Source organism: Chlorocebus sabaeus, chromosome 21 (genome assembly GCF_047675955.1).
Source record: "Chlorocebus sabaeus isolate Y175 chromosome 21, mChlSab1.0.hap1, whole genome shotgun sequence".
Classification (NCBI taxonomy): domain Eukaryota; kingdom Metazoa; phylum Chordata; class Mammalia; order Primates; family Cercopithecidae; genus Chlorocebus; species Chlorocebus sabaeus.
The window spans coordinates 66662157-66734245 of record NC_132924.1 but is presented as its reverse complement, the minus strand read 5'-3'; the positions used below and the strand labels follow the sequence as shown (position 1 = coordinate 66734245).

Here is a 72089-nt window from a genome sequence, read left to right as displayed (position 1 = left end):
TGTATACTATTTATAGTTTTGGCCAGTTACTATCATTTTTTACTTCATAAGTATCCATGTCTCTTTTCAGTTTCCCAAGAGAGTCCTGAAGATATGAGTTAAAATATGTTATCAAGGGGCACTTTGTAATTTTTATCAAGTGTAGTGTTAAAAAGAGAAAACATCTTCATATCTTAGTTATTGGGTCCTGCCTCTGAACCCAAATGAAACAATGACCAACAATTGATACCACTGTAACTCCTGGTGTTTCTGTTTATAAGATTTTTACAATATTAAAGTCAAAATAAGTTATGCCAAATAAAATTCGACAGCTAAATAATGATTTTCCAATTCTAATTAGATATTATTAGATATGTAACAATATTTTAGATTTAAAATCTTTCAAATATTATTTTAGATTAAAAGTCCTTCTTTGACAGAAAGAACATCTATGCATGTAACAGCACAATGGTGGGCATTTGTAGTCCCTGAGGAAGTTAAGCCCAGACTTCGAGTCCAGCCTAGATAACATAGTGAGGGCCCATCTCTAAAAAAATAAAAAAATAAAAACAAGTAAATAAATACAAAAGAAAGAGCACTTACAAAGAAGCCTAATATGTAGAATGGATTAAAATAATGAAAGTAATGATGTTTTTCATTCTGGAGGCAATGAGCAATAGAACCTCAACTTTGCCTTCTATGATGCAGGTGCACAGTTTGAAAACAATTTCATTAATGCATTTTCTAAATGACAGAAGTTCCAAAATTTCAAATTTCAATATAATCTTAGAATCAGTACAGGTGAAGCAAGAAGTGTAGAGAAAAAATAGTAAAAAGAAATGAACAAAGCCTCCAAGAAATATGGGATTATGTGAAAAGACCAAATCTACGTCTGATTGGGTGCCTGAAAGTGACGGGGAGAATGGAACCAAGTTGGAAAACACTCTTCAGGATATCATCCAGGAGAACTTCCCCAACCTAGCAAGGCAGGCCAACATTCACATTTGGGAAATACAAAGAACGCCACAAAGATACTCCTCGAGAAGAGCAACTCCAAGACACATAATTGTCAGAATCACCAAAGTTGAAATGAAGGAAAAAATGTTAATGGCAGCCAGACAGAAAGGTCGGGTTACCCACAAAGGGAAGCCCATCACACTAACAGCAAATCTCTCGGCAGAAACTCTACAAGCCAGAAGAGAATGGGGGCCAATATTCAACATACTTAAAGAAAAGAATTTTCAACCCAGAATTTTATATCCAGCCACACTAAGTTTCATAAGTGAAGGAGAAATAAAATATTTTACAGACAAGCAAATGCTTAGAGATTTTGTCACCACCAGGCCTGCCCTACAAGAGATCCTGAAGGAAGCACTAAACATGGAAAGAAACAACTCGTACCAGCCACTGCAAAAACATGCCAAAATGTAAAGTACATCAATGCTAGTAAGAAACTGCATCAACTAACGAGCAAAATAACCAGCTAACATCACAATGACAGGATCAAGTTCACACATAACAATATTAATCTTAAATGTAAATGGACTAAATGGTCCAATTAAAAGACACAGACTGGCAAATTGGATAAAGAGTCAAGACCTATCAGTTTGCTGTATTCAGGAGACCCATCTCACATGCAGAGACACACATAGGCTCAAAATAAAGGGATGGAGGAAGATCTACCAAGCAAATGGAAAACAAAAAAATCAGGGGTTGCAATCCCGTCTCTGATAAAACAGACTTTAAACCATCAAAGATCAAAAGAGACAAAGAAGGCCATTACATAATGGTAAAGGGATCAATTCATCAGGAAGAGCTAACTATCCTAAATATATATGAACCCAATACAGGAGCACCCAGATTCATGAAGCAAGTCTTTAGAGATTTACAAAGAGGCTAGACTCCCATACAATAATAATGGGAGACTATAAAACCCCACTGTCAACATTAGACATATCAACGATACAAAAAGGTAACAAGAATATCCAGGAATTGAACTCAACTCAGCACCAAGTGGACCTAATAGACATCTACAGAATTCTCTACCCCAAAGCAACAGAATGTACCATCTTCTCAGCATCAAATTGCACTTATTCCAAAATTGACCACATAGTTGGAAGTGAAGCATTCCTCGGCAAATACAAAAGAACAGAAATTATAACAAACTGTCTCTCAGACCACAGTGCAATCAAACTAGAACTCAGGACTAAGAAACTAAATTAAAACCGCTTAACTACATGGAAAGTGAACAACCTGCTCCTGAATGACTACAGGGTACATAACGAAATGGAGGCAGAAATAAAGATGTTCTTTGAAACCAATGAGAACAAAGATACAAAATATCAGAATCTCTGGGACACATTTAAAAGAGTGTGTAGAGGGAAATTTATAGCACTAAATGCCTACAGGAGAAAGTAGGAAAGATCTAAAATTGACACTCTAACATCACAATTAAAAGAACTAGAGAAGCAAGATCAAACACATTCAAAAGCAGAAGGCAAGAAATAACTAAGATCAGAGCAGAACTGACGGAGATAGAGACACAAAAAACCCTCCAAAAAATCAATGAATCCAGGACCTTGTTTTTGGAAAAGATCAACAAAATTGATAGATCATTAGCAAGACTAATAAAGAAGAAAAGAGAGAAAATCAAATAGACTCGATAAAAAATTATAAAAGGGATATCACCACTGATCCACAGAAATACAAACTACCATCAGAGAATACTATAAACACCTCTATGCAAATAAACTAGAAAACCTAGAAGAAATGGATAATTTCCTGGACACTTACACTCTTCCAAGATTAAACCAGGAAGAACTTGAATCCCTGAATAGACCAATAGCAGGCTCTGAAATTGAGGCAATAATTAATAGCCTACAAATCAAAAAATGTCCAGGAGCAGATGGATTCACAGCCAAATTCTACCAGAAGTACAAGGAGGAGTTGGTACCATTCCTTCTGAAACTATTCCAATCAATACAAAAAGAGGGAATCCTCCCTAACTCATTTTACGAGGCCAACATCACCCTTATACCAAAGCCCGGCAGAGACACAACAAAAAAAGAGAATTTTAGACCAATATCCCTGATGAATATCGATGCAAAAATCCTTAATACAATACTGGCAAACCGAATCCAGCAGCACATCAAAAAGCTTATCCATCATGATCAAGTGGGCTTCATCCCTGGGATGCAAGGCTGGTTCAATATACACAAATCAATAAACATAATCCAGTATATCAACAGAACTAAAGAAAAAAACCACATGATTATCTCAATAGACGCAGAAAAGGCCTTGGACAAAATTCAGCCCTTCATGCTAAAAACTCTCAATAAATTCGGTATTGATGGAACGTACCTCAAAATAATAAGAGCTATTTATGACAAACCCACAGCCGATATCATACTGAATGGGCAAAAACTGGAAGGATTCCCTTTGAAAACTGGCACAAGACAGGGATGCCCTCTCTCACCACTCCTATTCCACATAGTGTTGGAAATTCTGGCTAGGGCAATCAGACAAGAGAAAGAAATAAAGCATATTCAATTAGGAAAAGAAGAAGTCAAATTGTCCCTGTTTGCCAATGACATGACTGTATATTTAGAAAATCCCATTGTCTCAGCCCAAAATCTCTTTAAGCTGATAAGCAACTTCAGCAAAGTCTCAGGATACGAAATCAATGTGCAAAAATCACAAGCATTCTTATACACCAGTAACAGACAGAGAGCAAAATCATGAATGAACTCCCATCCACAATGGCTTCAAAGAGAATAAAATACCTAGGAATCCAACTTACAAGGGATGTGAAGGACCTCTTCAAGGAGAGCTATAAACCACTGGTCAACGAAATAAAAGAAGACACAAACAAATGGAAGAACATTCCATGCTCATGGATAGGAAGAATTAATATCGTGAAAATGGCCATACTGCCCAAGGTAATTTATAGATTCAATGCCATCCCCATTAAGTTACCAATGACTTTCTTCACTGAAACGGAAAAAAAACTGCTTTAAAGTTTGTATGGAATCAAAAAAGACCTCACATTGCCAAGAAAATCCTAAGCCAAAAGAACAAAGCTGGAGGCACCACGCTACCTGACTTCAAACTATACTACAAGACTATGGTAGCCAAAACAGCATGGTACTGGTACCAAAACAGAGATATAGAACAATGGAACAGAACAGAGCCCTCAGAAATAATACCACACATCTACAGCCATATGATCTTTGACAAACCTGACAAAAACAAGAAATGGGGAAAGGATTCCCTATTTAATAAATGATGCTGGGGAAACTGGCTAGCCATAAGTAGAAAGCTGAAACTGGATCCTTTCCTTACTCCTTATATGAAAATTAATTCAAGATGGATTAGAGACTTAAATGTTAGAGCTAAAACCATAAAAACCCTAGAAGAAAACATAGGGAATACCATTCAGGACATAGGCATGGGCAAGGACTTCATGTCTAAAACACCAAAAGCAATGGCAACAAAAGCCAAAATTGACAAATGGGATCTAATTAAACTAAACAGCTTCTGCACAGCAAAAGAAACTACCATCAGGGTGAAAAGGCAACCTATAGAATGGGATAAAATTTTTGCAATCTACTCATCTGACAAAGGGCTAATATCCAGAACCTATAAAGAACTCAAACAAATTTACAAGAAATAAACAAACAACCCCATCAAAAAGTGGGCAAAAGATATGAACAGACACTTCTCAAAAGAAGACATTCATACAGGCAACAGACACATGAAAAAATGCTCATCATCACTAGCCAACAAAGAAATGCAAATCAAAACCACAATGAGATACCATCTCACACCAGTTAGAATGGCGATCATTAAAAAGTCAGAAAACAACAGGTGTTGGAGAGGATGTGGAGAAATAGGAACACTTTTACACTGTTGGTGGGACTGTAAACAAGTTCAACCATTGTGAAAGACAATGTGGCGATTCCTCAAGGATCTAGAACTAGAAATACCATTTGACCCAGCCATCCCATTACTGGGTATATACCCAAAGGATTATGAGTCATGCTGCTATAAAGACACATGCACACGTATGTTTATTGTGGCACTATTCACAATAGCAAAGACTTAGAATCAACCCAAATGTCCATCAGTGACAGATTGGATTGAGAAAATGTGGCACATATACACCATGGAATACTATGCAGCCATAAAAAAGGATGAGTTCGTGTCCTTTGTGGGACATGGATGCAGCTGGAAACCATCATTCTCAGCAAACTATCACAAGAACAGAGAACTAAATACCACATGTTCTCACTCATAGGTGAGAATTGAACAATGAGATCACTTGGACACAGGAAGGGGAACATCACACACCAGGTCCTATTGGGGGGGCAGGGAGGAAGGCATTGGGAGATATACCTAATGTAAATGACAAGTTGATGGGTGCAGCACACCAACGTGGCACATGTATACATATATAACAAACCTGCATATTGTGCACATGTACCCTATAACTTAAAGTATCATAAAAAATAAAAATAAATAAATTTTCAACAACAACAACAACAACAACAAAAAACAAAGAATCAGTACAGGCAATCCTTCAGTTGGGAAAAAAATAAAACATAATTTTGAGTGACACATCAGCTTTCTGATGATGGCAATTGGTTTATTCAGCTTTTCTATACAGTTGATTTGTGACATGACCTTCTGGGGTTTTCAGCTGCTTTTAAGAACTAGTGCCAAATAGTAGATTCATGTAAACCTAAAAATGACTCTGAAACTTAAAAATGTGAATTGATGAAAGGCTAACGACAACAGGAACTATTTTTAGTAGAAGGTAAAGTTTACTAGTTATTTATTTGATATAGATGTATCCAAGAGCTAGCAAAACATATTACTTTGTATTTAATTATCTTGCAAACTGGCAGTATAAAGCAAACAAAATCTGACAAAGTATTTTCAAGATCATAAAATCTGTGGATTTCATTGAAAGGTTTTTTTTTGGATTTTTAAAAGCTGGCTTTGCTTTTATGATTTATATTTTTTTAATTCATTTGAGTAGCACAAGCTGTGCTGTACTAAAGGTCAGCATTCTTGGCAGGCTGCAGATCTAGATTTAAAGAAACTTTACCACGTTACTATTTCCACTATCCCAATCCTGCTCTCTCACCTGGTTTAAAGCAATTTTTTATCCAGCACCAGTGTAAAGGTGATGAGAAAGCAAATAAACAGTGTGAAATGTAACTATAATTTTATTTAAACCAGTGCTTTACAACACATTTAGATAGGTTAAAAAATATTTCTGATATTCTTTCCATATTCTGATCATTTGGTATATACGGATCTTTTGTTATAATATATTGCAAAATAATTTGACAAAAACAATAGAGGTAATTGGTATTTTGTATGGTCATATATAATCAAAAAGCCTTAATTTCTATTTCAGGTTTTGTTCATTTCAACTATTGAATTTTTTTATTCTTGAAAGTCAGAATATTTTCAAATTTCTTACTATTTAACCAATAACCAATACTTATATAAATAGTTATAATCATAAACATTAAGTCTTATTTATTGAGTGCACATGATCATTTGTTTTAGTTAGCAATTACTTAATAAAGAAATGGTACAGGGGGTGCGGTTCCAGGATGGCCGGATAGGAACAGCTCCAGTCTCCAGCTCCCAACGTGAGCAACACAGAAGACAGGTGATTTCTGGATTTCCAACTGAAGTACCGCGTTCATCTCTCCGGTGTGTCAGACAGTGGGTACAGGACAGTGGGTGCAGCCTAATCAGCGAAAGCCAAAGTAGGGCGAGGCGTCACCTCACCCGGGAAGCACAAGGGGAAGGGAATTCCCTTCCCTCACTAAGGGAAACCGTGACACACAACACCTGGAAAATCTGGTCACTCCCACCCTAATACTACGCTTTACCAAGGGTCTTAGCAAACAGCAAACCAGGAGATTATATCCCACACCTGGTTCAGAGGGTCCCACGCCCATGGAATCTCCCTCATTGCTAGCACAACAGTCTGAGATCTAACTGCAAGGTGACAGTGAGGCTAGGGGAGCAAAGAGCAAACCAGGAGATTATATCTCATGCCTGGTTCAGAGGGTCCCATGCCCACGGAACCTCCCTCATTGCTAGCACAACAGTCTGAGGTCTAACTGCAAGGTGTCAGTGAGTCTGGGGGAGAGGCGCCCGCCATTGCTGAGGCTTAAGTAGGTAAACAAAGTGGCCAGAAAGTTCGAACTGGGGGCAGCCCACCGCAGCTCAAGGAGAACTGCCTGCCTTTGTAGACTCCACCTCAGGGGTCAGGGAATAGCCAAACAAAAGACAGCACAAACCTCTATAGATGTAAATGTCCCTGTCTGACAGCTTTGAAGAGAGTAGTGGTTCTCCCAGCATGAAATTTGACATCTGAGAATGGACAGACTGCCTGCTCAAGTGGGTCCCTGACCCCCGAGTAGCCTAACTGGGAGACATCCCCAACTAGGGGCAGACTGACAAATCACACCTCACATAGCTGGGTACCCCTCTGAGATGAAGTTTCCAGAGGAACGATGAGACAGCAACATTTGCTGTTCAGCAATATTCACTCTTCTGCAGCCTCCGCTGCTGATACCCAGGCAAATAGGGTCTGGAGTGGACCTCGAGCAAACTCCAACAGACCTAAAGCTGAGGGTCCTGACTGTTAGAAGGAAAACTAACAAACAGAAAGGACATTCACACCCAAACCCCATCTGGACGTCACCATCATCAAAGACCAAAGGTAGATAAAACCACAAAGATGGGGAAAAAGCAAAGCAGAAAAGCTGAAAATTCTAAAAATCAGAGCACCTCTTCCCCTCCAAAGGAACACAGCTCCTTCCTAGCAACAGAACAAAGCTGGACGGAGAATGACTTTCACGAGTTGAGAGAAGAAGGCTTCAGACAATCAATCTTCTCAGAGCTAAAGGAGGAAGTTTGAACTCAGTGCAAAGAAGCTAAAAACTTTGAAAAATGATTTGACAAATGCATAACTAGAATAATCAATGTAGAGAAGTCTTTACATGACCTGATAGAGCGGAAAATCAAGACACAAAAACTACGTGACAAATGCACAAGCTTCAGTAACTGACTCGATCAACTTGAAGAAATGGTATCAGTGATTGAAGATCAAATGAATGAAATAAAGCGAGAAGAGAAGTTTAGAGAAAAAAGTAAAAAGAAATGAACAAAGTCTCCAAGAAATATGGGGTTATGTGAAAAGACCAAATCTACGTCTGATTAGGGTGCCTGGAAGTGACAGGGAGAATGGAACCAAGTTGGAAAACACTCTTCAGGATATCATCCAGGAGAACTTCCCCAACCTAGCAAGGCAGGCCAACATTCAAATTCAGGAAATACACAGAACACTACAAAGATACTCCTCGAGAAGAGCAACTCCAAGACACATAATTGTCAGAACCACCAAAGTTGAGATGAAGGAAAAAATGCTAAGGGCAGCCAGAAAGAAAAGTCGGGTTACCTACAAAGAGAAGTCCATCAGACTAACAGCGGATTTCTTGGCAGAAACTCTACAAGCCAGAAGAGAGTGGGGGCCAATATTCAATATTCTTAAAGAAAAGAATTTTCAACCCAGAATTTCATATCCAGCCACACTCTTTCATAAGTGAAGGAGAAATAAAATCCTTTACAGAAAAGCAAATGCTGCTAAATTTTGTCACCACCAGGCCTGCCCTACAAGAGATCCTGAAGGAAGCACTAAACATGGAAAGAAACAACTCGTACCAACCACTGCAAAAACATGCCAAAATGTAAAGTACATCAATACTAGTAAGAAACTGCATCAACTAATGAGCAAAATAACCAGCTAACATCATAATGACAGTATCAAGTTCACACATAACAAATTCCACATAACAATAGTAACCTTAAATGTAAATGGGCTAAATGGTCCAATTAAAAGACACAGACTAGCAAACTGGATAGAGTCAAGACCCATCAGTTTGCTGTATTCAGGAGACCCATCTCACATACAGAGACACACATAGGGTCAAAATAAAGGGATGGAGGAAGATCTACCAAGCAAATGGAAAACAAACAAACAAACATAAAAGCACAGGTTGCAATCCTAGTCGCTGATAAAGCAGACTTTAAACCAACAAAGATGAAAAGAGACAAAGAAGGCCATTACATAATGGTAAAGGGATCAATTCATCAGGAAGAGCTACCAATTCTAAACATATATCGACCCAATAGAGGAGCACCCAGATTCATAAAGCAAGTCCTTAGAGACTTACAAATAGACTTAGACTCCCACGCAATAATAATGGATACTTTAACACCCCACTGTCAACATTAGACAGATCAGCAAGACAGAAAGTTAACAAGGATATCCAGGAATTGAACTCAGCTCTGCACGAAGTGGACCTAACAGACATCTACAGAACTCTCCACCCCAAATCAACAGAATATACATTCTTCTCAGCACCACATTGCACTTATTCCAAAATTGATCACATAGTTGGATGTAAAGCACTCCTCAGCAAATGTAAAAGAACAGAAATTATAACAAACTGTTTGTCAGACCACAGTGCAACCAAACAAGGACTTAGGACTAAGAAACTCAATGAAAACCGCTCAACCACATGGAAACTGAACAATCTGCTCCTGAATGACTACTGGGTAAATAACAAAATGAAGGCAGAAATAAAGATGTTCTTTGAAACCAATGAGAGCAAAGAAAGATACAACGTACCAGAATCTCTGGGACACATTTAAAGCAGTGTGTAGACGGAAATTTATAGCACTAAATGCCTACAAGAGAAGCAGGAAAGATCTAAAATTGACACCCTAATATCACAATTAAAAGAACTATAGAAGCATGCACAAACACATTCAAAAGCTAGCAGAAGTCAAGAAATAACTAAGATTAGAGCAGAACTGAAGGAGACAGAGACACAAAAAAACCCTTCAAAAAACCAATGAATCCAGGAGCTAATTTTTTTGAAAAGTTCAACAAAATTGATAGACCACTAGCAAGTCTAATAGAGAAGAAAAGAGAGAAGAATCAAACAGACACAATAAAAATTGATGAAGGTGATATCACCACTGACACCACAGAAATACAAACTACCATTAGAGAATACTATAAACACCTCTTTGCAAGTAAACTAGAAAACCTAGAAGAAATGGATAAATTTCTGGACACATACACCCTCCAAGACTAAAGTAGGAAGAAGTAATGTTTGAATAGATTGATAACAGGCTCTGAAATTGAGGCAATAATTAATAGCCTACCAATCAAAAAATGTCCAGGATCAGACAGATTCACAGCCACATTCTACCAGAGGTATGAGGAGGAGCTGGTACCATTACTTCTGAAACTATTCCAAACAACAGAAAAAGAGGGAATCCTCCCTAACTCATTTTAGGAGGCCAACATCACCCTGAAACCAAAGCCTGGCAGAGACACAACAAAAAAAGAGAATTTTAGACCAATATCCCTGATGAACATCGATGCAAAAATCCTTAATAAAATACTGGCAAACCGAATCCAGCAGCACATCAAAAATCTTACGCACCATGATCAAGTGGACTTCATCCCTGGGAGGCAAGGCTGGTTCAACATATGCAAATCAATAAATGTAATCCAGTATGTAAACAGAACCAAAGACAAAAACCACATGATTATCTCAATAGACGCAGAAAAGGCCTTGGACAAAATTCAACAGCGTTTCATGCTAAAAACTCTGAATAAATTCAGTACTGATGGAACATATTTCAAAATAAAAGAGCTATATTAAGACAAACCCACAGCCAATATCATACTGAATGGGCAAAAACTGGAAGCATTCCCTTTGAAAACTGGCACAAGACAGGGATGCCCTCTCTCACTACTCCTATTCAACATAGTGTTGGAAATTCTGGCTAGGGCAATCAGGCAAGAGAAAGAAATAAAGCATATTCAATTAGGAAAAGAAGAAGTTAAATTGTCCCTGTTTGCCGATGACATGACTGTATACCTAGAAAAGCCCATCGTCTCAGTTCCAAATCTCCTTAAGCTGATAAGCAACTTCAGCAAAGTTTCAGGATACGAAATCAATGTGCAAAAATCACAAGCATTCTTATACACCAATAACAGACAAACAGAGAACAATATCATGAATGAATTCCCCTTCACAATAGCTTCAAAGAGAATAAAATACCTAGGAATCCAACTTACAAAGGATGCGAAGGACCTCTTCAAGGAGAACTACAAACCACTGCTCAAGGAAATAAAAGAGGACACAAACAAATGGAAGAACATTCCATGCTCATAGATAGGAAGAATCAATATCATGAAAATGGCCATACTTCCCAAGGTAATTTATAGATTCAATGCCATCCCCATCAAGCTACCAATGACTTTCTTCACAGAATTGGAGAAAACTACTTTAAAGTTCATATGAAACCAAAAAAGAGCCCTCATTGCCATGACAATCCTAAACCAAAAGAACAAAGCTGGAGGCATCACACTATCTGACTTCAAACTATACTACAAGGCTACAGTAACCAAAACAGCTTGGTACTGGTACCAAAATAGAGATATAGAACAATGGAACAGAACAGAGTCCTCAGAAATAATACCACACATCTACAGCCATCTGAAATAATACCACACATCTACAGCCATCTGATCTTTGACAAACCTGACAAAAACAAGAAATGAGGAAAGGATTCCCTGTTTAGTAAATGGTGTTGGGAAAACTGGCTAGCCATAAGTAGAAAGCTGAAACTGGATCCCATCCTTACACCTTACACAAAAATTAATTCAAGATGGATTAGAGACTTATGTGTTAGACCTAAAACCATAAAAACCCTAGAAGAAAACCTAGGTAGTACCATTCAGGACATAGGTATGGACAACGACTTCATGTCTAAAACACCAAAAGCAATGGCAACAAAAGCCAAAATTGACAAATGGGATCTAATTAAACTAAAGAGCTTCGGCACAGCTAAAGAAACTACCATCAGAGTGAACAGGCAACCTATAGAATGGGAGAAAATTTTTGCAATCTACTCATCTGACAAAGGGCTAATATCCAGAACCTATAAAGAACTCAGACAAATTTACAAGAAGAAAATAACCCCATCAGAAAGTGGGCAAAGAATATGAACAGACACTTCTCAAAAGAAGACATTTATGCAGCCAACAGACACATGAAAAAATGCTCATCATCACTAGCCATCAAAGAAATGCGAATCAAAACCACAATGAGATACCATCTCACACCAGTTAGAATGGTGATCATTAAAAAATCAGGAAACAACAGGTGCTGGAGAGGATGTGGAGAAATAGGAACACTTTTACACTGTTGGTGGGACTGTAAACAAGTTCAACCATTGTGGAAAACAGTGTGGCGATTCCTCAAGGATCTAGAACTAGAAATACCATTTGACCCAGCCATCCCATTACTGGGTATATACCCAAAGGATTATGAGTCATGCTGCTATAAAGACACATGCACACGTATGTTTATTGTGGCACTATTCACAATAGCAAAGACTTGGAATCAACCCAAATGTCCATCAATGACAGACCGGATTAAGAAAATGTGGCACATATACACCATGGAATACTATGCACCCATAAAAAGGATGAGTTCGTGTCCTTTGAGGGGACATGGATGAAGCTGGAAACCATCATTCTCAGCATACAATCACAAGAACAAAAAAACAAACTCTGCATGTTCTCACTGATAGGTGGGAATCGAACACTGAGATCACTTGGACACGGGAAGGGAACATCACACACCAGGTCCTGTTGTGGGGTGAGAGGAGGGGGGAGGAATAGCATTAGGAGATAAACCTAATGTAAATGACGAGTTAATGGGTGAAGCACACCAACATGGCACATGTATACATATGTAACAAACCTGCATGTTGTGCACATGTACCCTAGAACATAAAGTATACATAAAAAAGAAATGGTACAATTTATACAACAGTTTCTGTGATAAGCACAATTTTTGTTTCCCATTATTTCATTTTCATATACTTCCTTAATATTTCCAGAAGAATCCCTAGAAAATGTCCAAACTTGAAAGAGATGATATTCATGTAATTTATTTTTCCACTTTGGCATGTACTGAAAGCAGGTTTGTCACTTCCTATATTAGAGTGAGCATTTTAATATTTTTTATATTTTATACATTATTTTTCCTAATCTTAAAGCTCAGACATTATACAAATAATTCCTCAAAGTATCACAAATATTATAAATATATATTCATTCCCACATGATCGTTTTCTTCGTTTTCTTACATTTCCAGAATTCTTTCAAAACACTAGTCATTGAACTCAAATTTTGAAATTACAAAAGGTATCAGGTTCTGTATCTAAAAATAAGAATACCTGCTGGGCGTAATCTTTAAAACAAATTACTGAGAAATTCAGCAAACAAACGTCTGCAATTAAATTGTATGATAATACTTTGGAAATGAGGTCTCAAGTGAAGATGAAACACCGAACAAGATTCAGCCCTTAGAGTTATATTCATCCAGCAGATGATTCTTGAGAGATGTAGACACTTCAATTTATGGCTCTTTTAAAAAATTATAGTTAAGTGCATATATCACTACTTTTTTTTTTTTTTTTTTTTTTTTTTTTTTTTTTTTTTTTTTTTTTTTTTTGCAGTGGAAATAATATGAAGCAACATAAAAAGGAAACAACCTCCCTTCATTCATTATTTCTGTCTTTGGAAATCCTGTAGTAAATAAAACACCTTAAAATTATGTAGATTGAGGAAGTTTTGATCTGTACAATGAAGTTTAAGTTCTGTATCACCTACATATTTTTCTTTTCTTTTATTTTATGAATTCCAATATGCTTCTCTGACATTTATGGGCCAATAAACAGGTTCCCTGTTGGCTAATTTAACACCTGCACATTGGGCTTAGTATAAACATAAAATCTGAATAACTTAGATGGCTAAAATTTATTATGCTGGTTTAGAAGATTCTACCTAGCTCTTAAGAACCCATTCCAACGAGGAGCTCACATAGTAAATTCCGAACTGAACATAAAAGACAAAGTAATTATCACTATGTGATGGTTTTAAGGGACAACTGTCCTTCCATATTTCTGGATATTTTATGTAAGGGGTTCCTCTACTATCCTGCTTTAACCCATGTCATTCAATGTATATTCACTAACTGCTATTAGTGAACGCTTAGGAAAGTCTGTGTTGATGGAAACTCAAAAGGTATTGCGAGATGTAAAGTGAGCAGAATATCCCCGAAAGTTAGTAATCTAATATATGTGATAAAATGCTAACACAAAACCACCATTAAAAAGTAATACATAAGCAAGTGCAGCACATCCTAATATTGTACAATTAAGCAGGCCCAAGCTAAAGGGATTGTTAAAGTGAAACAATCAAATAAGTTGAAATCACTTTGTTACCACCTGTTTTTCCCAATGAATCATCAGGAACACAGCAAGATTTCAATTACAATATATAGACCCTACAAACAAATTGAATTTAAATAAAATAAGTGAACAACAACAGCAGACAAGACGTTGCAGAATATTGAATTATCCTTTCTCATAGAAGAATAGAGAAAATCATTTTCATACTCTGAATGATAATTTTACAAATCAAATCATACTTGTCATACTCAATTAATCATAATCTAAAGTCACTTAGGTCGTATAGCACTGCTCCAAGAACTGAATTCTCTCCCAGCTGCTGAAATGGTCTGCTGCAACCTTAAGACCAGTTTTAGCTAGTAGTGGGTTAAACCACCTGCCATGACTCTAAAATTAGTATTACCTATCACCATTACTCACTAATCAGAGTTTACTGGCTCCCAAAAGATTCTTTAGTGCCCATAAGCTTTCTTTCAAAACCATAGGCAATAATTATCTTCCTAATAAAACCCTAACCTTTTCTTTGTTCTTCAGACATATCAAAGACCACCTGATCTGCGTGTATGCTCTGAACTGCAATTTTTGCTTCCACAAATAAAACGTTAAATTTAGATATTTATCCCTATGCTGTATGTTGACTTTGACAATACTATTTCTACATACTTAAATTTATTTATTTCAATTTTTTTACAAGAACACCAAACATCTTTTATTAGCACAAGAAAGTAGCTATAACGAGGCACATCAAGCAGAAACATGCATTACTAGTCAAAGGGTTAGTGTTGTATACAAATACAGCTTTGCTTTTTTTGTAGCCTTGGCAATCGCCATAGGGATGTAAAATCACATTTTGTAGCAGCTAGTGTAGAAACTCTGGAGCACTCAACAGTAGTATAGAGCACATTCACAAAAAGACATAAGAATGGATGTGGCTATTTTACTGCCAAATATTTAGAACTGTAAATTCAGTTCTGTTACTTAGAAGTGAACACTAGAACTTGAAATAACTTCAAGAACAGCTCACTCCAGTAGTGATACATACTATTCAAAATGATGAAAAGGAGCTAAGCTATTTATGGATACAATGGTTATGCAGTACCTTTTAAATCTCAATTTTAGATCTCAGATTTCCCATTAAGAATAACTGCACTGAGGTTCTATAAATTATAGTTAATTCAGCCTTGAGAATTTACAACAAAGAGATAAGTACTGCTATCCAAATTATTAATTATAGTTTAACAATAATCCCAACATCTCCAACCATCTTCTTATTTTCTGACTTGTTCGATAATCCTCTAGTTTCATCTTCGTGGTTCACAAACTCATTATGGGCATAGAAAAATATCCAGCTTTTATGAAACAACAATTAGACTGCATGTCAACTTAAAAAAATCACATGGAAGAATACATTGTAGCAGCTATTCCAAATACTTGTTTTAAATTAAAGCACTCATTAAAAATATTGGTACTTAGGGCCTTTAAATAAAATTCTACTACTAATTTTGTAAGTCTGAAATTTTAAGAATGACTATTCAGAAAAGCTGGTTTACTTACCAGTACCTTTTGCAGAGAAGAAAAGGAGTGTAACTATAAACTACATCAACACTTAATTGAACTGCACTATGCCCTTGTGACTAGAAACTTGCTTTTTTTTTTTTCTTAAAAGGAAGGTAGTCTTTTATTTTATTTTTATTTTTTTGCACTCCCAAAGCTTGAATTATAGCAACTACAAACATCATTACTTCTGGAAGATTATAGAAAAACATAGACGAAATAATTTCAAACAGTCACAATGCTGAAATACTCATCCAATATTAAGCATTTGTCCTTCAGAAAGAAATAGAATTCTTCATAACAAATGCCCCAGTGTTGCCTCACTGAATTACTACAGCCATTAAAAACTGTTAGCTAAATCACCAAAATGTTTTTGTAGTCTTACTGAATACCTGTAGTTCTATCCTGTTGTTTCAATAGGCACCACATTTATCTGAATAAGTAACAGCGTCTGACAGATACTAACACTATGCTTACATACTGTATGAGAAAACCCACCACTCATACGTTTGTTGCTATAGGTGTGCTATTTTATCCACATGAAAGCAGACCTAGTTAATACCCTCTGAGGACAGGAGAGTTTACTTTGGCTTGACTGGTCCTCATTTTAACTTGTGAATCCTAACTTTTTGTTTGTAATGATACTTTTAAAAATTCCTATAACATTGATGGTAAAGGGAGTTAATCAATCCATCATATGTAGTGTACCTGCAGATTACTGCATGGCAGATATATTGCAGGCTAAAAGGAGAAGTCCCATCTAGAGATATAGTAAGCAACAGTTCAAAACACATGCAAGACATGGGATCTTTAGAATGTTCTAAAAGTTATCTGTTTCATTTTAGAAGTGAAATCCACACGGGTCATAGGCATCAAAACTAAAGTTGTGAATCCACTGCTCAGGTTGTGTATGCAGGATTTTTTGTCATTGCAAAAGCTTAGAGAAGAGGTTGTCCTTGTGCTCAGAGTTCATGAGGAAAATTTGCCTTTAGGTTTCCCTTGGGAAAGGTGCATCACTGCACAGTAACAGGGATCCCCTGCAATCTGAAGCAAATAGGACAGGAGGCAGTGTATGTAATCAGTGTGTGGACTTTCCAAGCTCCCTATCTGGTCACGTGGGCATGGCCGTCTTCAGATACCTGACACTGCTTCTCCCTCCATGACTGCAAACACAAGGTGGTCCTTTTCTCTTCAAAGTCACAATTACCTTGCAGAATTGCAGAACTGTTTCCTCTTATTTCAGTCATTCCAGGAGTTAACTTTGGTCTCAGCTTATATAATGGGTTAGCCTGTACAGTAGTTTCAAATGTATGTATTTGTGCATTAGGAGGGGGAATCAACTTCTTATTCAATACCAAGCCATCTTCTCTATCTTCTTTGTCTTCTGTAGAAACTAAAGATGGATCAAATGTATCAAAAATGTTGAATGTGGACCCACAGGAGCTGTATGCTGTTGAATCAAATCTCTTTTTTGGGCTAAATGTGAACCAGTAGGAAAAGGACATTTCTCAAGCATTAATTCAGAAAGACAGATTTTTCTTTTATTAGAGAAAAGAGGCTTGACTGCAATAATTTAAATAATTTTGTACATGAAAGAAATTTTGTGTACATCAATCCATCAGAAAGCAAAGGTGTCAGATGTGGAATGTTCCACTTGTGGTGTCATGTCAGTTCTCGAAGAGTTTCTATTTAGGAGAAATTTGGATTTTGGATTTTTGGAATAGCAGTATTGCTATTCTCAATCTGTATATCATCCATCTGTATATCATGGTGGTTTTAACCCATACTGATGATTGATGATGCTATCCATCAATCTGTATATCATATCATGGTGGTTTTAACCCATATTTACCATACGATTAGATAAATTTGTTGTATTTTCTATTGTGTTGTGTTTCTAGGTATAGTCCGAATATCCTGTGGATGGCTATTATGTCAAATATATTATTGAAAACATATTTCTCCACGTTGTCTATTGATTTATGTGCTCTTAGTTTAGTTTATAAACAAAAATAATTATGTTTACTAGAATTCTCTAATGATTAATACTTTTTGTCTGATGTACGTAAATCTTGGTCAATCCTAGTGTCACAAAGATGTTAAGTTTTCCTATGAAAGTCATATTTATTTGTAGATACATAGATAAAAACAAAGTTGGATGTTTTTATCTTTCTATATATGTGACTTTATACCGTGACACCACTCTAAGTTCATGGTGTCATCTTATTGTGACTTGGCACACAGGTAAGAGATTTACAGAGTTATGGGCATATTTCTTCTTCTGTCACTTTAAAAACTGCTGTTTTGAAAGAATTTGTCCAAGTCATTTTAATTTTCAAATTTATTAGCAAATATAGAAGTTGAGGCCGGGCACAGTGGTTCACACCTGTAATCCCAGCACTTTGGGAGGCCGAGGTGGGCAAAACATGAGGTCAGGAGATAGATACAATCCTGGCCAACAGGGTGAAACCCAGTCTATACTAAAAATACAAAAGTTAACTGGGTTTAGTGGCGTGTGCCTATAATCCCAGCTACTCGGGAGGCTGAGGTGGGAGAATCTCTTGAACCGGGGTGGCAGAGGTTGCAGTGAGCTGAGATCATACCACACTGCACTCCAGTCTGGCAAAAGAGCTAGATTCTGTCTCAAAAAAATAAAATAAAATAAAAAAAATTAAAAAAAAGTTGAAAACTACTTCATATTATCTCCTCTTTAAACCTATCATGATGTTCGCCATTCAATCCTAATAATTATAGCCCATGTAATTTTTCTCTCCCTGTTATTTCTTTTTGTACAGATTATCAAAACTCTTATCAAATACATTAGAACTTTAAAAAAACAAACTTTTGACATCGTTGAATTTTTCTATTGCACAGTGCTTTTGATTTAATTAATTTAAAATGCAGAGCATTTTCAAGTGAAAACACACAAAAAAATTTAAACATATTTGCCTTAAAATAAATGTGCTTATTTGTTTTTGTATTTCTTCCAGTTTTTCATTCAAAAATGTAATTTTCTTTCACTATTTCTTTCTGAAGGAATTTCATCTCATTTTTTGAGATTCTCATTTGGAAATAGCAAGCTATAGGATTTACCTGTTTTGTGAGCATGCATCTAAGTCATACTTTTATTGTGTACAGGAATGTTATTCTATCATTTATTTCTTCTTTCTTAAAATAATTTTAGATGAGTTTGACCTAAACATTTTCTGTTTTTCAATTTTATATTAAATTACTTTTCCTAAAACACTAAGAATGAGAGAGAGTTCAGAATAATTTTTCAAACTTAAAAAAAAGTTATTGGATTAAAGGTGCTCCTAAAATTTTTAAGTATTTTATACTTTTAGGTTTGAAATGGTAACCCCTCTTTTATTCTCATAATTTTAAATTGCCACCCTTTCTCTTTCTCTTTCTGTAATTTTTTAATCACTCCTGCTACAAGTTTGTCAATTGTGTTAATAGTTTAAAAGAACAAATGTTTTTATGTATTAATATACTGTTTGTCCATTTCCTGTGTCATGGATTGCTTTTCTTATCTTTATTAGTTTTCTTCTTCTACATACTTTGCATTCAATTTACTTGTTCTTTTCTAGCTTTGTAAGTGAAACATTCAGATAATTGGTTTTAGGCCATTCTTCCTTTATATTATTAAAAAAAAATCTATACAGTTTTATCTAAGCATAATTTTAGTTCCCTCCCACAAACATTGATGTTTAATATATTCATTCTGATTTATTCAAAATATTTTCAAATTTTACCTATGATGTCTCCTTTGATGCAAGGGTTATTTAAAAGTGAGGTGCTTTTTTGTTTTGTTTTTGTTTTTGTTTTTTCCCCAGTAGCAGGGGCTCTACATTTCTCTTAGGTGGAGCTCCCAGAGGCAACCAACGACTCCACTGCCACTACCACTGCATTGGTACTGCCCTTGCTGGGCCTCAGACTGGGTAAGGAACAAAGACCCCAAGTGCTTTAATAACACCTCAAGCAAGTCACAGCTGCCCTAAGGGGAAGAGGTCACTCAGCTCCTCAACCAGCTCCCCATGCCCCTGGTCATCACCAGGCAGGGCCCCTCAGTTTGGGGCCATGTCACAGCCACCCTACTCTAGATTGATCACACCAAGCAGCTCTGCATTCTTCTGGGGTAGAACCCCAAGATAGTAGTGGAAGGCCCTCTGCCACAGCCACTGCAAGAGTCCCTGCCCCTGCTGCCTCTAACCTGATGAAGAAACAAAGCCTGAGTTCACCCAAGGACTGTGGTGTACAGTCTGGGAGTGCCAAGTTGAAATCTGCAGTTAGCACTTCAGCAGGGGAGAAGCCCACACTTTCAGAGCACTGAGAGGGAGCATGGCTGCAAACATGATGAAATAGAGAGAAGCCACATGGCTGAGCAAGAGCCTATCTACTAGCCATTATGCTTAAAAGCAATTTATTGGATCACAACCCAAACTTCAACACCAAAAATACTTTACTAATATACCACCCTGTGAAATCATGTTTCAAAACTCAGATATAAATAGAGACCCTGCACAACGTATTAGTCCCCTGGAAACAACCAGAAAAGAATTCAACTGATGGTACTCAAATTATATCACATTAAAGGAACATCAACCCACACAGATGAGAAGGAATCAGCTCAAGAACTCTGGCAACTCAAATGGTCAGCATGTCCCCCGTTGTCCAAATAGCCACGTTAGTTCCCCAGCAAGAGTTCTTAACCAGGTTGAAATGGCTGAAATGAGAGAAATAGAATTCAGAATATAGATAAGAATGAAGATCATTGAGATTCAGGAGAAAGTTGAAACTCAATTCAAGGAATCTTCAGAAAATAATTATACATGAGCTAATAGATGAAATAGCCATTATACGAAAGAACCAAACTGATCTGATAGAACAGCAAAACACACGAGTATTTCATAAGGCAATTGCAAGTGTTAAGAGCAAAGTAAACTAAGCTAAGAAAAGAATTTCAGAGCCTGAAGACTGGTTCAATGAAGTAACTCAGTCAGACGAAAATAAAGGAAATAACCAAAATGAACAAAGAAAAACTTCAGGAAATATTGGATTATGTAAAGAGACCAAATCTATGATCTATTTGTGTCCCTGAAGAAGATGGAGAGAAAGCAACCAACTTGAATAACATATTTCAGGATATTATCTGTAAAAATTTCTCCAACCTCATTGGAGAGGTCAACATTCAAATTCATGAAATGCAGAGAACCCCTACAAGATACTACACAAAAAGGTCATCACTAAGACACAGAGTCATCAGATTATCCAAGGTCAAAAATGAAAGAAAAAAATATTAAAGGCAGCTAGAGGGAAAGGGTAGGTCATCTACAAAGGGAACCCCGTCAAGCTGACAGTGGACCTTTCAACAGAAACCAGAAGAGGTTCAGCATTCTTGAAGAAAAGAAACTCCAACCAAGAATTTATATCCAGCCAAACTATGCTTCATAAGCAAAGGAGAAGTAGATCCTTTTCAGATAAACAAATGCTAAAGGAATTCATTACCACCAGACCTGCCTCACAAGAGATCCTGAAGGAAACACTAAAAAGTATCACTAGAAAAAAAAACACACTAAAGAACACAGACCAGTGACCCTATAAAACAACCACACAAACAGGTCTTCATAATAACCAACTAACAACAGGATGACAGGATCAAATCCACACATGTCAATATTAACCTTGAATGTAAACAGGCTGAATGTCCCAATCAGAAGGCAAAGAGTGACAAGTTGGATAAAAAAGACAAGACCTAATGGTATGCAGTCTTCAAAAGACTGATCTCACAAACAATAACACTTACAAAGTCAAAGTAAAGGGATGGAGATAAATCTAAAAAGCACATGGAAAACAAAAAAAAGCAGGGATTACCATCTGGATTTTCAGACAAAACAGAAAACAGCATAGGAAAGACCCAACCCATGATTCAATACTTCCCACCAGTTTCCTCCCACAATATATGGGAATTGTGGGAATTACAATGGAAGATGATATTTGGGTGGGAAGATAGCCAAACCACATCATTCTGACCTTAGACCCTCCCAAATATCATGGCCTCACATTTCAACACAAATCAGGCTTTCCAACAGTCCTCAAAGTCCTCACTCATTTCAGCATTAAATCAAAAGTCCACAATCCAAAGTTTCATCAAAGACAAGGCAAGTCCCTTCCACCTATGAGCCTGTAAAATAAAAAAGCATTTAGTTACTTCCCAGATACAATGAGGATACAGTCATTGGGTAAATACTGCCATTCCAAATGAGAGAAGTTGGCCAAAACAAAGGGGCTATATGCCCCATGCAAGTAAAAAATCAAGCAGGGCTGTCAAATCTTAAAGCTCCAAAATGATCTCTTTGACTCCATGTCTCACAGCCAGGTCAAGCTCATGCAAGAGGTGGGTTCCCATTGTCTTGGGAAGTTCTGTCCCTGTGGCTCTGCAGGGTACAGCCTCCCTCCCAGCTGCTCTCACAGGTTCATGTTGAGGGCCTGTGGCTTTTCCAGGTGCATGGTGCAAGCTGTCACTGAATCTAATATTCTGGAGTTTGGAGGAGTGTGGCCCTCTTTTCACAGCTTCAGTAGGCAGTACCCCAATGGGGAATATGTTTGGGGGCTTCAATCCTACATTTCCCTTCTTCACTGCCCTAGAAGAGGTTCTCCATGAGGGCCCTGCCCCTGCAGCAAATTTCTGCCTGAACATCCAGGTGTTTCCACATATCCTCTGAAATATACGCAGAGGTTCCCAAACCTCAATTCTTGACTTCTGTGAACCCACAGGCTCAACACAACATGGAAGCTGCCAAGGCTTGGGACTCGTACCCTCTGAAGCCATGGCCTGAGCTGCACTTTGGCCTCTTTTAGCCATGGCTAGAGTCACTGGGACGCAGGGAACCAAGTCCCTAGGCTGCACACAGTAGGGGTCCCTGGGTCTGGTACACAAAACCATTTTTTCCTCCTATGCCTCTAGGCTTGTGATGGGAGGAGCTTCTGTAAAGGTCTGTGAAAAACACTGGAGAGAGTTTCCCCATTGTCTTGGTGATTAATGTTTGGCTTCTCATTACTTATGCAAATTTCTACAGCCAACTTGAATTTCTCCTCAGAAAATGAGTTTTTCTTTTCCAACACACCATCAGGCTACACATTTTCTGAACTTTTATGCTCTGCTTTCCTTTTAAAACTAAATGCTTTTAACAGCACCCAAGTCACCTCTTGAATGCTTTGCTTCTTAGAAATTTCTTCTGCCTTATACCTTAAATCACTTCCCTCAAGTTCAAAATTCCACAAATCCCTAGGGCAGATGCAAAATGCCACCAGTATCTTTGCTAAAACATAGCAAGAGACATCTTTACTCCAGTTCCCAACAAGTTCCTCATCTCCATGTGAGACCACCTCAACCTGAATTTTATTCTCCATATTATTATCAGCATTTTGATCAAATCCATTCGACAAGTCTCCAGGAAGTTCCAAACTTTCCCACATTTTCCTGTTTTCTTCTGAGCCCTCCAAACTGTTCCAACCTCTGCTTGTTAACTAGTTCCAAAGTTGATTCCACATGTTTTAGTATCTTTACAGTAGTGACCCACTTATTGGTAGCAATTTACTGTATTAGTCTTTTTTCATGCTCCATAGACATACACAATACTGGGAAATTTTTTTAAAAAGAGGTTTAATTGACTCACAGTTTCACATGCCTGGGGAGGGCTCACAATCATGGCAGAAGGCAAAAGGCACCTATTACATGGCAGCAGGCAAGAGAAAATTAAAACCAAGCAAATGGGGAAACCCCCTATAAAAATCATCGGATCTCATGAGACTGATTCACTACTATGAGAACAGTATGGGGGAAACCACTCCCCTGATTCAATTATCTCCCACAGGGTCCCTCCCACAACACGTGGAAATTATGAGAACTATAATTCAGCATAAGATTTGGGTGGGGACACATCAAAACCGTATCAGGTATCTAATTTAATTAATTTCTAATTTGTGGTCTCTACTGTGGTCAGAGAACATACTATGAAAGAGTTCTCTTTGAGCTTGAATGACACTTGTTTTATGGCACAGTTCAAGATATATCAGTAAATGTCTCATGTTTAATTCAAAAGAATTTGTATTCTCCAGGTGTTTGAAATAGTGTTCTATAAATATTATGGGATATAGTGATCAATAGTTACATTCAGGTGTTCCATATTCTTTAATAAGGTTTTGTCTAGTTGGTCTGACAGTGGTGTTAAAGATTCCAATTATACCTATGGATTTTTCCCTGTAGCTTGCTAGATCATATTTCACTTATTTTGTGGTACTATTATTATTTATATATCTAGGGAATGCACATATACAAATATTATGTTTTCCTGGTATAGTGACCCTGTAATTACTATGAAATGTCATTTGCATCTGGCAATATTCCTTGTCTAAAATTCCATTTGTTTTTATATTAGTCACTTTAGTCTCTCCATCTTTATTTACTATTATTCATGTGTACCTGTACAGAACATGTATACAGTATCATATAGAATAGTTTCACCACCCTAAAAATCCTGTGCTTTACATATTTCTCCCAAACTACCTCCTCCTAATTTTCTAGCAACCACTGATTCTTTACAGTCTCCATAGATTCGCAAATCTGAAAACAAATATTATTTATGTCCTTTTTACTCTTGTGCTTTGAAGGTTCCAGGATTATTGTTTCTGTTGTATCAGTGGGTGCAGTTAGTAAGTAAAACTTCATTATCTTTCCCATTTTTAATCATCTCCTATTTTCATTTAGACTTTTTGTCTGGAAGAATTGTATGCAAGAGAGACTAAAGTATTTTAACCAAAAAATATTTGTATATAGCTTAACCAGGAAGATATACTATGTTTAAAAATTATACAGTACAAAATTTGAAAATTTTAAAATGGGCTTACATTATCTCCACCCCTTGCTCTTTAAAAGTCATTTTCTTCTCTCATCTCTTTGAGTATTCAGAAAAATAGTCAAAGAGCATCAGGATCCTTAGGGTGTCACTTTTCCAGCTGGAAGCCTCTTTGGCTGGTGACTCCCTTGCCTGTGTTTTGCTTGGGTCCACTGGAATTGCTCCACCCACTCAACCTGACAGACTGTTCTTGGCTCATGCTACTGGCCTAAATCTTATGCCTGCCAAGGGTGAACCTGGTGTGGAACAGTGAGATGTGCATGAACGAGCAAGTGTGGGATCTGGCCACTGCACACAGCCAGGCACACTAGTTGCTGCAGCGTGGTAGGCAGCTCTAGGGGCCAGCACAGGTACCGGCTCTGTGGGAGGCTGTATCTGGACAAGGCATACCTCAAGCAGTTCAACTGAAGGCTCTGGAGAACACAGTGGTGCCCAGAAGCTTGGAGATGCCAGGAACTGCAGAGCCCCAAAGAGGGTGCCACAGCCTTGGATCAGGGAGGCCTTAGGTTTGGGCATCCCAAAGGACCGCAGCTCTTCTCTCCTTCTCATCACTTGTAACATGGTGAGCATGGGGCTGGGGGACAGGGGACATGTTTCAATCCTGTTTGTGTTACGGTTCTTTCAGTTCCATCATTCAGTGGGTCCCAAGATCTTGTTCTACATCCAGGAAGAATGAGGGATGTGGACAACTGAAGGGTGAGCAAGCCAAATAGGTGTTTTATTGAGCAACAGTACAGTCCTGAGGAGATCCAATTTGGGTAGCTTCTTTCCACAGGCAGGATTTGTCCCGTTGAGCCTGCCGCCCTCAACGGAGAAGATACCTAGAGTGGGTAACTCCTATTTGTAGACAAGTTGTCCTGATGTCTGCAACCCTCAGTGGAGGGGAGACCTGGAATGGGAGGCTCCTCTCTACAGGCAGGTTGTCCTGATGTCTGTGGCCCTCAGCAGAGAAGAGACCTGGAGTGGGTAGCTCCTATGTCCAGGCAGGTCATGCTGACATCTCTGTGAGTCTGAGTCTGGGGTTTTTACTGGCTTCAGAAGGGAGAAAGTGCATGTTGATTGGTCCATAGGCAGCCATGGGCAGGACTAGGAAAAGCACCGTGAGTTCTCACTCTGGACCGCGGACTCTACCCGGAATTAACAGCCCTGCCCTCATGCTTTAGGCAGTCCCTGGCTTGAAGGTGGAGCTTCACTGGGGCTGCCCCTTTCCACCCAGGAGACTGTCTGCCTCCTGCCACCATCTACATGTCATCTACAGTGCCCAGGCTGTCCATGCCAAGAGGCATCTGTAGACCCATGCCAAGCTGCCCTCAGCCCTTCCCTCAGCCTCACTCCCATGCTTGTTGACACTTAAAGTCCAGAGGGGGCTGAGGCAGCAGGGGGCTAATGTAACAGCACTTCCCTAAGCATGCACACTCCTGGCTGGGCCATGAGAGCAAACCGGCGTGGCCACAACTTTGCTCCAAAATTGGAGTGGCTCCAAAATGAGTGAGGAGATGCCCGGCAGTGGGAGCAGGCACTTCTGAGTCTGCAGGCACATGGGGACTTCCAAGTGTCCAAGAGTGCAGGGATACCTGGGTCCACAGCCATGTCTGGGCAGCTGATGCTATGCCCAAGAGTGGGAGGCTCCCACTCTGCCAACTCGAAAGGGAGCTGGGCTCCAATCTGTTCCCAGCTCCAATCGGCTCCAAGGAATGCACAGCCTTGGGCACACCTGCCCTGATACAGCTGGCATCTTCATAGTGGCCACTCCAGATGGGCTGCCACTGCCATTAAGGGGATAGAAGATGATTAGGAGTTCCCCTGTGGAGACTGAATGTCAAAAACTACCAAAGATGAATATACAATTGAAAGAAGAGAGCAGACATTTTTATCAGCTTTGCAAATAAGAAGTTCCTCTTCAAGGAATCACTGCTTTGAGGCTCCAAGCAGCTCACCTGAGATGAATATCCAGGCTAGGATCATCTTGTCACCACAAATCAGCAGTTTAAGTATGTTCTTTAATTGTCCATTAGAATGCTCACTCACCAGTGTAACTTGTGCTGATGTGGAGTACAGAGAATCCAGCTTATTCATGATTTGTCCTACCAACATATAGCTTAGGTCACAAACTTGGGGCCTTATAAGATACAATATGCTCATAAATCCTAGACAGAAAATAAATGTGATCTTATATGGTCTGAGCATTGTGGCAGAACCTACAGGGATATCTAGGCTAAACCCAGAGAAAGTGTTCCCTGCAGTCAGAACCCAGACAACCCCTCCAGATAGAATGAGAGGCCCCAAGAATCCTTTGGCTCATGGACTCAGATCTGTCCTTGGCAAGGTTCTGGCAAGAAAGGTAGCTTTTCATGGTGTCTCAAAATCTTCTGACAACAGTAGCAGTCTATACCAGCAGGCCCAACCTAGGATGGTGTTTGTGTATCAATGGGCCACCATATGGTAAATCCAGGAGGCAATCAATCACACATCTACTTGTTCTAGGGCAGAAACAGACAGTTCATTCAATCTCCATACTTATCTGACAAGTGCAATCTGCTCATTGGTTATATTTCCCCTAGTCAGCATTGAGGATTTTTTAAATAATAAATCCACATAGGTAACAAAGAGCTTTTTAGAAGGAGAATAGATTTGTATCAAAAAATTTTCTCCCCACATGGCAGTTTGTTTTATATGTCAGTTTTAGGCTTGCCAGTGACATGATCTAATGGCCAGTTAGCTATAGCCCATGGCTATAGGGAATTATCTGATGTGCCTTACAGGGAAACTGCCTGTTAGATAAGCTTTGTTCAACCTACCTGCGAGTCAGGTGGGTTCATTGGTTTCCATATGTCCCACCAAGACATCACTAACTACAGCAATTCCCACTAGGGCTTGGACAGAATGGCTATCAGGAGTGCAAATAAACTATAGATCAATACTAATAATATATTCAGTAGTGGGGAACAAAATATCTTGCTGACGTTTAAGTATAGATATCTTAAATAGAAACTGATACTAATCATAGAAGAAAACAATGATAAACTAGATTCTATTAAAATTTAAAATATCCTTTCCTCACCATGAGGAAAGTGTCAAGGCAAACCACAGTGTTCCCAATGCAAATATGAGACAAAAGTCTAATATCCACATATTAAAAATTTCACAAATTGATAAGATTAAGATATGCCACCTACCCAGCTATGAAAAAGACACACAAAATCCTGAAATAGAGGCCTTAAAATTATACATATTTAAGGCGCAAATATACATATGAAAAGATGTTCAACATAATTATTCACCAGGGAATTATAAGTTGAATCTAGAATTAGGTACTACTACAGAACGAGGTATTTAATAAAATGGTTAAAAGGAGAAAGATAAAATATCAAAGGAATTAAAATAACCGAAACTCTTGTACGTTGCTTTTGGGAGTGTAAATTAACATAATCACTTAAAAATGTATGCCATTATATAGATGACTATATGTATGCCCCATGACTCTTAAATTTGACTCTCATGTTTACACTCACAGAATATAAATATATATTAACAGCAAAATTATAATCAACAGCCCTAAACTGAACATAAAGGAAATGTTATCAAAAACTATAATTCTATACAGTAATAGAATGAATGAATGATCAGTACATGTAACAATAGTAATGAATGTCATAAATAAAATGTCAATAAACAGAAATGAGACATAGGTCAACATACACACTATGATTTGATTTGTATAATACAAACACAGGCAATATTAATCTATACTGTTCACAAACAGTTTGAGTAAAGACTTTTCTGTTGAGAAGTGGAATGGGATGTTCATGACTGTAAATAAAAATGATAAAATGAACTCATAGTTGCAGAAAATGAGTTATTTCTTGATCTGAAAGTTAGTTATATATTTTCCATTTGTAAAAAAGTCACGAAGGTGCCATACTATTAACACTTTTCTCTACATACAATTATATTTCAACAATAAAAAATGAGAATGGGTAAAATGATGATATCAAAAGGCATATCTCCCATGAGGGGGTAGTGATGATAAATAGTAGCAATGAGTTATGATGCACTGGTTACAATCTGTTTTTTGGTCGTGATGCTGAGTTCACTGATTTTTGCACTCTTGGGAGTGATAAATGCATTTATTTCCTTATTTGTGGTGGCGATTTCACTGACATAGATAAACCAAAAGGAAAAGACTGACAGCATCAAATTTGGTGACAATTTGGAGAAGAAAATGGGAAAATTCTATTGAAAAGTAATTGGAAGTTTTTATTTTAATAAGGTTAAACATATACCTACTCCTATGTTATCTATTCAAAATATATAAAATATATTTCTACAAAAAGAAAAAAAAAACTTTTACCAGTCTTCCCTTTCTCTCTTCCTATATTTTTCCATCTGCCCATTCTTTGCCTTCCATTCCTTTTTTTCCTCTCCTAAGCAGAGTCATCTATGTTCAAGAAAGCAGGTAGAAAGAGGGAGGAGTTTCCTCCAGGAATCTAAGCTCAGGTACCCAAGGAAGCTGGACTTTGAAGTGGAGTGTTACATGTTCCAGTGAGTATCACACTGATAGGGAGCAGGAGGCCAAAGAAGGAGCCACAGCATGGCCTGACATCCTAGGCAGTAAGGTGGTAAAAAAAATCAGGCAGACGAGGCACAATGATTGAAAATTTAATTAGATTGACCAAATCAGTTTTTTGATTAAGCAAATAAGTCAAGACATCAAGAATAATTACATTTAAGATTCTTTTACCTGTGGAGAAATGATTTTCAAATGTGGAAAGAGAGAAGGCTAGCTAGAACCGTGAGGTATTATATTAGAATTGTAAGTATTGGTATGATTTTTTTTCATATACTGTCAATCTTCATTATTCATGTGTTCCGTATCTGTGAGTTCATCTACTTACCAAAATGTATTTGTAATTCCAAAATTAGTAGAGCACATTCATGGGCATGTTTAGGCATTGGGGAAAGCATCAAAAAAATTGTAGTTACCAAGCGTACATTTTTCCAACTAAGGTCAAACAAGGGAGTGTTCTGCTTTTTTGTTTCAACACTTCTTGTATAAACAAATGTTATTTTCTTGGTCTATTGAGGGCCACAGCTCATTCTTGGGCTTTTAGTTAATGCATTTGCTGTTTTAAATGGTCCCTAAGTATAGTGCTGAAGTGTTGTCCAGTTTTCCTAAGTGTGAGAAGTATCTGATGTGCCTTACAGGGAAAGTGTCTGTTAGATAACCTTTGTTCAAGGACGAGTTACAGTGCTATTGGCTGTGAGTTCAATGTTAACCAAAATTATTTATCAAATAAGGTGTTTTTACACAGAAACACATATATAACAACATTATGTATTAATAATTGATAAAAATATTATGACTGGAGGAATACTGTATTACCAGAAAGTGAGGGCATGATCAAAGAATAGAGATATGTCCCAAAAAACTAGTAAAAGCCTGCTTGAATGTTTTTTTCATTCAGAAAATCTAGGGCAGTTTGAGCATCAAAATAAATAATGGGAGTATCACACTATAGGCTATTTAATAAAAGAGAAGGTAATGAGTTTATACATATATAAATAAATGAGGAAGAAAGGAAAACTCTTTTCCCTATTAATTAAAAATAAATAAGTATTGACCGATATTCATAATTAGAAAATTGTAACAGTGAGTGAAGTTTTGCCAAGAAAGGGTATACTGATAAAATATTGGATTATCTCTCTACACAATGATAGCTCTCACACTGAAAGACCTGGGCCTAGGGATGAGAAAATAGCCTCTAGATCTAGGTAGATGGTCATTTTACAGGATGAAAAGCCTGCAAACCTTCAAGGCTACTAAGAACAACAACAAAAGACTATTAAAGACATAAGAGACAAGGAGAGATAAAGTAACTGCTCCAGACTGAAGGAGACTAATAAAGCATATAAATTAAAAGCAACAGTTTTCCTGGATAGGTGTCTGGATGTGAAATGAAACATATACATTGATGCAATGATTAATACAACTAAAATGGAGTGTGTGGATTGGAAAACAGCATTTCCTAAATGGAAGGTGGTATGTAGGAAAGTAGTCTTGTTTTTAGAAGGTGCACACTAGAGTATTTTAGAGGTGATGGGGCATCATATCAGACAAAGACAATTCTCAACTATCTTTCTGTCTTTTTGTATATCTGTATATTTATCTATGTAATCTATAAGATAGAACATTATTTCTCATTTTTGTTTTACCTTGCAGAAACCTTTGAAATAATTTGTAAGTTTCCCACACACAAAAAAACTATATCCGTAGGTGTTAGTAACTTAATGAGGTCCATAAATTTAGATATATTATAATAATAACTTTCAATAATATTTTAAGTTGAGAATGTTTTTGTTTTTGTTTTTGGTGGATGTGCTTATTAGGACATATCATTAACCAATTCTCTTTGTGTAGTTCCCCTTCTCCATAAAGTACATCACTTTGAATATAAGTCAGTAAGGCAGGTAAAGGAAATGAGAGTTTTTATATTTTTTAATAAATCTTTTTTTTTTTTTGGTAGGTATTGTATTCCTACCCCAAATTTTCACTACACAAAATGCTAATAAAGGAAGTATATGTTAAATAACTTAACTGAGGTTTCAATGCCTCCTTCCATTAAAACTAGATCCAACCATTCTTGAAAAAAAGATAAACACAGCATAACTTTCTTAAATTTAATTACTTTGTATAAATTTTAAAAACACAAAAGGCAAACAATGTTTTTATTACATTATTATCATAAGGTAAAATGAGATTTAATAATTTAAAGGAAAGCTAAATATATTTAATTTAAATAAAGGATATATGTTGATTTTCATTAATGTTATTGTTTTGAGTAGTAAATTTACTTAACCATAATCTAAAACAATGCAAACACAAATTGGTCTAAGACACAAAGTTATACAAGACTTTGAAATTTTTTTTTTTTTTACTGAGTGACAGTATATAAACTGTAAAAGAAATTCGCTTCTTGCTTAGGAAGGAGCAGCAAACCTCAGCTGAAGTATAATCACACCATGGCTTACCTATCCTCTTCTTTCAAAGTCAAGTCCTCTAGCTGAGCAGAAGCTTCAAAAAACGGGTCACAGTTACCAAGTCTTGAAATTGAGTGAATGCCATTCAGTTTTGTTCTGCAGTTCTTCCAGGCAGTTTTCAAAGAGACTTAAAACTTGCTGATTTCTTTTCTCACATTCAAACCCAAGTAGCAGTGGAAAATATCACATACAACCCCACCATCACCCCCATGCGACTTTTTTTTTTTTTTTTTTTTTTTTTTTGGCAACATGATTTCCCCAAAGATTTAGCTTCTTTTTAAATCCTAGGATTTTTTCACTTAATGTCAAAATATTTTCTCCAGGGCCTTGCAGAGATTAGTTCAACTGGTTTATGTGGTGAAAAATAGCTCCTAAGTACACTAGTTTTTGAACTCATTCTTAATCTTCAAAGCACTGAGCGAAATCTGGCCTACTATTTCCTTGAAAAAAAGTCCTGCGGTAAGATGAATAAGTTCTGGGGATCTAATGTATAGCAGCATAAATACAGTAAATAATACTGTATTGTTTACTTAAAGTTTGCTAAGAGAATAGATCTTAAGTATCCTTACCACTCCCCTGCCCACACACACACACACGCAATGGTAACTGTGTGTGGTGATGAACATATTAATTTGATTGTGGTATTATTACACTATATATGTGTATAGATACACATGTCAAATCATCACAATGTATACCTGGAATATATATAATTTTTAATTTGTCAATTATACCTCAAAATGCTGAAAAAAGAACAAAAAAAATTCCTGCAATTCTTATTTCACCTAAATCATGCTGCTTTGAAATATTCCTTCATTAAACAATCATATTTATTTGCTTGGCAGGGGATTTATGTTCTGTTTGTTCAAACTTGTCCTTGAGTGATAAAATAATAAAGTGACCTATTTTTGTAGTATTATTCAGAATTTATTTTCATTTTATTATTAAAAATTGTTGACACAATATTTGCAACACAATGTCTTATTAAAGAAAAACAGTTCTGCATTATAACACCAGGGTGTTCTTTACTTTTTTTTCCTTAAAGAGTGGAAACCTCTTCTGAAGCTTACTATTGATGGGACACCATAAATACACATATCAGCACAGTCTTTATAAAACAACCTTGTTGTTTAAATGTATAAAGACAAAACTACTAAGTCTATCTGGCTTTTCTTGCCTCTAACAGTTTTTTGAGTAGCTTCCATTACAATGACAAATTGCTTTTGTGTCTTTTACTGCAATAGTGCATGGCCATGCTTGAGAAGATTGTAACTTTTCACCCTAACCTTCTCTTCCTCCATATCAAAACTCATATTTTAAAAACTCTATATTGAACTGTAAATGTGACGTAAATTCATAAACTCATAAAATATAAAGCAAAAGAACATGACATGAGAAAAAAATAAACAAATCACAATAAAATTCATGTCTGACCTAACAATCCTTGTTTTGCAATGACTTTAAAAAGCAGCTAAATATGGTGGTAATGGGGATGGCAAGTGAGTTGTGGCATGTGAAAATGCATTATGTAGAATCAAACTCCTATTTCTCATTAACCTGTAAAGGTTGTTCCCACCCACAAGCCAATCTGATGGATTAAGGAGAAATTGAGAAAGGTAACTCTAGAGGGAAAGACTGACATTATTGGCCCCTCCATGCAATAAACAGCTTACAAACTGTCTCTTTGGGAATTTCACCTCATATCAAACACTGAGAATGGATATGACTACATGAACACAGTTTTAGTGTACATTTCCACGTGTGCTGAATGACTTCCATTAACTTGCTTCCCGGGCTGCTTGGTCAATCTCCATCAGTAAAAACTTTAACATCACACGGAACTCCAAGTTAAAAAAGAAACAAAAAGCCAACAAACAAAAAGACAACTATCACTATCTCTCACAGAAATTACAGGGACATTTCATGGCGCCTTAGATTTCTTCTAAATCCCATTTGAGTACCTTTCTCCCTCTCTAAATATGTACGTACATATTACTACATGTACTAAATAGTAATATATACTATATATAATTTTAGCTATTACTATATATGTATATAATACCATCTTTGTATTGTGTAACACATCTATATATATAGAAAGAAAAAGGGAGAGAGAAAACTGTAGATTAAATGATAGTACTACATCATTGTCAAGTTTTGTGATTTATATAATTGTACAGTGGTTAGGTAATGATATAAGAGCATATCTGGAATTTGGGGGACAACTGGGCATGATATTTCTAAAATTACTCTCCAATGACTCAAGAGAGAGAAAGAATGCTAAATCCAATGAGCAAAATCTGAGGAAATGTATATTGGTGTTCTTTATAAGACTATGGCAACTTTTCTATAAGGATTTTTTTGTTTTGTTTTGTTTTGTTTTAGCTGGAATCTCACTCTGTTGCCCAGGCTGGAGTACAGTGACATGATCTTGGCTGACTGCAACCTCTTCCTCCCAGGTTTAAGTGATTCTCCTGCTTCAGCCTCCTGAGTAGCTGGGATTACAGGCGTGCACCACCACCCCTGGCTAACTTTTGTATTTTTTTTTAGTACAGACCAGGTTTTACCGTGTTGGTCAGACTTGTCTCGAACTCCTGACCTCGTGATCCATCCGCTTTGGCCTCCCAAGTGCTGGGATTACAGGCGTGAGCCACTGTGCCTGGTCCTGTATAAGTTTTTATTTAAATCAAAATATAAGTCATAAGGAATGAAAAGTCCACACATACACGAAACCTTTCATAGTTCCCTTACATTTGTAGCATGTTATGTCTAATCACATTACTTTCTAAATTAACTACATACTTAATTTAGGAAGTAATTAAAGATATAAAAGTTACTGCAAATTTTCATGCTAGTATTTAACAATAAGTATTTTTGAATTAATAAATTGAGGGTTACTTCCAGTCTAAAAAATACGTAGAATTAAACATTCCCTTTATTATTCCTTGGTGCTCAAGACATGTATTTGTCATAGCTTCCATAATATTTTATAACAGTTTTATAGGTCTTAAGTCAGGCATTGTCGTTATATGTCATTCTTAAGAACTGAATCAGATTCAGAGTGAATGTATAATACTTATTTAATCAATAAATGCATCAATGGATTTGTGTTTTTCTTTCATCATTTCATATCTAAAGAGAAAGTAATTAAAATTGATTCAATTATTTATTAAAATTTTCAGAAATTATTTAGACTGCCATAACGAATTAAACTGTGATAAATCTGGACAATGTTTATGTTCTCATGAAGTGAAATATAATTAAAAGTGAAGAGACCTAAGTTTTAGAATAATCATTAATGTCTTTAGAATTGGAGTAGTCATCTTATTGAATATTCACCATTCCTTTATCACTAGTATAAGGACATAAAGCTAAACAATTATGAAGACTCCTTCTAGCTTTAAAATATTAATATTATCAGAAGAACCATAAGCATGGGATATCCGAAGCACGTGTGCACACACACACACACACACACATAAGCAATCATACTTTAACTTTTTAAATAAGCAGCCTATTGTATTTCAGTTCCAGTCATATTTAATGATTATGCTGTATAATAGTCCTCTAAGAACTCAAGTATATTTTGAGAAGTAAAAATAATTCAGGCAATTGTAATGTTAGATCTGAAAAGTCATAAATATACATTGTTCCAGCATCAAGTTTTGTACCATTTGCAAAGTGATAGGTTTGAAAATTCTTGTTTGAAAAATACACTGATCACTATTTTTTTTCTGAAGACACAAAATGAAATTAAATAAAAGGGTGTAATTCCACAAGAAACAAAATAAAAGGGTTGATATCAGGAGGAAAAACATTTCAACCAATTCTAAGTCCCTGACTGCAGACTAATGAATGTTAACCAAATATTGAGGACAAAGGAAAATGCAGCTTAAGTTCCTATAGAGGAGAATGGAGCCCAAAGCAAGGCATTCTCCCAATAACCTCAGAGATAAGGATTCAAAAATACCATAAATAAATCAGAAAGAATGTAAGACAGGACAGAAAACATAAATATGAATGAAATGGTATTTGGAATAGTAGACCTCTCACCCCCAACACTGATGCAAACCTCTCATGCAGAAAACTAAAATTTTCCCTCCAGGTAAAGTGAAACACAGTGAATAGCCCCTGAGTTGGGGAGAAGGCAAAGAGTTCTTCATGTACTGCCACTTAGACATCCCTTACACAAAAGCTAGATTCATCCTCAAACTTAGAAGCAACAATTTCCTGATCAATAAGCCACACTAAAGTACACAGTGTTCTGAGACCTTCTTTTCTCATTAAATATAAACAGAAAGTCACAGTCACCATACATTTAAGGAAAGCCTGAAACATAGCATAGAAAAACAAGGTTACATGCACAAATACAATCTTCCTCAAACAAATATCTTTAGAGAGATTTGAAAAGACCTATTATTCATGAAGTGTGATGTTATTTAAAAGATAAGAGGTAAGAGAGAGAAAAAATAAAGAGGAAGGAAGAGAGAGAGAAAAGAGGGAGGAGAGAGGCAGACAGCAGTAGGTGTCAATGAAAATGCTGAAGACAAATTAGTGAAAGAGGAAAATCTACAATATTCCCCAAAAAAGCATAAATGGCTAACAGATTTTTTTGAGCATACAAGCATAAATGGATAAATATAAGGGAAGACATAAAGGACATAAAAATCAGTCTAAGGTATCCAGCATATGTTTAATAAAGGTTCAAAAAGGGCAAATGAATGATCATGCCTCCATATTGAAAGGACACTCCAAAGTTCATGGAAAAAATGTATCAACCCTGAAACTATAACATATTGTGAAATAGCATAAACCAAAAATAACAATTTTTTTTTTTTTTTTTTTTTTTTTTTTTTTTTTTTTTTTTTTTTTTTTTGAGACGGAGTCTCGCTCTGTCGCCCAGGCTGGAGTGCAGTGGCCGGATCTCAGCTCACTGCAAGCTCTGCCTCCTGGGTTTACGCCATTCTCCTGCCTCAGCCTCCCGTGTAGCTGGGACTACAGGTGCCCATCACTTCGCCCGGCTAGTTTTTCGTAATTTTTTTTTCCCTTATTTTTTTTTTTTTAATAATTTATTTATTATTATTATACTTTAAGTTGTAGGGTACCTGTGCATAACGTGCAGGTTTGTTACATATGTATACTTGTGCCATGTTGGTGTGCTGCACCCATCAACTCGTCATTTACATCAGGTATAACTCCCAATGCAATCCCTCCCCCCTCCCCCCTCCCCATGATAGGCCCTGGTGTGTGATGTTCCCCTTCCTGAGTCCAAGTGATCTCATTGTTCAGTTCCCACCTATGAGTGAGAACATGCGGTGTTTGTTTTTCTGTTCTTGTGATAGTTTGCTAAGAATGATGGTTTCCAGCTGCATCCATGTCCCTACAAAGGACACAAACTCGTCCTTTTTAATGGCTGCATAGTATTCCAAGGCATATATGTGCCACATTTTCTTAATCCGGTCTGTCATTGATGGACATTTGGGTTGATGCCAACTCTTTGCTATTATGAATAGTGCCGCAATAAACATACATGTGCATATGTCTTTGTAGCAGCATGATTCATAATCCTTTGGGTATATACCCAGTAATGGGATGGCTGAGTCATATGGTACATCTAGTTCTACATCTTTGAGGAATCGCCATACTGTATTCCATAATGGTTGAACTAGTTTACAATCCCACCAACAGTGTAAAAGTGTTCCTATTTCTCCACATCCTCTCCAGCACCTGTTGTTTCCTGACTTTTTAATGATCGTCATTCTAACTGGTGTGAGATGGTATCTCATTGTGGTTTTGATTTACATTTCTCTGATGGTCAGTGATGATGAGTATTTTTTCATGTGTCTGTTGGCTGTATGAATGTCTTCTTTTGAGAAATGTCTGTTCATATCCTTTGTCCACTTTTGGATGGGGTTGTTTGTTTTTTTCTTGTAAATTTGAGTTCTTTGTAGGTTCTGGATATTAGCCCTTTGTCAGATGAGTAGATTGCAAAAATTTTCTCCCATTCTGTAGGTTGCCTGTTCACTCTGATGGTAGTTTCTTTTGCTGTGCAGAAGCTCTTTAGTTTAATGAGATCCCATTTGTCAATTTTGGCTTTTGCTGCTGTTGCTTTTGGTGTTTTAGACATGAAGTCTTTGCCCATGCTTATGTCCTGAATGGTACTACCTAGGTTTTCTTCTAGGATTTTTATGGTATTAGGTCTAACATTTAAGTCTCTAATCCATCTTGAATTAATATTCGTACAAGGAGTAAGGAAAGGATCCATTTTCAGCTTTCTACTTATGGCTAGCCAATTTTCCCAGCACCATTTATTAAATAGGGAATCTTTTCCCCATTTCTTGTTTTTGTCAGGTTTGTCAAAGATCAGATGGCTGTAGATGTGTGGTATTATTTCTAAGGACTCTGTTCTGTTCCATTGTTCTATATCTCTGTTTTGGTACCAGTACCATGCTGTTTTGGTTACTGTAGCCTTGCAGTATAGTTTGAAGTCAGGTAGCGTGATGCCTCCAGCTTTGTTCTTTTGACTTAGGATTATCTTGGAGATGCGGGCTCTTTTTTGGTTCCATATGAACTTTAAAGCAGTTTTTTTCCAATTCTGTGAAGAAACTCATTGGTAGCTTGACGGGGATGGCATTAAATCTATAAATAACCTTGGGCAGTATGGTCATTTTCACGATATTGATTCTTCCTCTCCATGAGCATGGTATGTTCTTCCATTTGTTTCTGTCCTCTTTTATTTCACTGAGCAGTGGTTTGTAGTTCTCCTTGAAGATGTCCTTTACATCCCTTGTAAGTTGGATTCCTAGATATTTTATTCTCTTTGAAGCAATTGTGAATGGAAGTTCATTCATGATTTGGCTCTCTGTTTGTCTGTTACTGGTGTATAAGAATGCTTGTGAGTTTTGCACATTAATTTTGTATCCTGAGACTTTGCTGATGTTGCTTATCAGCTTAAGGAGATTTTGGGCTGAGACAATGGGGTTTTCTAAATATACAATCATGTCATCTGCAAAGAGGGACAATTTGACTTCTTCTTTTCCTAACTGAATCCCCTTGATTTCTTTCTCTTGCCTGATTGCCCTAGCCAGAACTTCCAACACTATGTTGAATAGGAGTGGTGAGAGAGGGCATCCATGTCTTGTGCCAGTTTTCAAAGGGAATTTTTCCAGTTTTTGCCCATTCAGTATGATATTGGCTGTGGATTTGTCATAAATAGCTCTTATTATTTTGAGGTACGTTCCATCAATACCGAATTTATTGAGCGTTTTTAGCATGAAGGGCTGTTGAATTTTGTCAAAAGTCTTTTCTGCATCTATTGAGATAATCATGTGGTTCTTGTCTTTGGTTCTGTTTATATGCTGGATTATGTTTATTGATTTGCAAATGTTGAACCAACCTTGCATCCCAGGGATGAAGCCCACTTGATCATGGTGGATAAGCTTTTTGATGTGCTGCTGAATCCGGTTTGCCAGTATTTTATTGAGGATTTTTGCATTGATGTTCATCAGGGATATTGGTCTAAAATTCTCTTTTTTTGTTGTGTCTCTGCCAGACTTTGGTATCAGGATGATGTTGGCCTCATAAAATGAGTTAGGGAGGATTCCCTCTTTTTCTATTGATTGGAATAGTTTCAGAAGGAATGGTACCAGCTCCTCCTTGTACCTCTGGTAGAATTCAGCTGTGAATCCATCTGGTCCTGGACTTTTTTTGGTTGGTAGGCTATTAATTATTGCCTCAATTTCAGAGTCTGCTCTTGGTCTATTCAGGGATTCAGCTTCTTCCTGTTTAGTCTTGGAAGAGTATAAGTGTCCAGGAAATTATCCATTTCTTCTAGATTTTCTAGTTTATTTGTGTAGAGGTGTTTATAGTATTCTCTGATGGTAGTTTGTATTTCTGTGGGGTCGGTGATGATATCCCCTTTATCATTTTTTATTGCGTCTATTTGATTCTTCTCTCTTTTCTTCTTTATTAGTCTTGCTAGCGGTCTGTCAATTTTGTTGATGTTTTCAAAAAACCAACTCCTGGATTCATTGATTTTTTGGAGGGTTTTTTGTGTCTCTATCTCCTTCAGTTCTGCTCTGATCTTAGTTATTTCTTGCGTTCTGCTAGCTTTCTAATGTGTTTGCTCTTGCTTCTCTAGTTCTTTTAATTGTGATGTTAGAGTGTCAATTTTAGATCTTTCCAGCTTTCTCTTGTGGGCATTTAGTGCTATAAATTTCCCTCTACACACTGTTTTAAATGTGTCCCAGAGATTCTGGTATGTTGTATCTTTGTTCTCATTGGTTTCAAAGAACATCTTTCAGAAGATACTCCCACAAAAGCAATGATACGTCATCTGCTTTAGCCTCACACACTTTCTGGCATCATATTACAGTGTATTTATCAAATTCAGACATCTGCTTTTATATCAATATCAAATTTAAAAACTAAATTCTCGTAATCAGAAACCGAGGTCAGCCTGACTGAATTAGCATTGAAGCTCACTTATAACCTGTGTTACGTTAAGCAAGTACTTGTTCTGTCCATTTCTGATTCCCTTTGTAAGGAACAGCATTAGTCACTTCTATTTCTGTGTACACTGTGAAGATTAGATGTAAATTGTTTGCACTGTGCTTGGCTCCGATTACGTCTGTAATTCATGGGAGGAGAGTTGTTGTCAATGTTGCTGCTGGTGGTACTGATAAAATTTATCTTCGTCATTGAAAACTCCAACCTTCCAACAAAGCTTTTTGTATTTCCTAAGTGATAATTGATGGATATCACCAATTCTCCCTTCAAGGCAAAAATACCCATTACTGCAGAAACTAGTAGATAGTTATTCTAAAACAGATGACGTTATAGGAAATGCAGGGTATGGCCACAGAGCCATATAACTATGATCCTTATGGCACCTATAAAATGCCTTCATAGCTAATTCCAGGTGAGTTGCTACTCAAGAGCTATCAGTCACTGAGGACAAGTATCATGTAGCTGATGCCTTATAAAGGCAATGTACAGTTGATTATGTAAGTTCTGATGTATCTTAGAACATGTTTCTTTTATACTCATTTTACTGATGTCCACACAGTACAGAGACTCTTATGTATTAAAGAGAAAATATATACTAATAGCAAAGTTTCCAGTTTACTCACAATACTCCTTATACATACATAGAAAGTTTAATTTTCATTTTCCATAAAAGATATAAACGTACTCATAGTTTCCTACCTTGCTATGTTTTAAGGGGAGATATTAATATAAAATAGTTTAATCTGCCAATATATGATTTCATAGTCTTCACAATTATAAATTTCTATTTTCAATGAGTTAGTCACTTTCAAGGATGTATTCTGCCATTCAAATGCCTGATTCTGTTGTAATTTTCATCAAGATATGTCAGGACATACTGAGTCCTTCAACATTCTCATAGTAGCAGGGGATAAGTGGACCTTCAATCTTCTTTTGTTTTTCAGCTCCCCTCTCATCGATGCTGTGCTGCAGCTGGTGGAGTCTGGATCCCACGACGGTGATATTAAAATGTGATTTTCTGATTAGTCTTTGAAGGACAATAATCTAATGTCTACTTTTAGAGGCCATGGTGCAAAAACTATTTGTCCCCAGTCATGATGTACTCTGTCAAACATGTGTTAGACTATCTACAGGGCATGTGAGTTCTCCAGTTCCACACTGACATGTCTAGATTCCCCATTTTCTTCTCCATAAACAATTTTCTGGGATTCAGGACAAAGGCCTTAGGTTCAGCTGTTATGCCACCTCCATCAGCATACTGCACTTTTGTTTTGCATCATGCTTATGCTGAATATCAAGCTAAATAAGCTATATTTGCTAAAACTTCGGAAACTAAATTTCCTAAAGGAAGGCACCATGTTTACAGAAATGTTTGTTTCTGCCTCAAATTCTTCAAATCCCAACAACCTAGTACAGTATCTAGTACAGTATCTATCAGCAACAATTAATTAATAATAATTGACTGAATTGGTGCGTGGATCATTTGAGGCCAGAAGTTCAAGAACAGCCTGACCAACACGGCAAAAACCCATCTCTAGTAAAAATACACAAATTAGCCCAGTGTTGGGGGGTGTGCACCTGTAATGCCAGCTACTCAGGAGGCTGAAGCAAGAGAATCACTTAAACCTGGGAGGTGGAAGTTGCAGTGAGCAGAGATCTCATGACTGCACTCCAGCCTGGGCAACAGAGCAAGACTCTATCTCAAAAAACAAACAAACAAAAATGACTGAATCAATCACCCAATCAATAAGATCATGTGGCACCAAGCTAATTAATTGAGTAATGGAAAGAAACAGGATTATAAGTCACAATGAAAGTAAGTAATAGTTTCAATATGTACACAATTTTGCTTTTCTGCAACTATGAGCTCATTGAGATGGATCATTTCCAACCATGATGAAAAGCACGGCCCATTCCTAATACAGGGCAAATTAAGTGGTGTAAAAATGACATTAATATATGTAGAATTGAGTGAGGAAGTCTGACCTTAGGTACTACAGGGGTAATGCTTGCTGATATTGAAGTTGCCCAGAATTTTGGCAAGATAGAGATGACCATGGGAGTTATGAACTTGCTGATGAAGTCATTAAAGACAAGGGATTGTATTTTGAGTGTTTGTTGCTAAAACACTAAATACAAAGATGCTGGTATTAAGGGTATGGTAAGTATTTTCAAAAAGTCACTGCTGAATGGCAGTGGCCAAAGTGTAGCCTATAATTAGCATGGGAGTCTACAGCAAAGAGGGCTAGAAAAGAAAGCAAAATTTCAATTAAAGTAAATAAGTTGGATTTGTTGTTTATAGAAATATTTGATGGTACAAGAAAATATATCTTAATAGTATACTGTTACTTTGAGGTTCATTGGAAAAATCCAAGAGTGGTTGTGAAGATGGGGAATAGTGAGATAAGCAGCGTAATAGAATAATGCTACAAATACTGAATAAAGTATTTGAGAAGTAGAGTTTCTCTATGGTAAATAAGATGAAGAAAGCACAGGTAAAGGAAGAAATTAATAGTGGCATGGGAAATAAAACAAACGCTAAACAGAAGATATATTAGTGGAGAATATTGGAGAAGTGACCAAACCCAGACAGTAAACGTCTCACTTGTGAGCAAAATTGCTCATAACCCTTGTAATAAACTATCTCAAATAACTCATGAAAGTTTGCATATATTGGACCATTGTCTTAGGAAGAGTCACAAATGCCTATGCTGTGATTAATGCTGCAACATTCATTAATTTGCTTTTATAAATTAAGGTCTAATGAATTAAATGAAGGCAGCTGTCAGTTTTATTGTTTCAAACCCCAAATATGTGACAATACTCAATAAACATTTTTAATTATTGTTCAATAATGTAATCACTGAAGTATGTCTTTAATTAACAAACACAAGTAAATTCAAAATTAATGTATATGTAAATGGACTCACAGGTGGACCTTAACCACCTGAAACAACTTAAATGCTGGTAAAATAGGGATACAACAATTCACAATACAATTAAAATTATGCAATATATCATATACACAAAAGAGTCAGGAAAGATCTACATCTTATTGTAATGATTTTCTAGACTCTAAAGCGCTAAGATGAAATTTTGGTTTCCAAATTTTCTAAACTGAATCCCCAAGTAAAAGTCAACTTTTAAGATTTTTAACAGAAATCTTATTTTCCATTTTACTTTTTAGTCCACATAAAGTGCTATTTATCTCTGCCCTATCCTTCATTTAAACTCTTCTTGACACTTTAACATTTATTGTTTGTATAACACATTCTATTTCAAAACAGTTCCAAGAGTTTCTTTATGATTTCCATAATTTCCCTGTGAGATAAGTAAGAATGTCATCCTCCCCTGGGATTTTACAGATAAAAATATTATCTGATCAATTTACATGGCTTGTTGACACAGATAACGTACTCAAACTTCATTAACCTAGAAACTAAGTTTCCTATTCCAAATCATGACATTATATATTAACTTTTTACTGCTCTTCATTTCCTGTGTCCCATAGTCTCAATCTGGCATAATCTTCAAACTGTAGTCACTCTCTGTCTCAAGTGTAAAATACTTTCCTTCTTTATGCCAACTTGTTATTGGCTTTCTCTGTGTGGCTTTAACTGGCATCTTTTCCTCTCTGCAAATTGCTAGTACCTAAAATGAAATTATTTTGCAGCCTTAATTGTATACAAAATGCTATATAACTACTTCATCCTAGAACAAGATCAATTGTAAATTACAGGTTATGCTTAGAGAATAAATATCTTTCCCAATTCAAGGACTGGTTATGAATTTGTCCTTCATACTACCTTATGATACAATAAAATATTGTCAGTTAACACATTTAAAGTCCTATAGAGTAGAATATAAGGCAGTTTTTCAAGAGAGACTTCAATACGGTTCCTCCATTTTTTTTTTTTTTTTTTTTTTTGTAGTCCCAGTAAATTGCAATTAGTTTTGTCATGACTTCACTGGCAAACAGAGAATTTAAAAACACTAGGATAATTTCTTTATCTTTCTCTGAAAGGCAAGTGGGGAAAAGACCACATGACACAATAACTTGACCAAAATTTAAGAGATCAAGGTTTTAATGTTAATTCCCATACTAACACTTCCTTATGATGTATCAACCTCAGTTTCTGCAACAGTGAAAAAATGTAATTGTAACTCCATCACCTATTTCAGTGGTGTTACAGAAGATCAAAGGAGATGGCCTATTTGATAGACCTTTGAAACATATAGAGCAGTTTAGAAGTGCAATGCATGAATAAATAGCCACATATCTGCTATCTTTTTCTATTGCAGCTCTCATTATTCTGTGACAGAAAAAAACCTCACATTTTAAGAAAAATGCAATACGAATTTTAAATTAAATACAGAAATCTGGACAAACAAAAAAACCCCTCAAGTTTGAATTCTTTCAAATCTTTAGATTCTTCACTAGCCCCTGGGCTATCTTATTTGCCATACTATTATCCAGCAGACTTTCCCAGTAAGTGTTGTGCTTTATGTCACTATCAGTAAGTCATCATCTCCTGGAAGCCTCTCTGTCTATTCCCCTTTGCCTACTCCAATTTGGCTTAGTTTCCATTTCTTTGTACTTTACTTTCTCCTCTGCACTTTTCTATATTGAACAATTAAAACTGTGTAATGTAATCATATATTCACCTTTCTGTATTCCTCAATAGACTGAAAGTTCTGGACAAGCTGCTAAGTTATCTATTATATCCATCATTGTTTTCCCAGAGTCCAGCACATAAAGGTTTTTATAAGCGCATAAATCAAGTCTTTAACTCCAACCAGAGCATGAGTCGGTAGGTCTTTCTTTATTACCTTCAAGTAGTATCCAAATAAATTTAGAACATGGAGTTTACATGAGTGATGCTTCTCTAAGTTTTGCTGTAGCATGTATTTTGAATAGAGATTTACTCTTAAATGCAGAATAGGATAAAATAACTGACCAAGAAAGATCTCGAGTATGTCGCAGATATCATACTCCATATATAATGACTGAACAAGGTTATCAAAATTATTTCTGATACTAATAACCCACATTAAGAACTCCATTTTAATAATTTTATCATGTAATCTATTCATAGGAAGCCCAATGAGCTCAATACATGCCCCTTGGTAAGTTTACATTTTATTAGACCACCTTTCCAAAGACATTACCTGAGGTTCCATATTCTATATAAAATTGCTTTGTTGAATGGAAAAGAGTTACCACTTTTGATTAATCTTTCATCAGAAGAACTTAGTTTTCTAGGTTCAGATATCATAAAGGATGACCATGTTTAAGAATAAGAACTCAAAATTTCTTGTCCCCAATAACATATCAATATCTCTTTAGCCTAAGTTCAACTGACAATGGTCTTAATGTCTTACATGGAACATACTAATCTGTACAAACTCTTTATCATCTTTCCTATTTCCTGAGCCACAGTGGTATTTCTGCCTGCTGGGCATATGCATTTTTAATCATGTCTTTGTTGTCCTATTTTCTGCTATTCTCTAAATTATCATTTGTATTTAATCCTTTGCTGCTTTATTCCCTCGAGTCTGTTTGGTTGTACAAAGTCTCTTGGCCTATGTTTTTTGTTTGTTCGTTAACCTCTTGCCAAGTACTTCACCATCTGACCTTCCCTCTCTATTATCTACCAATCACACTAAGGTTCAAAATATAACATTTTCATTCTTAAGAATGTGCTATTTTTTAATATAGAAGTAACAGGCAAGGCACAACAATTAACACATATTTTCCTGGTTCATGACCATTGAAATTTCAGATTTGCTTCCTTCCATGAATATTAAATGGTACTGGTTACTAGTGTTTTTTTTTTTTTTTTTTTTTTTTTTTTTTTTTTTTTTTTTTTTTTTTTTTTGGAGTATTGTAGTGTTAAATATTTCATGGTGAAAAGGCAAAAATAAGATGTACCAGTAAATACAGGGCTGACTGTATTAGCACCAACTAGCTCCTCTTCATAATGGTTACATGTATTATTTCACAATGCATGGAAATTGTGAGCAATGGCAACATTCCAATGAAATTGTGTTTCATTGTGTACTTCTGTGTGAGCAATGGCAACATTCCAATCTTTGCCATATTTATCCACTCAATTACACAGTTTTCATCCACTCATTGCTTGACAGAAAATCAGGTATACTTTTTCTTCAGCCTTTTAATAAAGCTATATCATAATATTGGCATTATTAAAAGTAAAATAAATTTAAATATATGGAAATATAAAATCTATATATAGTCAAGTCAATGTTCACATATTATACATTTTTTACTGAAATGATAGAAAAGTATATTTTCATGTTTTTTTCTAGTTCCCTTTCCTGTAACACACACACACACACACCCCTAAGCTCTCTTTGCAGCTTTTACTTTTCAGCACCTATAGACTGTGTACTCCAGCAGTTTAAAATCCTTCTCTTTGCACAGCAGATAAAAACCACATCGAAGCTGTTAACCTTATAAATCCCCAAAGCGTTTAGTGTAAGGTATGTGGACATAGCTTCTGACAGGAATATAATTTCAACAACGCAACCCAGTGATATGAGGTATTCTCACAAAATCTACCTGCAAGACCAAATCATTCTGTCATCAAACATTACATTTAATATACAAAATGAATCAGTGTGGTTGTCAGTTGGCTATGACATTTTTAAAAAGTACATAATGGCCCACACAGCTTGGATTCTTTAGGGTGGATAGCACTTCGTATTTCAAGTTTTAGGAAAACATGCCCAATCCCTTAGAGTGTGCCGGGTCTCTGTGGTTCACTGCACTCTGCTGTGGTGAGGCAGAACTATTTTTCTGCATCATCAATTATATTTCGTATGCTATCACCAGCTGGAAGTGAAGAAAGAGAAGGTAAGCACATCTACAATTTATTTGTCTCATGTAATATTTGCACCATGTCCACAAAATCATAAAACATTAAGGTATAAGTATATCTAAAGATTAGGAAGCCTGTACTCTTACTCGTGTGTTAGCCTGGAATCTGCTCTGACAATTTTCACAATTGGTGAACTTATTCATCTATGATTTCAGCGAAACAAAACTCAAAAAGTTCACTTATTTATTTATTCATTCATTGAATATTTATTCAATGATGTACTCCAAAGACAGAACAGGGAAGTGAAAAGTTAAAATCCTTGCTCTTATTACCTTTGGATTATCGTTGAAGGAGAGGGACAAAATAAAAAACAATTAAGTAAAAAGACATGAGGCTTGATTGGTGAGGACTATGAATTAAAACAAAACAAGCAACAGAGAAGGGCATTGTTAAATAGAATGGGGAGCTCAATTTTCAATAAGGTAATGGTAAAGGCCTCACTGAGGAAGTTTGTGGGGCACAGAGCATAAGAAAGTGAGAGCAAACCATGAGTGTTAATGAGAACTCTGTAGTCAATAACAAAAGAAACAGCTGAAGATGTAAAAACATTTAGACGGTATGATCTGGTAAGACTAGAGAAGAATAAATAAGAAGGATTGCAATAGGACATGAAGTTAGAGAGGCAATGTTGTTGGAAGGGAAAGGTATAGATTTTGAAAGACATTCTGGGCTATTTCAATAATTTTTGCTTCTTTGAGTGATATGGGAAGATGTTAATGTCCTTTGTAGCATAAAACTGACATTATTGGATAGATATTCCCACTAGACTGTGGCCTCCTTTGAGGGCAGAGACTAATTTGTTTATCATTATCTTAGCACCTAGCACAATACTTGAAACATAATAAGTATTCCATAGTATTTGATAAATGCATGAATATATTTAATATTATATTTGAGAAAATGTGATGTATCATATACCATGTAATAAATTAATTTTTGCTGTTTTCTTGTAATTTTCTTTTAAACTATTTTGACTTTTGCTTATTTTTTTTCCAAAGGGAAAAAATTATATTTGTCATTGCTTTTTTAATTGTACATGCTTTGAAAGGCATGATAACTGTTTTGAAAGTTAACATTATAAATTTACACTATTTCTCATGAAAAAAATATATATAGATAGAATCAAAATAGATTGAAAAATGATAGCTAGCTATATATGTAAATAAATAGAAAGTATTTTCATCAGTGCTGGGTAAAAAGTATATAATGAGGGTCATAATTGTAAATACAAGACAAAATTAGGTCATTTATCTACAGTAGGAATGACATTGCCTTAAAATCATGTTGCTCTGTTGGAGGTAGTAAACTGTTAGTTAAATTTTGACTCTATTTTTTTTCAGTGAAGAATTCTTTATCTTCAGTTAATGAATTTTGACCACATTTTAAAAGCAAATATGATAGGATTAGGCATCAAATTGAAAATTGGTTACAAAGAAGAAGAAATGATGATAAAAAGACTTCTAGCCTAAGCAGCTAGAAGGATGGCTTAGCTGTAATCAAGAATGGAAATATCTCACTAAAAGAAGGTCTTGGTGGAGATAAGTCTTATTTGAAGAAAAGTCAGTGGAAGATGCATTTTGACTATTCAGGTAGAGATACTGAGTAGGTGGTATTGTGCAGGTGTGGAATTTAGGGATTTGGGAGAAAAGACCAAGCTGCAGAAATACTTTTATAGGTAATTGACATGTGTATAATATTTAAAGCCATGATTGTCAAGGAGTGGATTTATATGAGGACATAAATCATCCTCTGTGTCCAGAGATTCTACAATATTGAGGTGTCAGAAAGCTAAAACACCATTTTTAGCTTTCTAAGAAGGGTAGTCATTGACAAAAAAGGAAAATCACCATGAGAGTGAAGTGTCCTGCAAAATAATTGAAGAAGTACTTTGAAGAAGTAGGAATGATTACTGCATAAAAATCATGATGATATATAAAGGTTGATGAAAACTGAGGATTGCTATTGGATTTAGAATTGTAAAAATTACTGGTGATTTTGACAGAAGTAGTTGGCAGTGAAATTCTCATTGTAATATCTTCAAGGAGAATAGGAAAAGAAATGCAAATAGGTCATTTAAAAAAACTGTTTTCCCCATCAAGCTACCAATGAGCTTCTTCACAGAATTGGAAAAAACTGCTTTAAAGTTCATATGGAACCAAAAAAGAGCCCGCATCTCCAAGACAATCCTAAGTCAAAAGAACAAAGCTGGAGGCATCACGCTACCTGACTTCAAACTATACTGCAAGGCTACAGTAACCAAAACAGCATGGTACTGGTACCAAAACAGAGATATAGACCAATGGAACAGAACAGAGTCCTTAGAAATAATACCACACATCTACAGCCATCTGATCTTTGACAAACCTGAGAGAAACAAGAAATGGGGAAAGGATTCCCTATTTAATAAATGGTGCTGGGAAAACTGGCTAGCCATAAGTAGAAAGCTGAAACTGGATCCTTTCCTTACTCCTTATACGAAAATTAATTCAAGATGGATTAGAGACTTAAATGTTAGACCTAATACCATAAAAATCCTAGAGGAAAACCTAGGTAGTACCATTCAGGACATAGGCATGGGCAAAGACTTCATGTCTAAAACACCAAAAGCAACGGCAACAAAAGCCAAAATTGACAAATGGGATCTCATCAAACTAAAGAGCTTCCGCACAGCAAAAGAAACTACCATCAGAGTGAGCAGGCAACCTACAGAATGGGAGAAAATTTTTGCAATCTACTCATCTGACAAAGGGCTAATATCCAGAACCTACAAAGAACTCAAACAAATTTACAAGAAAAAAACAAACAACCCCATCCAAAAGTGGGCAAAGGATATGAACAGACATTTCTCAAAAGAAGACATTCATACAGCCAACAGACACATGAAAAAATGCTCATCATCACTGGCCATCAGAGAAATGCAAATCAAAACCACAATGAGATACCATCTCACACCAGTTAGAATGGCGATCATTCAAAAGTCAGGAAACAACAGGTGCTGGAGAGGATGTGGAGAAATAGGAACACTTTTACACTGTTGGTGGGATTGTAAACTAGTTCAACCATTATGGAAAACAGTATGGCAATTCCTCAAGGATCTAGAACTAGATGTACCATATGACCCAGCCATCCCATTACTGGGTATATACCCAAAGGATTATAAATTATGCTGCTATAAGGACACATGCACACGTATGTTTATTGCAGCACTATTCACAATAGCAAAGACTTGGAATCAACCCAAATGTCCATCAGTGACAGATTGGATTAAGAAAATGTGGCACATATACACCATGGAATACTATGCAGCCATAAAAAAGGATGAGTTTGTGTCCTTTGTAGGGACATGGATGCAGCTGGAAACCATCATTCTTAGCAAACTATCACAAGAACAGAAAACCAAACACCGCATGTTCTCACTCGTAGGTGGGAACTGAACAATGAGATCACTTGGACTCGGGAAGGGGAACATCACACACCGGGGCCTATCTTGGGGAGGGGGGAGGGGGGAGGGATTGCATTGGGAGTTATACCTGATGTAAATGACGAGTTGATGGGTGCAGCACACCAACATGGCACAAGTATACATATGTAGCAAACCTGCACGTTGTGCACATGTACCCTACAACTTGAAGTTTAGTAATAATAAATAAATTTAAAAAAAAAACAAAACTGTTTTCAGCTATTTCCTGTTGAATAGGGTAGAGAAAAAGGCTAATAGCTGGGAAGAAAAGGGAAAGGGACCAAAAGTTGTGTGTGTGTGTGTGTGTGTGTGTGTGTGTGTGTGTGTGTTTATTTTAGGACAGAAAATATCAGGGACAGAAAGAGCCAGATGATGGAATAAGATTCTCTCGAGTTATCCAGCTACAGAAATATCAATTTGAACAACTTGAATGAGGAATGAAAGTATCCACACATACTCCCACAAGAGGTAAGGATACCAAACAAAAGGTCATTGTACCTGGTTTCAGTAAAATTATGAGTAAAGATACATTGAAGAGTGTAGGAAGGGCAGTTTTGCATTACCTGTGTCACCTTTACCCCAAACCCAAGAAGCACAGTGCAGGGAGATACTGTCCACTTAGAGGAACAAAAGGCAAGTGAGAACAGGACTTTACCTGGTACCCTACCACTGGGCCCACCAGCACCAGGAATATTCCTATGTCTCATATGATTTAAGCAGCTGGTATCTGCTTTCAGAGCTTCTATATCCACCCTGGTACCAGGCAGAACCACACTGCTTCAGGTTTCAAGGTTGCATTATGAAGTTGATCTCAAGCTCATACTTCTGGGCCATTGTAAGCAGCACCGGGCTCCAGAAAGCCCTTAGCGGGAGGCAGGTTTCAGTGGTCCCTGACTTCAGGCGTGCCCCAGCACTGCGCTGGCCACATTTGACATGGGCTTCTGGCCCACCCCAGCACCCTGCCTCCCACAAGGCTTTCTCAGACAAAGCCAATCTGCAAAAACTGGAATAAGTAACTAACTTTTTCAAATGTATAGATGTTGACACACTAATACAGGGATCAATAATGCTTGTGGAAGCAAAACGTAACAGAAAGAACAAAATAAGGGGCCACTGGTTGACCCTAAAAAACTGGAAATGCATAAACTGCATGATGAAAATTCGAAACAACTGTTTATGGAAGCTCAGCAAATGTAAAGAAAATAAGGAGAAACAATTCAACAAAATGAGGAAAATAGTAAGTGACCAGAATGAGAAATATGATACAGAGATTGAAATATAAAATAAATCAAAAAGAAATCCTGGAGGTAAAATTACAATGAATAAAATAAAAATTGCAATAGAAATCATCAACAGTAGACATAATCAGGCAAGGGAAAGACCTATAAACTCAAAGACAGGTTATTTGAAAATATATGGACAGAAGAGGGAAAAGGATAAAAATAATAATAAAGAATGTTTACAGAAATGATGAAATAGCATCAAAAGTGCAAATTTTCAAGTCATGAAGGTTTGATTTAAAAAAGAGATAAAGGAGTAGAAAGCTTATTTAAAGAAATAGTAGCAGAAAACTTTCTAAACCTGGCGAAAGGTATAAATATCTATGTATATGAAGGGCAAAGATTGTCAATCAGATTTAATAGAAATAATACTATTCAAAGACATATTCAGACTGTCCAAAGTTAAGGACAGGAGAGAATCCTTAAAGAAACAAAAGAAATAAAGCAAATTATATATTAAGAAGTTCCAATATACCTAGCAGCACACTTCACAGCAGAAATCTTAGAGGCCAGGAGGAAGAAAAGTTGAAAGCTTATTTTCAAAGATACAGAACAAAACAAGAATGCCCACTCCCACCACTTCTATTCAACATAATAGTAGAGTCCAAGTCAGGCAGTTAGGCAAGAGAAAAAAATAAAAGGCATCCAACTGGAAGAAAGGAAGTTAAATTGTCCCTATTAAATTGTCAAATACTGAGGGGAAAAAAAAAACACACACACACACACACTTTAAACCAAGAATGCTGTACCTAGCCATACACTTCTTAATAAATGAAGAAGAGATAAAGACTTTTCCAGGCAAACCAAAACTGAGGGAGTTTATTACTACAAACCTGATTGACATGAAATTCTGAAGGGAGTTCTTCAAATTGAAAGAAAGGATGTGAATGAGTAACATGAAAACATGTGAAAGTATTAAACTTAAATTGACTATTTAAACTCAGAATACTTGAGTACTATAATGGTTGTGTGTAAATAACATATATCTACAGTATAAAGGTTAAAAAACAAAACCATTATAAAAATGATAGCTACAATAATTTGCCAAGGTATATATAACATAAAAGTCAGTAAATTATACCATCAAAAATTTCAAAATGTGGGGGAAAGATTAGAGTAAAAATGTATAAAGTTTTTTACTTGTTTGTTTCTTTATGATCAAAGGTGTCATCAACTTAAAATAACCTGTCATAACTATAAGGTTTTTTGTAAACTTCATGTTAAGCACAAAGCAAAACTTATAGTACATATATGCAAAAACCAGCTAAGAATCAAAACATATCACCAGAGAAAATTATTTAACTTGAAGAAAGATATTAAGAGAAGAAAATGGCAAAACATCTACAAAACATCTAAACACAATAAATAAAATGGCAGAAGTATGTCCTTGCCTACCAATCATTACTCTAAATATAAATGGATTAAATTCTCCAAACAAAAGATGTAGAATCAAATATCATGGAAGAGACAAATTTCTGGACATAAACAATGTATTGAGATTAAATTATGATAAAAATTAAAAACCTGAATACATTAATAAGGAGATTGAATCAGTAATAAAATGTCTACTATCAAAGAAGTGCAGAACCTAATGTTTTAACTGCTACCAAACATTTAAAAATATATATATTAATTATTCTCAAACTGATACAAAAATTGAAGACAAAGAAATACTTCCAAACTCATTATTACAATGCAAAGATTACCCTGATACCAAAACCAGACGAAGACACAACTTAAAAAGAAAACTGAAGGCCAATATCTCTGATGAATATAGATGCAAAAATTTGCAACAAAATACTAGCTGATGGAATCTAACAGCCTATTAAAAAATTACTCATTGCTTCTTGGTCTTTGTCTATGGTCTAGTGTAGTAAAAGTTCATTAATCAAGATCAAGTGGAATTTATCCCAGGGATGTAAGAATTATTGAGCATACATAAGTCAATAAACATAATATATTACATTCACATAACAAAGGACACAACAATACAATTATCTGGATAGATGAAGAAAAGTATTTTACAAAATTCAACATTCATGACAAAAACTCTCAACAAATTAGGTATAGAAGAAATGTACCTGAACATAATTAAGGTGATATATTACAAACCAACAGCTATCATCATTCTTAATGGGGAAAAAGTTGAAAGCTTTTCTTGTAAGATCTGGAACAAGAAAAGAATGCCCACTCTCATCACCTATATTCAACCTAGTACTAGAGTCCAAGTTAGACAATTAGGCAAGAGAAAAAATAAAAGGCATCCAATTAGAAAAAAAAAAAAGAAGAAGAAGTAGTTAAACTGTACCTGTTTGAAGACAGCGTGATTTTATACATAGAAACCCCCTTACTAACTTGGAGAAACCCCATCTCTACTGAAAATACAAAATTAGCCGGGCATAGTGGTGCATGCCTGTAATCCCAGCTACTTGGGAGGCTGAGGCAGAAGAATCGCTTGAACCCTGGAGGCGGAGGTTGTGGTGAGCCGAGATCATGCCATTGCACTCCAGCCTGGGCAACAAGAGTAAAACTCTGTCTCAAAATGAAAACAAAAACAGCTAAAGATTTAACCAAAAGAACCTATTAGAACTAATAAACAAATTCAGTAAAGTTTCAGGACACAAATGCCAAAATAAAAATCAATAGTGTTTCTAAACACTAACCTCAAGTTATCTTTAAAAAATCAAGAAAACAATCACATTTACAATAAGTACAAAAATACTCAGGAATAAATTTAACCAAGGAGGTGATTTCTGCACAGAAAACTATAAATTGTTGATGAAAGACATTGAAGAAAACACAAAAAATGGGAAGACATCTGTGTTCATGGACTGAACGAATTAATATTGTTAAACTGTCTGTACTAGCCACAGCAATCTACAGATTCAACACAACTCCTGTCAAAACACTAGTGACCTTCTTCACAGAAATAGAAACAAAAATCCTAAAGTTAGTATGGAAACACAAAAGCCCCTGAATAATCAAAGCAATCTTGAGTTAAATAAACAAAGATGGAAGTGTCACACTACCTGACTTCAAAATATATTACAAAGCTGTTGTAAAAAAGCAGCAAACTACTGGCATGGAAACAGACACATAGACCAACCGAACTGAATAGAGAGCCAGGAAATAAATGTATAAATTTGAAGCCAGCTGTTTTATGACAAAGGTGTTAAGAATACATAATATGGAAAGAACAGTCTCTTCAATAACTGGTACTGGGAGAACAGGATATCCACAGGCAGAGGAATGAAATTAGGCCCCTTTCCCACACTATATAAAAATTTCAACTCAACATAAAGACTGAAATGTAAGACCTGAAACTATGAAACCTCTATAAGAAAACTTAGGGGAAAAGTTCTATGACATTGGAGCAGGGAATTAATTTTTTGATAAGATCCCCAAAACACAGGCAGTAAGAGCCAAAATATACAAATAGCATTACATCAAACTAAAACATTTCTATACAGCAATAAATAAATAATACATAAATAGCAGAGTAAAAAGATAATCTACAGAATGGGAGAAGATAGTTATAAACTACACATTTGACAAGGGGTTAGTATCCAAAATATATGAGGAACCCAAACAACACAATAGCAGGAAAGCAGATAACATAATTTAAAAATTGGCAAAATAAATGAATAGAAATCTCTCAAAAGAAGACATATAGTAAGATAGAAGGAATAAATTCAATGTTTGATAGTAGAGCAGGAGATTATACTTAAAGAACATGTATTGTACTTGGATGATAAACATCCTAGATATTCTGACTTAATAATTATACCTGTTATACATGTAACACAATCTCACATGTAGCCCATAAATTTGTACACAAAAGAAGACATAAAAATGGCCAACAGGTATAGAAAAAATGGACATTTCTAATAATCAGGGAAATGCAAATTAAAAACACAAAGAGTGATCACCTCATACTTTTTAGAATGGCTATTATCAAAAAGACAAAAAGTAAATTTTGTTGGTGAGGATGCTGTTAGTGAGAATGTAAATTAGTATAGCCTTTATAGAAAATTATATAGAGTTTCTTCTAAATATTAAAATTAGAATTACCATGTGACCTACCAATCTAATTATTAGTTATATAACCATAGGAAATGAAATCAGTATATCTTAAAGATATCTATCCTCCCATATTTATTGTAACATTATTCACAATAGCCAAAATACGGGATCTAACTGTTTATCAACAAATGAATGGCTAAAGAATCTGCGGTATTTATACACTGGAATACTACTCAGCCATAGAAAAGAAGAAAAACCTGTAATTTATAATAACATCAACAAACCTAGAGGACATTATGCTAAGTAAAATAGACCAGGCACAGAAAGACAAATGCCACGTATCTCACTCATATTTGGAATCTAAAAGAGTAGATCTCACAGAAGCAGAGAATAAAATGGTGGTTATTGGAGCTGGGGTGGTTGGGAAGGCAGGTTGGAGAGATGTTGAACAAATGGTATCAAATTAAAGTTAAGTAGGAGAAATAAGTTCAAGAGATTATAGATCTACTGTAATGTGGAAATAATAGTTCACAGCATATTGTGAGAAATACATTTCTTGAGAAATGCTAAGAGACTTAATTATAAAGTAGTCTCACAACAAAATAGTAATTATGTGAGGTAATGCACATATTAATTAGAATTAATCATTTTACAATGTATATATACTTCAAAACATCATGTTGGACCTAGTAAATACATACAATTTTATCTGCCTATTTAAAATAAAGAAAGAAAAAAGAAAAAAAAATGTAAGCATATTGCAAGTTTGTTGCCCTCTATGGAAATGGTACCATGTTAAATTCATATCATTGTATTTTAATGAGTTTTGACTTTTACATTTCATTTTAATTATCCACTAACCTTTCTCATCAACTCTGTTATAATATTCTTAAAATTTAAAACATTGTTCAGCAACTTTCCTGCTCCTTCTGCCAAACCATCAAAAACAATTCTGAAATTCAAACCTCACTTCTATTGGAATATGGTAGAGTCAATAAAAATACAAATGCCTTCCTAAATTTTGCAAGTTAATTCAGAGATATAATTTTCATTGTCTACATCTCAATACTTAAACATTAAAGTTTACACAAGATAGGATGTGTGTACTTCTTTTAATTAATATTTTTTCCTTCTAGTGTTATCAAGAAATCTTACTCTTTTATGATGTGGAGGAGGTATTTCAATTGAAATTACTGACATTAGTCACATTTTAAAATCTGTATCCATAGTTATGTTAAACAAGTAATTTGTAGTTACTTTCTTTTCAATATACCACAAAATATTTCTGAGATAGTGACTACTCTGTTTATATATTTAAATGGCCTTCTGGAGTACAATAAGGACTAAAACCAAAGATTAAATCACACAAATAGGTTTTTAGAAATGTGAAATGTCAACTTTGTCAACTATTGTCACAAAAAAATACCTCATAACAAACCACTTATTACTGTGTGTATCTAGTATATCCATGAGAGGTAGAAAAAGTAATCCCAGCACTTTGCCACCAAGGACCGGTTTCGTGGAAGACAATTTTTCCATGGACGGGGAAGGGATGGCTCATAGGAGCAGGCAACCCAGATCCTTTGCACGCACAGTTAACAACAGGGTGAGTGCTCCTGTGAGAATCTAATGCCAGCACTGTGTGGCCCAGCTTCTAACAGGCCGTGGATGGGTCCGCAGCCCAGGGATTATAGACCCCTGCGATACATCAGTAGTGGGCAGGACTACAAAGTCCCTTGGCAGAAAAGATAAAGAGAGTTGGGAAAAAGGGGAACAACGTTGCAATCCACTTTCTTTCTACCCTGCTATTTCTGTTTGCTGTATTTTCATTGTTGTTGTTTTTATTTTTTTTTTTTTTTTTCTGACTGAAAACAGTCCACAGTTCAGGACATATCTTAGGTAGGGAACATTAAAAATCAGGTGCTAATATGGGAAGTACTTAAACTAGTATACTTTTAATCATTAAATACAGAAAAATATTGTGGCTGAGACCAGAGTTTTTGAAATCAGGCAAGCAGGAATTCCCATATCACCCCCATCACTCAGTTAAGCATGTGTCCTTGGGGAAAAAAAAAAAAAAAGTATCCTCTTATTTTTTTAATTGCATTTATGTTAATTTGGATTTTATATATTTGTGCAGATAGTTTTTTTGGTTTTTTGGTTTTTTTCCTGTTGCTTCTGGTAAATCGAAAGCTTCACACAGACATAGACATAATAGAGAGTCAACAAGTACAAACTGAAGGAAAAAAGAAAATCATGAGTAAGAATTTGACAGGTGGAAAGAAACAGAGAATTCCAAGAGGAGAGAAAAAGAAAGTAGCGGGATCTGAGGTGATAAGGAACGAAGTATGGAGTCCTGAAAGTGGTCTGTCTAGTGTGATTGGCTGAGAGGGAAATGGCAGAAGAGGTAGTTTAGCGGGAAGCAGTTTTCTCATCACACAAAGACATGACAATCATTTTTTAGTAGTTTTAAGAGTAAGGAGATTCTATTGATATGTTTTAAACAGATAAGTTATATTATCATATTTCCCTTTAAGAAACAGCACTGTGGTTTCCATCAGAGAGGTCTGGGAAGATGGGGCTGAACATAAGTTCATTCAGCTCCACACACATTACTCTACCCTTCTTCCTAAGCCAAGCAGCTCAGGGAGCAAGGCAGCCTTGGACTCTGAGGAAGTCTCAGTAGGGAGTTGGTGATGGATTTTTCTCCCACAGGTTTGCTGAACACCTGAAGAGTGTGATTAACAGGAGGGTAACCTAGACTGGGTGTGAGTGTGTCTGTTATTCCTTGACCTCCCATAGCTGAGAAATAATTGATTGCCTCAGCTGGGTCCTCCTTCTGCTATTGGGTCTGGAGGAGCTTGAGGAACTTAAAGAGTGGAAAGAGAAGTTCCTCCAGATTTTCCTACTGCCCACCTAACCCCAGGGATAAAGTCAACTTTGTCTTGCTTGTAAAAAATGAGGCTCATTACATCACACCAACACATATTCTGGGATGAAAAAATTTCCATTTTTTAAACTAACAAATACAAGTCCATAATTGTTGATTTTCCTTTGTCCCAGAAAACCAAGTAGAGCAATAATTCAAAGTATCAAGCAAAAATAAAGTGATATAAAATGCAGGAAGAAAAATAAAAGACTTGAAAAAATTTCAGAATATCTAATATTATATTTGATGAAGGGCAGGCAATACTTAGACACATAATAGAAGGCAATTTTCTGGCAAGGAGAAAACTGAATATGCAGATTGAGAAGGCAAGAACAAAAGTCCCAAGAGAAGTTTGCCTGTCTTGCTCATCATTGAGTCCCCTAGGCAAGAAAACTATCTGGCAGATAGTAGATGTTAAATGGATTTTATTACGTGAATTAATAAATCTAAAATTTGCTTCGGGCTGAATTTCACAGAAGTTTTTAAGGTCTAGTGATAAAATGACAAATAATTTTCTTAAGGGAAAGGAGATTGGGATGGAGGAAAAAAAGGCAACTGCATTCAAATAAGAAACACACATGGAACACTGGTGTTTTCTTCACTATGCCTCAACATACTATAAAACCCTGAATACAAAAGGTGATAAAATATTGTTGATCATTCATACAGGTCATAAGCATTATCAGTCAGACATGTTATGCCATACCAAATTACAAATGGCCAAAGTGATGTAAAAGTATGCTTAGATTACATATGAAAAATGTAAACAAACATTTTATTGTACAGAAATACTTGCAATATAATTGAATGAGTGTCATGTATTCTTAGCAAAAAGTGGACATTTAATATAACAGTTTCTTAATTTCCTTTTATGAAAGGTCCCCGTATACTTGCTAAATTGTAAGTAACATGCTTTACATCAGCATATAGCCATTGGATGCTGTGGGAATGAGGAGAGAACCAGAGAAGAAAGATACATCACTGTGACTTTGTACTTAGTCATGGATCACACATCTCCTTTTGAATGACTAAGGTAGCGTAGGGTAGGAGTAGTAAATTGAATTTAATGTTTTTGGGTTTAAAAAAAAATTGGTTTTGTTTCCAAAATCTTATGTTTTTTTTTTAAATTGTTTACTGCTATATATAAGGATGGTTGTTGTTTTTTGGAGTCTTGAAAATGTTAAAAATGTTGCAGTGGCTTCTTCCTAAAGCTACTAATTTTACTATATGAAGTTATAATAAAGTGTAGACTGGTCAACAATCTATGGGATGCATTTTAAACTATCTAAAAAATTTTACTGGTTTTAGAAAGCAAATTCCTCAAGTTCCTATTGCAAACTATGTAAAGAAGTACTGCATTCTCCCTCTCTGAATATATTTACCAATACTTTCAAATAATTTCATATAGCTCCCATTCCCCTTTGATATATAATAATGTATAAAAAGGAAATAACAGCAACTTTTGAAACGTCTATTTAGGATTGTAAGCACCTCTGTTATGGTTTCTATGGGATAAAATCACTTATTATATTTTTAACATTGTTCTAATTTTAAATGTTTATTGACTCCTTTTACCCCAAGTAATTTTCTCTGTATTACCCATCATCTTGTATGATGTTAATTCATTACAAAAGATGAAATGTCCCATTGTAAATATGAGTGTTCTGTGCTACCAAACTCAGGAATTTTTATTAGTACTATTTTTATTAATACTATGTACACACTTGATGGAAGGTCTATTAAAATACTGGCCTATAAAAAAACTTTCAGACAACTAAGTAATCAGATTGCTTTGAATATAAACCTTATGCAATTGATGCTTGATTTATAAAAACTTGCAATCCAGTATCATGAAACAGAACCAAATGATGATTTTGTGGAGAACAAAATAAATTTTTCCTCGTTTTGAACTTTTTAGAATCATATTCCACTACAACTAAATATTAATAGAGAGGAAATAATACTCTTTGTTAAAATGGAAATTTGTTTAACACTAATGGCAAAAGCATGCAAGTGGAGAAATACACCATATATAACTTTTGAGAAATGCTAAAATAACTCATTCTGCTGATTATGTATTAGCTTCTTGATAGCAAATGTTTATTTTGTTTAGGATCACATTTTTCTTTTAATAACCAAAATGACATGAGTGCTTTTCTCTCAGTAACAAGTTTACTTTTAACATTGCCAGAGTTTCAATCTCTGGTTAAAAAAAAAAACCAAAAACAAAAAACCAGAAATTTAATATAGAGCACCCTAGAATTCCCCATCTTCAACACTTAATGCCCTTGCAATCTTACCTTCCACAGAACTTATGCCATCAAAGCACGGTGAATCATTAAGCTGTATAGTTATATGTGGGAAGGGCTTGTAATTTGATGTTTTGTTTAATTTTACTTATCTCCATTTCATAGAAACACTGTACTAATAACCAAGAATCCTGAGATTTTTAATTCAAAGCAATACATCCCTCCCAAAAATCAATATTTGGACTGCTTTTCTCCAAATATTTTTAGGAAACTTCAGTTAATTTTTTTTTTCTTCTTCTTCTTTTTAATGTTCTATCCCTGGTCCCTGGGCAAATGTCAGAGCCCTGGAGAAATTTGAAATTTAGCATTTCTTATGTTTATATCTCCCTCTTTTCTTGTCTATCTATCTATCTATCTATCTATCTATCTATCTATCTAATCTTAATTGGATGCCCTCCTTAGACTTCATTTTTGGGCAACAGAATCATTATTGATCACTTACCTTTTATGTACATTCGATCAAATCAGACTGTGCTCTGCCTAACCTAATCTGAGGAACAAATTTTTGCATTTGGAATAATGTGAAGTGACTAAAGTACCACCTATGTCATCCTAAAATGGCTATTCACTTTCAAACTATTCTCTTTAAAATATAAATTCACATATGCTTAGTTGGGGGACGATATTTAGAAGCAGGTAGGACTTTCTACCATTGTTTAAATGACAGTATGGATGAAGCTACCATCTACGCCTCATAATGAGGAAATTTCTGATTTTTGTCTGCTTTCAAAGGGTAATTTAAAAACCAGGTAAACAAGAGTGGAAAAGAGTTTGGGCAGAAGTAGGGAGTGATGACATAGGTTTTATTTAAAAAAAAAAAAAATCTTCCATCAGAAACTCAAAAGCATAGATTTCTGGTGCTTTGGTAAAGATCTACCACGGAGTCATGACTATTTTTCTCAGATCACAATGTGTTCTCATGAACTTTTGAAAGCATGTTGTTCTTTAAGAACATTTCAGGAATACTGCCATTCATTAAGCTAAAACTCCATGTAGTTCTCAGAGAATTAGATTTATACATTCAATCAACAAATTGTTTGAATTCCTCAAAAGATTATGCTTATCAATAAATAAGACAGTTACTAAATGTTTTATATATGCACACATATACTTGTTTATGATTTAGGATATCAAGAATTTTCATGATGTACATTTCTATTTGTTATTATGAACACATTTATATTAATAAATATTTTCAATTAAAGTATTAAAGATTGTTTATTCTTGAGATTTAATTCATTAAGTTAAAAGTAATACATGAACATATTAAAAATTATATCATTCTGGGAGATTAATTTTAAAAAATCCATCCCTCACTCCATCCTAACTGCTCCCCACATTGAATATAAAAGGTCAACATATAACTTTTTTAGATCACTTTGATATTTTTTTCTTGGCAGTACCGTTATGATACAAAATAATATGCTTATACTGTTAACCCTTAACATATCAATATGAATTTCTCTAATTTCTTAGGTTGGATCCATTTTCTTTCTAAAAAACCTGTCACTTAGATTTCATACTTTAGTATTTTTTTTTTTTTTTTTTTTTACATTTTGACTTTGCTGGAGCACAACTTCAAGCAACTTCCTAATAGAAAGGTACAAAAGAGGTAATTTTTCTGTGATTTTTCTGTTTGAAAATGCTTATTCTAAATACACATATGATTAATAAATTTATAACTTATGAATGTATAGGTTAAAAGCATTTTAATACATTTCTAAAGTAATTGATATTATTTATTCTGATTATTGTTTTTATATAAATGACTACATCTTCCTCTGTCCACTTTTATCTTCTTTGATTTATTCAAATCTTCCTGAAGTGATGATGTGTCTTTGGGTGTCTTTTTATACATACTGTGTTAGATTGTCAACTAGTCCCTTTCTTTTTTGATATCACTTTTATTTCTACATTATGCAACATTTAGTTAACTTTTTAAGCCTTCTATTTTATTTTAATTTTAGAAACTACCATCAGAGTGAACAGGCAACCTACAGAATGGGAGAACATTGTTGCAATCTACCCATCTGACAAAGGTCTAATATCCAGAATCTATGCGTAATTTAAACAAATTTACTAGAACAAAAACAACCCCTTCAAAAAGTGGGCAAAGGATATGAACAGACACTTTTCAAAAGAAGACATTTATGCAGCCAACAAACATGACAAAAAGCTCATCATCACTGGTCGTTAGAGAAATGCAAATTAAAACTACAATTAGATACCATCTCACGCCAGTTAGAATGGCAATCATTAAAAAGTCAGAAAACAACAGATTCTGGAGAGGATCTGGAGAAATAAGAATGATTTTACACTGTTGGGAGTGTAAATAATTTCAACCATTGTGGAAGACAGTGATTACTCAAGGATCTAGAACTAGAAACGCCATTTGACCCAACAATCTTATTACTGGGTATATACCCAAAGGATTATAAATCATTGTACTATAAAGATACATGCACAAATATGTTTACTGCAGCACTATTCAGAATAGTAAAGACTTGGAACCACCCCAAATGCCCATCAATGATAGACTGGATAAAGAAAACGTGGTACATATACACCATGGAATACTATGCAGCCATAAAAAGGATGAGTTCATGTCCTTTGCAAGGACATGGATGAAGCTGGAAACCATCATTCTCAGCAAACTAACACAGGAACAGAAAACCAAATACCGCATACTTTCACTCATAAGTGATAGTTGAACAATGAGAACATAGAGAAACAAGGAGGGGAGCATCACACACTGGGGACTGTCGGGGTTGGGGGCTAGGGGAGGGATAGCATTAGGAGAAATACCTAATGTAGATGACAGGTTGATGGGTGCAGCAAACCACCATGGCGCATGAATATCTGTGTAACAAATCTGCATGTTCTGCACATGTATCCCATAACTTAAGTATAATAAAAAAGAGTGAAAAATAATAATTCTCCAATAATGTATTTGTATTCAATGTGTTCAGAAAAGTAGATGATGGGAAGAAAAAAAAAGTCTACTATACATTTTTGAATTGTTGAAATTTAAAGGTAAGTGCATTTTTAGGGAACCTAAAACCTGATCTATGAACAAGATTAGAAAGTAATAATAAAATAATTTATGGTATTGTGATTATAAAATATTGTTGAGAATATTTGTTGATATAATTTTCCTGGAGGGCACTTGTGTTTTTAAAGACAGAGAACTTTAACGCTATGTATATCGCCTAACTACATACACACCAAAAGTCTACTTTAGGAAATTTAAAATTAGGAAATTATGAGAATACCACCAAAAAGTATATGGACAAATTTGTATTTTGTGTAGCCACCTCCATAGCTTCCATAACTTTTGTCATAAAGGAAAATTCCTTTATCTTATCCTTCAGTGCCTATCAATGATACAATCATTCTTAGTAATAATTATGCAGGTGGTATATAATACAACTCTAGCAATTGTAAGAGAATTAGAAAATACTTAGGCTAAACTTTTAAGAATAGAAAGTTTTATCTTTATTAGGGCATTTTTGTTTATGAAATAAACCGTGTTATCTTCTAAATTAATTGGGAAAGGATAAGAATGTAAGAGTAAGACTCAATTTGACTACGAACTTCAGGTCAGAAAACTTGTCATTGGTGAGTGTATCAGAGATATATAAGTGCTTAGTTCTACATAAGTTCAAAGGGACTTTCTAAAATTTACATGATTTTCCAAAGCTCTGGAAAATTCTACAGAATTCAAGGTGAAACACTACAGAAGCAATGTCAATGGTTATAGAAAATAATCTGAAATGTATTCTTTGGAATAAGAATATCATAAAAAATTAAAATGATATCTATCTATTTAACCTTATTCATCAGCTAACAGACTCTTTTTCTGTTAAAAGAGTAAACTCAAGAGAGAGTTAAGCATTGACTCTTTAAAATGCAAATGACAAAACTGGTGCTGAAATAGCAAACTGAATCAGAAGAAGAATAAATCTCAAAAGAAGTGTATTTAATGCAAGATTAATAAGTGAAGTACAGTCAATGTCCAGAACTGACCATGAGTGAGTCTGATTTTAGCACATAGTCTAAATCAAATAGTCTGACTTTTTAGCACATCAGGAATTAAACTTAAAGAATTTTTATGAGAGGAAGTTCTCCATTAGCCATACTTGGAATTTAAGATACTAATATCTAATATTGTAATACTGTTCTTTCTTCATTTCCTTTACAGCAAACACGCTCTAATCCCAATTATTGGCACAGATTACCCAAGAAACTAAAATTGGTTAAAACAGGATAGACTGAGACTTAACTGTCAAATAAAGGTTAAATAGATGAAGTATTTTCTCCCTTTAGACAAAAACATTTTTTTAGATGTCTAAATATCCTGTTTCTTAAAGCTGTAATTACACAGATTAATGGCTAAGCGAAAAGCCAGTAGAAGCCATTGACCTGAACTTGATTCATGGTTAAAAGATTCAGCCAGGTTCAGTGGCTCACGCCTGTAATCCCAGCACTTTGGGAGGCCGAGGCAGGTAGATCACCTGAAGTCGGGAGTTTGAGACCAGCCTGACTAACATGGAGAAACCCAGTCTCTACTAAAAATACAAAATTAGCCAGGCATGTTGGCACATGCCTGTAATCCTAGCTACTCGGGAGGCTGATGCAGGAGAATTGCTTGAACCTGGGAGGTGGAGGTTGTGGTGAGACAAGATCATGCCATGGCACTCCTGCCTGGGCAACAAGAGTGAAATTTGTTGCCCAGGTGTGTGGGCAACAATAAGATTCACTAATGCTGTGTGATTCTGGTTAAGTCAGTTAAAATATCAAATATCTAGCTTGAGTTTACTTCTCTATCAAGCTATATTCATAGGATCATTGTGAGGAATAAATTCAGTAAGAAACCTAAAGTATTCTGAGGACCCTAGCAGATGGACTTGGTGTGGATCAGTCTCCAGCCAAATATTCATAAAACTGTGAACAAACTATGACAAAACTACATATCCAGTTTCAAAAAAAAAAATGGCAAAAGAAAGTATTTTTTAAAAAATACACACACACACACACACACACACACACACAGACACGGAGAGAGAGAGAGAATCATAAAGCAAAGAACTCAAGATAACATTACTGATCCTTGCTAGGCATCAGATAAAGATATTTACCAGACTGAGTGCTTGATTTTTTTGTCTAAGAATATGAAGAACAGTGCTGTCATCTTGAAGGCAAGCAAGATGGAAACTAGAGGTAAGAACATTCATAGCACCAGAAAGCTTGAAACGATGTATACTTTGTAAAGGAAAGAAAAATTACAGAATTGAGTTTTTCTTTAGGCTGTTGAGGGATTTAGAACACACTATCCCAAAATATTTTAAACTAAAGGAGTTTGAGAAAACTATAGAAGCAGGAAGATTGATTGTACCTTCCCTCATCCTTTTCACCTGAAGCAGGTCATAGAACCGTGGAAGGATTTTCTCGTCTTCCCCTGAAGCAAGCGATAAGACTCTCATGTAGGAAATGTCTTCCTTCTATCTGAAAGAAAGGAGCATCCTTCTCCGATGAAAGGACATGAAAAATAATCTGAACAAATAGATGTTGCATTTTCCCCCTGTTTGTTAGCATTAGATCATACCCATTTATTCTATCATATTTCTCCATGACAGTTTCCTTTTCATCAAATCTAGCATGAAAATATAGGGACTTAATCATTTCTTTGGGTCTTCATTTCCTTTTGACAGCTCCCTCATCACATAAAACTTACATTAAATAAACATCTATGCTTTTATCTTGACAATCTGTCTTTCATTATAGAAGCCTTAGTCACAAACCTAGGATGAATGGGGAAAATATATTTTTTTCTCCCCTGTAATATGTATAGAAAAATAAAAACATCCCCCGTGAAAATTTTAAATTCCACCCATGGGCCAAACAGGAAATGGGATAGGAATTCTAAAAGATAATAAAACTTTAAAACTTTACCAAAAAAAAAAAAAAAAAGAACAAAATGGATATCTAGAAATAAAAATATAGCTACTGATTTTTTAAAAATAAATAGCATAGGAAGAAGATTAACAACTGAAGAAAATTAGCTGTTAGAAATGAGGAAGTATGCATTAGTAAGTCATAGAAATATAGATGAGAACTAAGAAGGAGAGAGAAAGAATCATGAAAAGGACCAACACATTTCTAGTGGTAGTTTCCAGATGGGAGAATAGAAAGAATATGAAATAGACTATAGCAGAGGGAATGGAGTAGAATTGTATAAATTTGAAATACCAAAAAAGGACCTAAATTAATTAATTGAAAAATCACAAGTTGCAAACTTATTGAACACCTAGAAATACAGGGGTAAAAAACTAAAGAAATGACCATTAAATGCAGTAGAGCATTAGGTGAGATAAAACATCACTCAATCAGGAATGACACAAAATTGACACAGATAATGGAAATTAGTAGAAAGGATATCAAATAAGTTACTATAACTTGGGTACATATGTTCATATAGCATCATGAACCATATAAAAAAAGACTCAAATCTACATCCTGGAAACCAGACCAACAATGTGTGAAATTCAAATTACACTGGATTGGACTAATGAGAGATATGACATTGCCAAAGGAACGATTAGTGAACTTGAGAAAGACATAGCAATGTAAATGAAACAAAATTTAGCACTGAGAAATGAAAACAGGAAAGAGGCCACAGAATGGTAAAATGTGGGGCAACTTCAAGTGGCCTAATATATGTGTGATAGAAGTCCCCAAAGGAGAAAAGAAGGGCAAAGGCATAAAAACTTATTTGACAAAATGATAGTCCCTAATATGGAATATTTGAAAAAGTAATTATATTAATTTGAAAAAGTAATTATATCACTTATATTTTTCAAAATATAAGTGATTCCTCCAAACAAGAAATCTGAAGAAAACTACAAGAAGGCACATGAAGATCAATTGTGCAAAATCAGTGATAAAGAAATACTTTAAAACATCTAGAGAAAGAGAAACATTATATTCAGAGAAACTAAGGTAAGGAAGACAGTAAATTTTTCATTTGGGAAAAAAGCAAAAAGAAAGTGGAGAAATAGCTTTAATGTAGTGAGAGAAAAATATTCTCAGTCTAAAATCTAATAACAAATACTAAGAAAACAGACAAATGAAAACATCTGGGATACACAAAAAACGAAAAAAAAGATTGACATTACAAGAAATATTATCAGAAGCCCTTCATTAAGAATGAAAATAGTACAAATTTGAAATATGGGTTGCCACAAAGGAATGAAGAGCCATAAAATTGGTAACCACAAGGGTAAATGTATTTTTTAAATTTTGTTAAAAGATAATTGTCATAGGTCCATTTCTGATAAAGAAATTGAATAAATAATAAATAACTCTTCAAAAATGAAAGCACTAGGCCAAGATGTATTCACCAACGATTTCTACCCATATATTTGACAGCACTACAAATTCCACCTATTTTAAAATAAAATTAAAGGAATATTTTGAGCAACCACAAATAAACCTGACAGTTTAGATGAAATAAAAAATTCCATGAAAACACAAATATCACTCAAGAGAAAATCCGAATATCCCTATACCTATTACATGAACCCAATTTATAGTTTAAAATCTCCTCCAACACCTACCCACACCCCCCACACACAAACTTAATAGTTTCAATGATGAATGCTTCCAAATATTTAATTTAAAAAAACATCAATTCTAATAATGTTTTCCAAAATTTGAAAAGGATAGAATACTTCCTAATTCATTCCATGAAGTTAGTGTTACCTTTATATAAAAGATACTCCCCTGAATTTATCTTACGAATTATGTTATAGCCTACTTGTGGTACATTGTACATCCATTAGCACTTCCCAAACTGGGTGAAATCACTAGGATATGTTAAATATATTAATATTATTCTTCCCAATTTTGATAAACAGAAAAAACTAATCTATGCTCAAATAAATTATCTCCAACTTCCTGTAATGATTTTGCTTACTGACAACAGCAATCTTTCAAAATACATAAGCATTTTATTTATTTATTTTTTGTTTGAGACAGTCTTGCTCTGTCTCTCAGGTTGAAGTACTGTGGTGCAATCTCAGCTCACTGCACTTCACCTTCCAGGTTCATGTGATTCTCCTGCCTCAGCCTCTCTAGTAGCTGGATTCGAAGTGTGCACCACCTTTGGCTAATTTTTGTATTTTTAGTAGAGACAGGGTTTCGCCATGTTGGCCAAACTGTTCTCCAGTCTGCCTGCCTCAGCCTCCTGAAGTGCTGGGATTACAGATGTGAGCCCCTGCGACCGGTTGAAATAAATCTGCATTTCTATTGATTTTCAAGGGGCAAGGATTTCAACTGTGTGTACCTATGTGTGTACAGAAAGAGTGTTGCTTGGCACTTATATACATGGATACACAGAAAAATAAGGCTTTTAGCAGTTTTTACTTGTACAAAATGAGCAGTAGGATTTGAGGAAACATTGTTATTTTTCCTATTATGGAGTTCTTCAATCATGAATGACTTTCAATGTTAAATGACAAGATCAAAAAAATACTACTTCAGAGAAAATATTGCTTAAAATAGGGAGAACACAGATTAGCATACATATTAGTTTGAAGATATAATTTTCTAATTCTTACAAGTCCAAATATAAAATCATGTGTGGAATATATCAATAATTGTTTCATATATTTGTGCACTAAAAAGAACAAAACTATAAAGAAATGTGCAGAGATGCTTGATGTACAAAAACAAGATCCTCATCATGAATCGAACTGACTTAAACTCTGTGCACAGAAATAGTTTTTAAAGCTTCTCCCTCCCTCATTCACTTTCACTTTCCCAACTTGCAAGTTCTTTGATTTGATTTTCTCATGATATCCCTAACCTTCATATGGCCAGAATATTCACACCGAATGACTTAATGAATGCTGTAGGAGCAGAAGGAAATAGAGAAGCATCGAAGTACCTCGTATGGCTAATGAACAGAGCCAGTAGGACTAGTGCCTTTTGCATGCCTGCTCTACCACCAGACTCAAGATTCATTCCCACATCTAACATAGGGGCTTGCACCAGATCACAGTTTTTTAAGCAATAAGGATTCTTTGAGCTTTCTTGAAAACACCTCTAACAATGTGCTTTTAATGTTTCAAGGAGACAAGGGGACAAACAAGGGCAAGTGGGGCCTGTATTTTAATAGAATAGCTTTGCTTTTAGCTATTTTGTTTTTGAACTTTCATATGATTTAAATTGGATAAAACAGAAAAGGTCTAAAAACTACTGACCCAAGTGATCTCTAAGGCCTTTTCTATCCCTTTAATGCTTGAGGTTTTATTCCATTACTGCCTAAGTGAACAGCCAATCTAGAAGAATTAAATAGGTTTTTCTTTCTGACACATCATCTCAACTATTTGACATCCCTTTTAATATTCTTGTCACTTCTTGGTCCCAAGCAACATAATCACAGATTTCTAAACAAAGTACAAATACTCTCCTCATCCTGAAAATCTTTTTTAATTCTGGTCTGTTATAATATTATAGTGTCTTTAGTTAAATTCAAGATCCTCTGTGTTCTTACAAGTAGTTAGATCAATATTATTGCTCTATTGAAAATGTGGAATACTATAGATTGACATTTTCAATAAGGACCAGTTTCAAAGAACACTTGTGACATTTACATGCAGACAGACATTTTAATTAAGATTTCATATAGGACAGATGCTGTCCCAGGAGTTTTACATTCAGTATATCAACTAGTCTCACAACATCAATGTAATAGCTGTTACTGTACCCATTTTAGAGATAGAGAAGTAAGGACTGGAGGATTGCCCAAAATTAATAAGGCCATAAGGAGAGTGCAAGGACTCCAGGTTTGACTTTAAAACATGCAGTATTAAATTGCAGTATTACATTTGCATGTGGGAGTTGAATTTGGGGATTTAAAAATGCTTCTATTTTAACACAGAGAGGGGAGAAGGAACAAGAGCCCAGTTTCCCACTGCGACAATAGCTAGTTGACCACATCCTGTTGAGACAGGTTTTATAGTGAGTGTCCACTGTTTTCTCGTCTGCAGACTTGAAGAAAATGAGTATCTACATGATAGGACTCTTCTGACGATAAAATAAGTTAATATATGTCACATATGAAGCACTCAATAATTTTTAGAAGTCCTTACTTTTATCCACCTAAAGCTTTTCTAGGTAGGGTGATTGGGATGGGATATTAGGAATGACCTGCCAGCAGGGTATGATTGTCTATGAGAATTTGTAGGATGGAAGATAGAAAAATGGCAGAGATAGTTAACTATATTTCATTTTAGATTATTTGTTCTTGGATAGACAATGTGTTTTAAAATGAGAAATAGTGTTACTTTCCTAACAGAAGATAATTTAGAAAAAAAAATTGCAAGGAAGGATAATTAAAAACTAAAAGTAATAGAAAGAAAAATGTAATAGACACAAAATCTGAACACAAAGAACGAAACTAAGGGAGTCATGAGCACTTCACTTCAAAATCACTGAGGATAAGATTGAAATGTGCACATTTGGGGATGTGTTTTATATATTATTCTTTTCTGAATAAAATTTTTATTTAAGATTAGCTTATACTTTTTAATTCAGTACAACCATCTGACCAGTTAGCACCTTAAAACGTAGGTATTTCTGCTGAATGCAAAGAATGTTTATCCCATAATGGCATTGGAGTGATTAAGCGATTTTCAGCAACTGTCACATTAATCAAGCACAGCAAGGGTCAGAAATCTTTGAGGCTTCAAATTAGTGGACTGCCCAAGGGGAGGGAGAGAAATGGCCTGCAGATGTCAGTTCCCAGGTG

The 72089-nt window shown here is 35.5% G+C and overlaps 1 pseudogene; it reads right to left on the bottom strand.

Annotated features, from left to right (window-relative positions):
* Positions 1-16490: 16490 nt before the first annotated feature.
* On the bottom strand, positions 16491-26903 carry LOC103227387 (suppressor of cytokine signaling 5-like; annotated as a pseudogene).
* Positions 26904-72089: the final 45186 nt, after the last annotated feature.